At 43.7% G+C, this 72,089-nt stretch overlaps 4 protein-coding genes across 8 annotated transcripts in view; 3 read left to right on the top strand and 1 right to left on the bottom strand.

Annotated features, from left to right (window-relative positions):
• The window catches only part of znrf1 (zinc and ring finger 1), a 25,059-nt gene extending 12,164 nt beyond the window's left edge, over window positions 1-12,895 (bottom strand). Inside the window, exon 1 of the mRNA XM_048256942.1 lies at window positions 11,445-12,895. Coding sequence (XP_048112899.1) covers window positions 11,445-11,829 — 385 coding nt within the window. The 5' untranslated portion in view covers window positions 11,830-12,895. The remainder of the gene's footprint in view (window positions 1-11,444) is intronic.
• A 6,333-nt stretch (window positions 12,896-19,228) lies between these two features.
• gins3 (GINS complex subunit 3) lies at window positions 19,229-23,723 on the top strand. The gene is made up of 3 exons (XM_048256943.1): window positions 19,229-19,582; window positions 20,764-20,997; window positions 22,914-23,723. Exons 1-3 carry the CDS (start codon window positions 19,412-19,414, stop codon window positions 23,139-23,141), a joined length of 633 nt encoding a protein of 210 aa, XP_048112900.1. The 5' UTR covers window positions 19,229-19,411; the 3' UTR covers window positions 23,142-23,723.
• A 6,187-nt stretch (window positions 23,724-29,910) lies between these two features.
• On the top strand, window positions 29,911-61,864 carry ndrg4 (NDRG family member 4). 5 transcript variants are annotated; one of them, XM_048256926.1, is made up of 18 exons: window positions 29,911-30,174; window positions 33,356-33,429; window positions 38,391-38,481; window positions 42,457-42,495; window positions 46,234-46,339; window positions 48,750-48,870; window positions 49,043-49,105; window positions 49,272-49,332; window positions 49,692-49,778; window positions 50,349-50,405; window positions 51,399-51,499; window positions 52,731-52,787; window positions 52,999-53,050; window positions 53,232-53,279; window positions 53,443-53,478; window positions 54,301-54,352; window positions 55,035-55,073; window positions 58,389-61,864. In XM_048256926.1, the coding sequence occupies exons 2-18, from the start codon at window positions 33,356-33,358 to the stop codon at window positions 58,541-58,543; spliced, it is 1,239 nt and encodes a 412-aa protein (XP_048112883.1). In that variant the 5' UTR covers window positions 29,911-30,174; the 3' UTR covers window positions 58,544-61,864. The 5 variants fall into 5 exon arrangements, with proteins under 5 accessions (XP_048112883.1, XP_048112885.1, XP_048112884.1 ...); XM_048256928.1 differs by lacking the exon at window positions 33,356-33,429 and having other exon boundaries at window positions 29,912-30,174; XM_048256927.1 differs by lacking the exon at window positions 55,035-55,073 and having other exon boundaries at window positions 29,913-30,174.
• A 1,826-nt stretch (window positions 61,865-63,690) lies between these two features.
• si:ch211-194m7.8 (olfactomedin-4) lies at window positions 63,691-71,310 on the top strand. Its single transcript, XM_048256921.1, has 5 exons — window positions 63,691-63,873; window positions 64,600-64,758; window positions 69,609-69,821; window positions 70,081-70,213; window positions 70,438-71,310. Exons 1-5 carry the CDS (start codon window positions 63,724-63,726, stop codon window positions 71,247-71,249), a joined length of 1,467 nt encoding a protein of 488 aa, XP_048112878.1. The 5' UTR covers window positions 63,691-63,723; the 3' UTR covers window positions 71,250-71,310.
• The last annotated feature ends 779 nt before the right edge of the window (window positions 71,311-72,089 follow it).

The raw sequence follows: 72,089 nt of genomic DNA, 5'->3' as shown, positions 1-72,089 counted from the left end.
GAGGAGGAGATGAGAGGAGAGAGGAGAGGAGAGAAGAGAGGAGGAGAGAGAGAGAGAGGAGAGGAGAGGAGGGAGAAGAGAGGAGAGGAGAGAGAGAAGAGAAGAGAGGAGAGAGAGGAGAGAAGAGGAGGAGAGAAGAGGAGAGGAGAGGAGAGGAGAGAGAGGAGAGGAGAAGAGAAGAGGAGAGGAGAGAAGAGGAGAGGAGAGAAGAGGAGAGGAGAGAGAGGAGAGGAGAAGAGAGAAGAGGAGAGGAGAGGAGAGGAGAGAGAGGAGAAGAGAGGAGAGGAGAGAGAGAGGAGAAAAGGAGAGGAGAGGAGAAGAGAAGAGAGGAGAGGAGAGGAGAAGAGAGGAGAAGAGAGGAGAGGAGAGGAGAGGAGAGGAGAAGAGAGGAGAGTAGAGGAGTTTGGGAGAGACGGGCGAAGGCCAAGCAGAATGAAGTGGTCATTTCCTGCTATGTCATTTCCTGCTATGTTTATGGTCCAGAGGAAAGCCATCCCTTTAAAAATGAATAAAAACAAAACTAACGCTACAAACAGCATTACAAACCAAATCCAACAAGATACTGAAAACTCATGGAAGAAAAAACAGGACAATCTAACATTGTTCCTCCAATGCTGTTGCTACAGTATGTGGTCCAGTTGTCTTAACCCCAGCCAAGGAACACAGAGCCAGAGACTGTGTTTACTACTCAGACAGCAGACCAATAGGGGGTAGGGGGGCTGTTCAGCTGCAGAGAGGACCAAAACCAATGCTAGGCACCATTTCATACAGAGAATAACCATCTCAAACGCCTACTGTCCTCACTATGCTCTGCTGTCATCCCATTGTCATCTCTGTCTTCTACGGCTTCTGGCTCAGCTGACAAGAGATCATCTGACATCATTTCGTGCAAAATTATATTTCATTATTGAATATGAAAATACTATTTTATAGATGCAAATTTGATTCTGGATTTTATAATTGTGTTTTTCTCTCAAAAGTGAACTTGGACATTGTCATTCTCTGTTGACAAGATCATGCTGCACATAATGATGGAGAAGACTGATTGCAGATGGAATTTTCAGGAACAGGGAGGTGACAGACGAATGTCCAGTCAACCTGAAAATCAAACTCAGACTACAGCCCAAACAGGGACACACATGGGCACTCTACCGCCTCACCGACACACAAACGCACACACACTTAACACACTTTCCCGGAATGCTACAAACACCACTCATATCTCACACAGAAATCTCATTTCCATACGCAACAGAAATCCTAGACCAGTGGATCTAAAGCTGATGTGCACCATCACACACTGGAGTTCCATGGGGCTTGGTCGTTGGCCAGGTGTGTCTTGTAGTTAGTCTTTACATTTACAGATTTTTTCATTTAGCAGACTCTTTTATCCAAAGCTTACAAAAGTGAGGAATAACATTCAAGCTACAATGCAGAGGAGACCTTAGGTAGGACTTAGGCTAATACTACATCAATCAATACTATAATCATACTATTAGTCTTGAAGCTTTCACAATATACTGTATCAAAAGCACACCCCACATCTACTTAAAGACAGGAAAGACCCTCTCCACACAATTTACTAAGATGTGTATATCACATTAAAGGCCAAACATACAGTGCTGTACAGTAACTGCACCATCTTTGTACCCTGGAAATCCAGAGTTCTTGCGGGAGCACAATTTGAATTTGCTCAGCGAGTCACCGCTGGCAATGAGTAATGATGCTCATTACTTATGTCCCTTGTAGGGCACCAATCACATCGGCGTATCTGATATACTGTAGGCAGGCCAGAGGCGAGCTAAACAGATGACAGTCATAGTCTTATCCAATTGCGTCGAAGTCCGGAATCAGTCAGTAAACGTGCAGTGAGATTTTCAAATGCATGCTTGGTGCTGCCCCTTCGAGCTGGGCCATTACATTATTCATGGCCAGACCCATAATCTTTCAGATTTGGGTCTGGAATCTCCAGGCTACCATCTCTGGGACATTGCCTTACACTTATTGAGTATTTGGGTGCTGTAAGTAAGTAAGTAAAATGTATTTATAGAGCACATTTAAGCACAGCTTTCACTGACCAAAGTGCTGTACAAAATACAATGAAATGCTGACCTATTCAGACTATCTACAGATGCTCAGTTTATAAACAAACTATCTGTTGAGACTCTGAACTAATGTATGGTTATAGGGTTAGGTGTTCGGGTAGTGGAGGCACAGGTATAGAGGTGGGGGTCAACAATTAGAAAGACTGAACTTGAATTTCAACAACCCATCTGTATAGTCTTAGTTGGTAGACAATCCAAGTAAAGTACACCCCCTCTCAGTGTGTGTGTGTGTGTGTTTGTGTGTGTTTATGAGGAAGGTAGAATTTTAAACATGGAATACCAGCATTGTTAGAAAATGAATGTGTTTGTGTTTGTGCGTGGGTGTGTGCGTTTGTGTGTGAGTGTGTTTGTGTGTGTGTGTGGCTAAACAATGCCTGAGACAATCTAAACTGGGTAAAATCTGATCTCCTAAAATTACTGAAATACAATAAACTTAGTACATAAGTGCACACCCGACTTCCCAAAGAACAGCTACAATTTGTTAAATGAATTACATGGGGGAAAAAAGTTGCCATACACTCTATATCAATTCAATATTTCCTTAAAGGTTTTAGGAACAAAACATTGTGTTGGTTTGTTGAGTGCATGGCTTGCTAAACACGCCTTCTCCCATGACACAGATTCAGCACAGATGTACATTCGACAGCCCAGACTCCCAGTACAAGTGATTAGACACGAGAGAGATTGACTCTCAGGTAGCTCCATATGAATGGGTTTGTGGCTGGCTTAAGGCCAACGCCCACTGGCGGCATCTGACACGCATTAAGTGACAGCAAAATTTAAAACTTCATTATAACATTTTAGCAAAGCCCACTGGCGACGTCTGATGCGCGTCAACGCCATAGTTGAGAAAATTGTTCTATCTCCCGAGTGTCAAATTCATAGATGTGTCTGTGAATGTCGCCACAAGTGGGCGTTGGCCTTTACTCACTAAATCAATCACGGAACTCAATCTGATATTCATATAAATGGCCTGGATTTGTGGTTTACTTACTCAGTCGCCACGAGACTTCAATCTGATATTCATATGAATGGGTTTGTGGTTTACTCACTCAGTAGCCACGAGACTTCAATCTGATATTCAGAGAGGTGCATATAGTGTACAAATGTTAACACAAGTTGTCTTGCCTTGCCATCATATATACATATATACAATGCAACTGATCTCAGCTGGTATTCTGTCTAGGTAACACTTTATAATAACTACACACAATTCATCATTTATTAAGCCTTTGTTACTTATTAGTTAATGGTTTGTTCATCATTAGTAATTTCTAATTTATCATCAGTAAAGCATTTGTTCACACAGTTATAAATAGTTTGTTCATAGTAAATAAGCCTATATCTTAAATATGTTTATTACACGACTCTTCACAAGGCAAGTAGAACGCTCCATTGGCTTGAATGGGATTTCCCAAAGTTCTACGGTAAAATATTTTCATGTAATTACCGCTGTCAATGGCAACGGGTTTTGTGCTTCTGATACGTCTTTCATATCACTACGCAAGGACTGGAACTTCATTCAAAAGTGAAAGCAGACGGTTGATCAGCTGTGTTCTAAAGAATGTTTGATTCAAGTTCAGCGTGTGTTGTTGCGAACTATGTTTCTCAGCAAATGCCACGATGAATGGTAACAAATAGGTTAGGCTATGTAGGCTAAAGTCATATTGTGGGGAGTTTATTATTTCGTTTGGGCAAGTAGCCGTGTAATAAGCGGGATAATGTATAGAACGCCGGTCATTATTAGGAAAATAAGTCCCTTCAGGGCGGAACAAGACCCCTCCGCTGCACGTCGGGGTCCGGTTCAATAATGACCGGCGTTCTATACATTATCCCTTACTTATACATTATTGTTAATACTTAATAAATGATGCAATAATATGTTTTTGATTAAGTAATATTTCCATTATTTAACAGTTGTTACATACACATGCACTAATGATTAGTTAGGGTGAGGATACATATTTTATAAACCACTTCCTAATACTATCATTAATAATTAACTCAGGAGTTACAAGTGGTTAGTTAATGATATTTTGTGAGCTCATCTAAAGTGAGGACGTTTTATGCCTTGCAACACATTGAAAAATGAGTTATAAAGTTTACACTTGCATTTATTCATTTGGCCGACATTTTCACCCAAAGCAACTTACACATGTCAATGAAATTAAAGGGCAAGGCCACATTGGTGGACGCCGGGGTTTGAACCCCCAACTTTATGGGTTACTGCATGTTAACCCAGCTCCCTATCCACTACACTACCTCTGCCCAGTGGTATAACAGTCAATTCAAAAATATAATATAGATATGCGTGTTTACTATAAACAAACCATTTTAACTGTGTGTAAACATGATTTACAGATGATAATTAATGTAGGAATAATGCTTTACAAATGAAGAATACAGCATTTAATAATAGTTTACAGATGTTTAATAACAGTGTGTAGTAGAAGAAAACAGAAACTCTTGCATAGTTGTAGGAGTTCCTATCTAGGCCAAGGTAGTGTAGTGGATAAGTAGCTGGACTAGTAGCCTGAAAAGTTGGGGGTTCGATTCCTGGCTTTCACTGTTATGTCAATGGCCTTTAATTTAATTGACATGTGTATGTCGCTTGTCTGCTAAATGAATGAATGTGAATGTAATCTTTACAACTCATTTGAAAATGTGTTGCAAGGCATAGAAAGTCCTCACTTTAGATAAGCTCACAAAATATCATTAACTAACCACTTGTAACCCCTGAGTTAATCATGAATTATAGTATTAGGAAGTGGTTTATAAAATATGTATCCTCACCCTAACTAATCATTAGTGCATGTGTATATTATTGCATAATTTATTAAGTATTAACCATAATTCATAAACATATTTTAGATATAGGCTTATTTACTATGAACAAACCATTTATAACTGTGTGTACAAATACTTTATTTATGAGAATTAACATAGGAACAATGCTTTACAAATGATGAACAAAGCATTTTGTAATAGTTTGCAACTGGTTTATAATAAGAAAATGATTTCATTATAAGTGGTTGTTTCGTTACTTATTAGTATAAATCACGTACTTACAAACATATTTTTGGATAGGCTTATTTACTATGAACAAACCATTTATAATTGTGTGAACAAATGCTGTACTGATGAGAAATTATGTATGAACAAGAAATTACTAATGATGAACAAACTATTAACTAATAAGTAACAAAGGCTTAATAAATGATGAATTGTGTGTAGTTATTATATTACCTCTGTCTATAATGGAGTGGAATGGAAATTTCGAAGTGACCCCAAACTTTTGAACGGCAGTGTACTCTACATTTTCTCTGTTTCAATGCAGGACACCCTGCCTGTATTACACAAACTGTATGTGGGTCCAAATGTCTGCTTACACTTTGGTCTGACACAGGCCAGCTGACATGGCATACCTGTTCCATTGCAGTGGTGAATACTTATGATCAATATAAGCAGGCCCCTATGAAATCACCAGACATCGAACAAGGTGTCTGAAGTAAAAAAACAAAACAAAAAGAACACTGCAGGTACAGTGTACCAGAGAGGAGATGTAAGAAGAGGCAAGCCAGATTTGAAAAGGGCAGATCAAAGTGACATGACTGGAAAGCAGTTTAATATAGGGGACAGACTAGCATGGTCCTTTAAAACATGCACACACACACACACACACACACAGACACACACACAGTGACATGCTGGATTAACACCTGATTGAAATAGCCTTTACTTCATTCTCATGCAGAGAAAAAGCTCAAGAAGCCGTGGGTGTGGCTGCATTTCATCTGTGTGTGTGTGTGTGTGACTTCCCTTCCTGGGGATCAATCACTGGACACTGGCTCTGCCAGAATCCTGCTTTACAAGGTAGGATACGAGAGCACCATTTTGGTGAGCTGAACAGGCATCCAGACACACCAGGAGAGACGCCCTCACAGTGTAACTCACAAACTGTCACGATAATTTGCCCACAATAACAATAATATCACGATGCAGCGATTCTACAATCCTCAATACACTGCAAAAGATTAATCTATGAATTAAAAGCTCTTATTGTGATAAGGCCTAGTTGTTGCAGATACAGGCATACTAGTCACTCATGAAAAATAAGAAAATCATTGCCTATGGTGTAGATGTAAAATATGACATTTTCAAATACAAATGTAGATCTCAGTCTTTCTTTATGATACTTCCTCTGAAACACAAATAGATTTTGCCGATCATAGTCTTGCAGATGTACTGTATCTGCCAGGAAAATCGTCAGAAATGTTCATATCAGCTGTAATAGAGATAGATAGATACTTTATTGATCCCCAGGGGAAATTGAAGATATATTATAAATAATATTACTGATACTATTGTGCATCCCTAGTGGGCAGTGAACACCGCAAATTACGTTAAAGGGCAGTGACAGATGGTGATGAGCAGTAAGTAAGTAAACGAAAAGTAAATTCCACGTAATATGGCAAGACATGGCGTGCGGCCGTACGCTTTCTGCGGACTGACAAAGGCGGTGTGTTTGAGCTGGCTTCGCACATCTGCTCCTGAGACAAGAGAACAGTTCATGGGCATTGGTGCTATATCGTAAGGTGATAAGATCAGCTAACAGCTCACATTAAAAACATAGACATTGCGACAGTCGGGTGGACTCAATAGAGAGGTGGTAAAACTCTCTATTGATGAACTTAACATTCCCCTCAGGTAAAGAGATGCCTGGCTGCTCTAGCTGTTGGCTGCAGCACCTCGAGCTAGGTATTACCAGTTTGTTTTTTTTGTTGTTGGTTATTTTCATGCCGATAGTACTCGGTGACTTCGAGAAACAGAGATTTGAAAAATTGCTGGAGTTTTCCTTCAAGATTATAAGATCAGCTAGCAGCTTACATTTAAAAACACAGAGATGGCAACAGCACAGAAGTCTCAATAGAGGGGTGACAAATAGCAGATGAACTTCCCAAACCCAGAGTGCAGATGAGGCTTATCATCCACTACCTTAACAAAGGCCTCTGTGACGGTTCTGCTCAGTTGTCATACACCTAACCTCTGGTGACAGATCCAAATATGACATGTTTTCTAACTCCCTCAGCAGCCATGTTGTCCTTGTCATATTTCAAATGAAAGTGTGTGTGTTCTCCGTTGTCAGCACCTGCACCGTGTCTGGACGACCCGCTGACTAGAAAAACAAAAAAAACAGACTGACAAGCTTTCCTGTACTGCACGTTTCTTGACTGCGATGACTGTGAGCTTAAGTGACACAGTCAGGTATAGCTGTGCTAGTTTGTACAAGTTTTCCCATTGTCAGCGCATGAGTGCTATGAATCAGATTCCAAGTGAATTTGTCCATGTGGCGGTAATACGTATGGACATTGTAGGCTTACATTACGGAGCCCAGGAGGTGTCATTGCATTTTTTTTTTTTTTTTGGTATATATCCAGAAAACGTGCGCTCATTTTACTAAATTGTGTGCACATTTTACTAAATCGTGCGCACGTTTTACTAAATTGTGCACTCATTTTACTAAATTGTGCTCTCAATTTAGTATATTGTGCTCACGATTTAGTAAAACGTGAGCACGATTTAGTAAATTGTGCGCACATTTTACTAAATAGTGAGCTCATTTGAGTAAATTGTGCTCTCATTTTAATTGTTGTAAATTGAGCGCACAATTTGGTAAAACGTGCGCACGTTTTACTAAATTGAGAGCTCAATTTAGTAAAATGAGAACACTATTTAGTAAATTGTGTGCACAATGTAGTAAAGCGTGCGAACAATTTACTAAAGCGTGCGAACAATTTACTAAATCGTGTGCACGTTTTACTAAATCGTGCGCACGATTTACTAAATTGAGAGCACAATTTAGTAAAACGTGTGCACGATTTAGTAAAATGAGCGCACATTTTCTCTATACACAAAAATATCTTGCAATGACACCTCTTGGGGTCTGTATTACATAAACTCTTCTTGTTTTACTAATAGATCCTAATTTAAAGTATGAATGCAAGGAACTGAAGCATTTGTTGGGCAATAATATTAGGACAGATGTTCTATATGTGGGTAGTTTGGACAGTGGATAATCCAAGATTTATGTTTGGGAAGTACAGACTTATTCATTCACATTATTACCCATGATCCTTGTTTGTTTATGTAAAGCACATTGAATTACCCCTGTATGAAATTATGTGCTAAATAAATAAACTTACCTTGCCTTACTCAAAATACTAGACACTTACTTGTCTAGCATTCTGAGTAGGGGTGGGCTATATTGCTATCGATATACCAGTTGAATTCCTCCTCAAGATAAGAATTTGTCATATCATATTAATGATATAAGTGATGACATGTTCATATGAGATGCAAGCTGAGCAGGTCCCATGTAGAAACATGAACAGGTATGACTGAATGAAGAGTTGAAACTAGGTGATGAAGAAGAGTTCATTGCTGATGATGATCAGGATCAATCTTTACTTTTTCTGTCTGCACGGATCTCAAGACTGTAAACTGACGTGACTTGGCTGAGGAAATACAGTGGTTGGAGCTATTTTCCTATCGTCATTCATATCGTTACCACCAAAAATACAATGAAATATCATGACATAGTTTGGTAACACTTTGTGGTAAGGGTACATGAATTTTCATGTCATGATTTCTGCATTACTTCATTCTTTTATATCTTATGAATCATCAGGAATTGACATGAGTTCAGTCTCTCATTCATGACCTCATGCATGAACAACACTTCAATTAAAGCATTAAGTACAGTGGGTACATGATTATGATTTATGATTCCTTAAGCATGATCATTATGATTACATGAATTTAAGGTTAACTGCTCATGAGTTCATCATCTATGTGGCCCCTCAACTAAAGTGGTGAATAATGATAGGTTTAGAGAACTGTAGTTATGTTCAAATAATAATTTGAGCAGTGATGAGCCCATTTTTGGCAGAAAAAGAAATAATCATGATCATGCTTAATAAATCATATTTCATAATGATGTGCCCACCGTACCTAATGCTTTAGGTGATGTGCTGTTCATGTATGAGGTCAAGAATGACAGACTATGAACTCAAGTAAATTCCTAATGACTCATGAGATGAAGAAATAAATCATGAGACATAAATCATAAATTAATTCATGGGCAGCCGTGGCCCACTGGTTAGCACTCTGGACTTGTAACCGGAGGGTTGCTGGTTCGAGCCCCGACCAGTGGGCCGCAGCTGAAGTGCCCTTGAGCAAGGCACCTAACCCCTTTTTTTCACTGTCACTGACAATTGACAGGTCTGTACAAAACATCCGACTCTAAGAATAGTTGCATGACCTTTCCCATTGACTCCAGGCCACATCCTTAAACAATAACATATTTCAGAGGGGGGGCAAGAGGACTCATTAAAGGAAAGGTAACTCATCATCAGAGCAGAGGCACAGTCACCAAATGACTGTACCGACCCTAGAGCACAGGCTCTCTGTACTGCCAAATACGTCTGGTCACTCTAAAAGGTGCAGTTGAAGCGATGGTTCGGAGTAATTTCACCCTAGGGTCCTTTGCACCATGACCCCGAGCCAAACACCCTCCCAGAACCGGGTGTTTGGCTCGGGGTCATGGTGCAAAGGACCCTAGGGTGAAATTACTCCGAACCATCGCTTTAACTGAATTGACAGCATTTAACCAGTATTATAAACAGGGCAATTCGATGTAAATATTTATTTATGCTACATCTGATTAATAACAATGTACTGTATTTATAGGGATATCTGAGTTGAAGTACTTGTCTCCACTTTCCATATGAAACAAATTTGAAATACTTTCCACCATCCAGTCCTATCAGAGTTACTGAAATTACATAAATGTGCGTACTGTATTACCCAGTAGAATTCCCCAGCAGAATTGCCCTTCCAATAATAGTGTTAACAGACACCTGAGCAGGTCTGTCTCTTTTCACATAACAGGCTTCCCTGCTGAGCTACAGTAGGCCTCTGGGACTAACAGCCTGAAAAACAAAATATGCACTGTGGAAAATAATATAGGGAGTGTCAGAAGCAACAGCAAAGAATTTGCAGGATGGCAGTTGCCATCCAATTCCCACTGCCATCAATATACCATTAGAGTTATTGTTATATTAAATCGTTATGCTTCTTTTTAAAATGATTATAAGCATTGCCATTCAAATGTCAGACCGACCTTTGACCTCTGGCGGTGTCATCCCCACCTGTAGATGATGAAGCACTTGGAGCAAAACCCTCACAGTGCAGGCCTACAATCCATAGTCTCATATAGTGTAGTTTTTTTATCAACACGGCCTCTGACAAACTAAAATATAGCCTACCCAGAACCCAGAATCAATATGCTATAGGATTTTATAGCAACACCAAAGAGTTTTTTGTACTTCAAAATAATGTTTCCAAAATCGTTTCAGTCGTTCATCAACTTGTAACAGGGTGAACGACGCTTCTGCTTTCGCTTCGCGGCCCTCTATCGGCTATAACCGCACTATGTAAATTTGCCAGATCGGGTAGCGGATCTGTAGTTCAATGGAATGAGACATAAGAAACTACAAATTTGACTTGCATCTGATGTCGCAATGCATCGTACAAATAGCATGAGTGCGACAGAGGGAAAGTTCTTTGGTGTTGCTTTAACAGAGCTATTGCCTGACGTGTAACAACCTAGGGAAATAAGCATAATAGCTGAGGAGTGAGGGCCTAAAGAAAACAATCTTTTTATCTGAATTAATATTTCACATGATGAATAACATGGTTCTTTGATACTGAGATGATCGTCAACAAAGACCTGGTAATGACGCCCCACATATTGTTTTTTCCCTCTCTGAACTCATCTGGCGTTTGTTAACGAGTGCCCTGGGAGCAGCGCACCGCGTCACGGGCCCAGCGCGGACGCGCACTGTGGTCGGAGGTAAGCGGATGAAAATGCACCCCCACCCCCTCCACTCGCCTTAATCAGCTGCTAATTGTCTCAGCCAGATTTGGCAGCCTGTCTTATCAGCGTCATTTCTCACAACATGGCTCCTGAGAGAAGGAGTATGATAGAGTGGTGCTGATTTATCTGTCCCTCTCTCTCTCTCTCTCTCTCTCTCTCTCTCTCTCTCTCTCTCTCACACACACACACACACACACACACACACACGCACACATACATTCGTCTGAACGCTCGCACACACGCACGCCTACCATCACCCACAAGCGACCGGATGAAGTTCTGTGAATGGCACGAAAGCAACAATGTAATCATGAGCGCTTCTCTGAACTGCGCCCGTGCACACATGTCATACGTACTGTCGGCAGCCTAGTCCATGTACGGAGATCCGGGTTGAAACTCACCGCTGTGGGCGCTAAACCACCGGGGTGCGATGTGCAAGGGCAAGGTGTCTGCCAACGATCCTCTGGATCCCAGATAAAGCATACCGTCCGTATGATGTCCCCTTCCTGTCTCCTGAAATCCATTACCGGGGGCTGCATCAGAGCCAGACCCGCCACCGGCCCTGTCTGAGTCTGTTCCTCTTGGGTTATAGAAGCCGAAGGGTACCGCAGCACTGTGATCTATGCCCATCCCCGCCACGGAGCTCACTGACCGGCTCCGCAGCCCCATTGGGCCGCCTGGTCGGTAGTGGCCAAAGTGGGCCGAGGGTGGTACTGCGCTGTCATCTGTGGAGACACCGGGAAAAGCTCCCCGGGGACGCCCCGCCGTGCTCTGCTTGCCCCCCATCCAAGGTACCCGCAAGAATGGGTGGGGGTTCGCTAAAACGGGGCGCCGCTGTTAACCGAAAGCTGGAGCAGAACTAGCCCTCAAAACAATAGTCTGCGATGTCTGCCGTCGACAAAACAACCGCTCAAAAAAACAAGGGCTGTCAAGTCTGACTACGCCAGCTGTGTCTGTGAGACGCAACAGCCCTTTCTCCTGGCCGGAACATGAGAGACAGAATTTTGTCGATACACTTTATCCAAAAAGAGTTACGGTGAGATTAACAGAAGATGTCAAATCCCAGAACACAACTTCTCCTTAATCAAGCGTGACACGTCCTTTCCCACAGCGGATGACAGACAACCTGCACCAAATCACGGCAGGTGGATAGAAACACTGCGCGGCGGCACTGTTCCCACAGCCTGTGATCTGCAGCGTCCTCCGTCAGGACTGGAGCGATGTTGGCAACGTTAAACGGCGCTGATATGCTCCGCCATATCATCTGTTGATGTCTGTCAGGCAGTCTGTGTGTCAACTGCCGTCTGTCCGCGTCTGTCGCTTTCGTGCGCCCGAAGATTCGGGTCAGCGCATGCCGCTCCCCTGCACGCTCATAACCGCGCGCTCGCTCCCTAGTTGTGCGTGTTGCCACAATGAGACAATGGAGGCGTTTAGTGCGTAGCGGGTTAACTACGGAACGATAGTGTGAAATGAAGGATAAATCGGTGATGTGCCTGTCACAGAATGTTCTGATTCATCTTTACTAAGTGTGGTGAGTCGAGGCTTTGTTTTGCCTCGCCTACGACGACGGAGCGCGAGGAAGACGTGACCTAGTAACGCTGCAGAGTTTAACCAGCAGCTGGCGTGCACGCAGCCTAAATTTCAGACCACCAGTGCCCATTCAGTTTGCCTACTAGCCTACAATAGATTGCTCAAATAATAGACTCCAAATACAATAGTTTGGAATGCTATTCAGGCGGTATGACGTACGAAACAGGCATCCTTCTCTGACAGTAGCTCTGATCCTTTTTGATCCTTGTAATTAACTTTAATTAAAATGCTGGGTTGTAGCCTAGATATCAATACAGAATACAGCAATTGATCTTCCACACATGTCAACTCAGTGTAGAACATAACATAAAATAAATTAAATGAATTTAAAGATAGCACATATTACATATGTGCACACGTGTGCAGAGATGGATAGGAGAGCTTTCTGCCCTGGGCTGTTTTGGCTTAGATTTGGGTTCCTGAAGTGCGTCATATTAATGCAATGGGTCATGGGCTCCACCTACTGGTTTGATGGAAGTTCACACTACGAATTGCGAGTGTTGAATGAGTGAGAAACAGTGACATGTCCACCCCACGGGATAGACATGCTACCGCATTAATGTTACAGGATCATCTTTATACAGAAACCAAAAACCAAACCATATGAGAAGACCACTAGCCATGAGAGTGTGAAAAAAGAAGGCCAACCATTACGAAATATGGACGAGGACAACAAATTCCAAATTGGGCCCCTCATCCACCAAAACAGGGGATCATTTCTACCCTCTGGCCTCTACCCACTCCCCATAGAGGGAGCCTGGAGCCATTCAGAAACAGGAAACAAACAGTACCATTTTACCTTCTCTGCTTTCCCCTTTACTCTCACTTTAACCTATTTGCACCTTTTTAGTTATAGTGGATGGAATCCATCTTGAAATCTCCTGGCTTCTTCTTATTATTATAGTGGATGGAATCCACTATCTTGAAATCTCCTGGCTTCTTCTTCTTCTTCTTTTTATAACATTTTCTTTTTACCTTTTCAAGAATGAATGTGACTCTAACCGCTTAACGTACAGACATATTGAAATAACCGTTGTGTAGGTCTAGAGTCAGACAAGAGAGTTATTTTTTCAGATTTTCTTAAAAGTTTATACTTTTTATGAAATAGGGGATTAAAAATGTTAAAAAGCTAATTTTTCCCCCATAGACTTGAATGGCTGTGATGTCATGATGGCCTAAAGCCAGCTGCGCTCGTTAAGCTCCCAGAGAAGTTCCCGGGCTAATCAGAACACTGGCACAGGTGTCACCTGTGAATCAAACTGTCTCAGCTTCTAATGCATACAGTCTGGTGCTCCCTAAAACTACACATCCTGTTTAAATGCTTCCCGTGTGACAAAATAAAAGTCACAGCCATATCTCATGCTTTGCGCATTATATCTCCAGAATGGCTTGACGCATATGCTTCAAATTTGGTACAAGTGTTTGTATGGACTCAAAGATGAAGTGAGTTGATGTTGGAGGTCAAAGGTCAAGTCCATGAATACTCTGAGCACGATATCTCAAGAATGCCTTGACATACATGCCTGAAATTTGGTATGAGTGTTTGTATGGCCTCAAAGATGAAGTAAATTGATGTTGGAGGTCAAAGGTCAAATGTCAAGGTCAAAAACACCTTGAGTGTTATATCTCAAGAACGCCTTGACACACAAGGTCTTTTGGTGCGAGGATTTGTATGAACTCAAAGATTAAGTGATTCAATGTTTTTTTTTCCAGGAATCTCCCCACCAACATTAAGCCAGCAGCTTTCCATCCACTATTGTAATTCCTCTGCCATTACATTCTAGTTCATACTTACACTTTAATTGACAGTATTGACATAAGAGTGACATGACACTTGCATGAACGTGTCATAAACAAGTCATAAACGTTTATGACATAACGCTTCTGTTATTAAGTGACATTCGTTTTTTGTCATAACAATTTAGGATTAGGATTAGGGTTAGGGTTCATGTGTCATGACAGTGTCATGTGTTCATGATAGTGTCATGTCACTCTTATGTCAATACTTTCAAGTAAAGTGTTACCAAATGAATACTATCCTGAAACAGCACACAACAGCAAAGGGCTGGACACAGCTGCCACACACCCCCCAGGCTGTACCCAGGATCTGTAAAGACACTCAGTACAGCATGTACTCTCCGCAGCCAATCACCAACCTAGATTAATCACTCAAGAGGGTGCAAGATACAATCATAAACACCTGGCTGGCAGCCACTGTAAAACAGACCTCTGAAGTTTTTTGGGGTTTTTTTTGTCCCCAAGTTACCATTAGCTCAATGTTGATTTCTGTGCCACCAAAAATGCCTTAGCAATGCATTTGTTACTATGGTTGGAAGGGTCTATAGCAGACATTTTGGTAGTGTAATTTAAGAGATGTAACAGTTGACAGTTTAAAACATGGGGGGCATTGAGTGTACTAGTCAGGTGCACTATATTTTGTGGGATTTTGGGGGGATTAAGTAAACTATACATTTTTGGAAAGGTTATTGTATAAGGAGTCAGAAAATCGATGTTTGCATTTGCCCAGATGTCTATGTGGCCATGTTGATTTTTTTTTTTTTTTTAACTTTAATTTGTAATATCTCGGCTACTGAATATGCTGGAATGTTGGAATTTTAATTGCTAAACCCACATTGTCAGGGTCAGGGAATCCAATGGTGCTTACAAAGCTACTAAGACTTTACCCCATTAGTCCATAGGTGCAATATCATTGTTAATGAAAAGTTCTTAACATTAATATTCCATGTTCCCAAAAACCATGTTTTTTTTATCATCCCATTGAAATACATCCACAATATGGGTAAAAAAGACTACACAATAACACTAACTATTCTAAGGGCTTAATAGTCAGTGGTGCCAAACATACTAGAAGGTCCACAAAGGTAATTTGGTATTGGGTGATGTAAAATGTCAACCAAATTTCTGGTATGTTTCCATACCACTGATACCGAAATAATAAAAAAGATTTCCCACAGTGCTCTACAAAAATAACAATTTGTCAAGACTGCATGTGCACAATATAGCCGACTGCCAACCTTTAACACAAGGCTCTTTCAGAGCTATGTATCATGCATAAAATGACCCCCAAATATGCATGCATTGTCAGGGTGACAAGTTTTTCATAGGCACAGTTGACACAGTCGACACAGTTGTCAACTAGTCATAATGTACCAGTACAGAGCTGGTGATCACTGATAGTGCTACAGCTGTAGAAATATTTCATTTCTTTAGATGGTTATTGACAGCATAGGCTACATGTTCTTATTATACTTATAGCTAGCTGCACACAAATACAGCTGCACAAAAATTATATGCCATTGTGGAACAGGTCTCATTTTCTGGTGAAGTACTTCCATACATACGAATGGTATCACCAGACTCACTCACTTTGGACAAGAGTCTGAGTACTCTCAATGGACCTTTCCGGCCTGTCAATCATGTATAGACTAAAAAACAATCAGATTGTCAGAAGCTTTCCACAAACAAATGGTGGCTCTGGTGTGTACATAGATATCAGTCGCAGGTGGGCAATAATTAGAACAAATAAGTTAAGGAAAGGATTCATGGAAACTGAAGTGGCCGTTTTCTTAGGTAATGTTATAACCCCAAAATGAGCTACTACAGAAGATGAAGTATTGTGGGCATAGTGGAGCAGCGTTAATGTCACTGCCTGACAATCGGTCAGCCTAGTGGAAGCCCATGTCGCTTTGAATAAAAGCATCTGCAAAATACCATTCAACTTAACTTACGGTATATGTGTCCACGCCATAGTATACGATATATAATTGTGGTATGATGCATACCGTGAAAATATTTTGCATTAATGCATTATGCTGTTTGTAACCCTCCCATTATCCAAAACAAGAAACCGCTTGTTCTAAAGGATGATACTGCAATGTTGGCAAATGACTCCTCAAAATGCACAGAGGTAAATGCAAATAATATTGTACAATGTATACAATGCAAAATGCTATGACATTGCAAGACATACTGTAGTATTTTGAGTAAAGACAAAACATAGCGGGGTATTTCTTAGTCCATTCCACAACTACACCTATGTTTAATGGATTTGTTGAAAATATATACAGCTCTGGAAAAAATTAAGAGACCACTGCACATTGCTGAGGGATATTCAAATGAGTTGACTGTCATGTTCAAATGTATATAGGGGTGGATTGCCCTAACGTGGGACATTTTTTGCTTTTCGGACGTCAGTAGTAGGGTATATTATGCTACAATGTGAGGGCAACACATTACATCCACATCCAATCACACATCACAGGACCCTACAGCTTTGGCTTTCCCATAGTTTCACTGACATGCATTCGTTGGGGAAGAGTTACACCCACTGGAGCTTAGGTGTCCCACATTAGCACAATTTAGTATATATTTACATACCATGGCGGTTGCTGCTCTTTGGAAGAGGGGAAGCTCTGATAAAAATGGTCCATTATTAATTTAATATTATTAAGGTGCTATATTTTTGTTTAAGGGCAAAAGTTATCCCAAAACCCAGATTAGACCAAGCAGTATAGAGTTCTGAGACATTGCAGCTGGCTTGGCTACATTTCACCAGTTTACTTTGTGGTAAGTTTAAATAGGCTATTTGGGAGCCTACAGTTATTTCTCTGTGACTTTTCTATGTTCATCTGCCTTGCTGTTTTATTTTGAATCTCCCTTGGTAGGGAAGACTATCAAATAGCTTTTAAAAAAAAAAAAAATAGCATAGCCAGGATAGTTTGTGTGTGGATCACTCTCAGCACCCATTCTAGCTTTGCAAGTGTATGTCTTTGAAATCATTCCCACAATAAATATTATGTTTTAATGAGTGATAACTTGTTGATAAAGTGAGTAACTTTTCATTACAAAGATATTGCAAGAATGTTGAAAGAATCTTGAATTTCCCCTTGGGGATCAATAAAGTATCTATCTATCTATCTATCTATCTATCTATCTATCTATCTATCTATCTATCTATCTATCTATCTAAGAAAACAACCACAGAGTCATTTTTTTACCTACTCATGCATCGAAGGGTTAATATGGTAAAGTGTAACTAGCACCATTGGATTCCTTGACCCTTGGGTTTAGCAGTAAAAATCAACATTGCCGTTTATTCAGAAGTCAAGATATTACCATATTAAATGTTATGGTGGCCATTTTCGAAACTTCAATATGGCTGCCATATAGACATATGATCAAATGCAAACATTGATTTTCTGACTCTTTATACAATAACCTTTCCAAAAATGTATAGTCTACCTAATCCCCCAAAAATTCCCACAAAGGTTAAATTCTGATAATAAGGAACCTGACTATAAGTCCGATAACCAAACTCAGGCCATTTTTAACATAGGCTCTCTGTTTTAACATAGGATCTCTGTTTCTCGAGGTCACCGAGTACTGCCGGTATGAAAAAAAAAATCGGTACTATCTAGCTTGAGTTGCTGCTGCCAACAGCTAGAGCTACCAGGCAGCTCCAGCGCTACACTCTGGGAGCATCTTTATAATCATGCTCCCAGATTGTAGCACTATTCCTGAAAACCTGTGAAAAGACTGTGAACTGTGTGGTAATGAATTATGGAGTCAAACAGGACACTGTATATTTTTGGGTGGTCCTAAAAAGGGGTAGGCTATTGATGTTTTAATGAGTTCCCAGCTTAGCATAACCCCTCCCCTTAAGAGCTGTGTAAGCAGGTGGATAAAGTCATGCCATGTATTCCTTATGCCTGTGTACTTAACACCTGACTGGAGTGCAAGCCAACAGAAAATGTATTGCCTTCAAAATGTCTTTCCATTTGTATCACAGGAATTAAATCAGCTCTTATGGAGATCTCACCTGTTTCTCCTAAAGGCCCTACAAGATGAGAATAAGAATAGATTGAGAAGAAAAACAGAGTGTTTTGAGATCTTAAATTGGGCCTAAATTGGACTTGGTCTTATAAAAGAGAGGCTATAGCTAAGCTATAAGGGCACTTTTTGAAAACACCTTGTACAGGTTAGAAAATTCATCTTTTGCTTGTGAATGTTCTGCTTTCTGCAGTGGATTATTACAAGATGCATATTTTGCGCACATAATACATGGGTAAGGGTTGCTAAATAGAGAATGGTTAGAACTTAGTAAGACAGCTGAATTGAGCTGAATACTTGGCAATATGTTTAGTCATTCAGATTTGTCTGTAGCCCATTTCACAAGATGGGGCCGCTGTGTAAATCAGCTTCCTGTGGAAGAGCACTGTCCCATTGACAGCAAAAGAAAAGTCCACAGGAAAGACAGAAACAGGAAGACGTTTTACCCTGCCAATTAAGGTATCATTAACATCAATAAGGCCGGACACCTGGACACTGTGAAATTGGTCTAATGACACACAATTAAATTAAACAAAACAATTAGCTACTTGCAAAGTAATAAAATCTAAAAACAATGTATTCTTCAAGAATATCATGGGCTCTTTGTAATTTGTGTTTATTGCGATGATTAGTTAAAACACAATGATGGCGAGACAAGCCTCATCAGAAATAGATTTATGGGCTTCTGCCTGCCCTAAACTGGCGAAGTGATCTGTAATTGATTGATCGTACTGACGGATCATATACTCGCTCGTTCGGTTATCGACTTGTAATGCCTGGTATTTGAACTCGCGCGCTCAAATGGTTGGTTGACAAGCAGCAGCCCGCGAGTTGACACAGGCTAAATTCGCAGTTTATATTTTCATTTCAGAGGCAGATACTGACATTAGCCGTTTCCTGGGGAAACTGTACGACGTCAGATTAAACAATGGACACCCAGTCGTACCTACCCGTGCCTCCGGGAGTCGGAATGGAGGAGAACTTCTTTTCTTTGGACGATATTTTGCTGTCGCATGAGCGGCTACCATGTAGGCTAGAGACAACTTTTCCTCGCCTCGGATTCCTCGAGAAATCCAGCGACACTCATGACATTCCAGAGGTTTGTGTCTCTTTTAACCAAACATCACAACAACAGTCTATGTCATTTTGAACAGCTTTTGAAATACGTTTCGCCAATGCTACGTTGTTGGACTGGTTGCATTTTACGGTAGCTAGCAATAGACATTGACACAAGCCTCTTCCACATGTCAGTCTTTGTTTTGGTTTGCAATTTTGTATTAACACCCCCCAATTATCACCACTTTTGTTTGGAAATTCTAAAACAACGATGTTTTTTAACACTTCAAAATAAAATTTGCTAAATGAACCTTACATTTTTCAGTAGCCATAGGTGTGTAGATTTGAACAAAATCTGTTTTGGTTCTTAACGGGAGCATTTACTGCCTAAAATATCCGATTTTGTTTACCACGCTCGGAGTTATAGTGCTGGCCTGATGGGTCGCCTATTTACGCCGTTTCAACTGCACATGAACGGTTAGACCGAGAATTCTCGTCATGAAATTAAAATTCCACTGGAGCTCCAAGCGGATGTGTACACGTAGCCTTACAACACTGTTTACAGCTCTTCGAGTCACGGTAAAATGTAATTTTTGGTACATAGCTAATTTAGATACACCTATTGTGTGGGTTCTTGCGTTTCTTTAGGAAACCGCCGTCTTGGTTTGTATAGAAATGGATATTACTGTAAGTGACACATACACGCAAGACGGCGGAAATACGGGACCGACGGTAATGGGGGCAGTTCCGATAGCAATATCTGCAATATAGCATTTGTTGACCAACTGACGTTTGTCAAGACAAGTTTATGCTTGTAACACTTACCGCACGGTATAATGGGACTTGTGTGACCTCAAAGGACTAGTAGCCTATTTATTTATTTGCCCGCCAGCCTGCCTGTACCTAGCTGTACCTGTACCCCTGTATGCCTACGTTGTGCGTTTGATGTCATATTTGTATGTTTTAGTGTGTATTGTACTTCATTGTAAGATACTTAACGTTTCCTCAATAGACTGTCCATTATTAATTCGGTTTCTGATGAAATGGCTTGATAAGTCATGCCTATCAAACTGCTGGAACAGATGTTATTAAATTGCGTATTACATTGTTGGCAGTTTGGTGGATGAGTGTGTGTTGTGGAAATGGTTTTAGGTCAGACTAAACCGATTACTTAGAAACGACTAACTTTACCAGGACGTGTGTGTGTTTGCTTGTGTGATTCAGGGCACTAAGATGGAGCTTCCACTGTGGGTGGCTAAAGGCCTGTATGAGCAGAAGAGGAAGGTTGTGGCAGTAGAGCTCCCCAAGGTGTACCGCGAGGGCTGGAGAACGGTGTTCGGAGCGGACCCCAACGTGGTGGATCTGCACAAGATGGGGCCTTACTACTACGGGCTGGGCTCCCAGCTGCTACACTTCGACAGCCCGGAGAACCCAGAGGTGGCACAGACAATCCTACAGGTACACACACACACACACACAGGCACACACACACACACACAGGCACTTCACACAAGGGCACCATTCTCACATTTAAACAACATGCACAACACACAGGAGGTACAGACAATCCTACAGGTACACACACACACACACACACACACACAGGCACTTCACACAAGGGCACCATTCTCACATTTATAAACATGCACAACACACAGGAGGTACAGACAATCCTACAGGTACACACACACACACACAGGCACTTCACACAAGGGCACCATTCTCACATTTAATTTAAAACAAATAATTTGCTTAAATGATGATAAAGTGATAAGGTTTATCATTTTCAAAAATTCATATCTACAGATGATGCCCCTTTTCACCCATTGAACAAGCAAGTTGTGTCTATTTGCTCACACCCATAACATTTAACTTGGAAAATGTCACTCAGGTCATGAAGAACCATTCCTATTGCTGCTTAGCTTGGCTAACTTGCTACAGTAGCTGATGAATGTGTAGAAATGTCTGAGTCAGGCCATGTCGTCAACTGATGCAAAATCCAAAATTGACAAAAGACCAAGTTACACTGTACTCCTGCCAGAAAAAACAGGATAGTGGATCTGGCCACAACTTCAGAGAATACATGCATACATGCTTCATTGTTTGGGGTCCTCGGAAAATGTTCTGCCCCAAAAGGGGTCCTTCTAACTTTTAAAAAATTGAGAACCCCTGATTTAAACAACATGCACAACACACTTGGTGGTACAGACAATCCTACAGGCACACACACACACACACACATAGGCACTAACACAATGGCACCTTTCTCACATTCAGACAAGATAAACAACTCACTAGGAGGGTTTTTTTTGCCATGTATTACATTTGTTTAGTTTTCCAATGTGAAAATGTTTTCCCTTAGTTAATTTCAAAGAAGGAATAGACTGTACTGTCATTAGCCATTGTTTATGAACAAGAGCTTTGTAGAATTACCAGAAAGTTATATGTGATGGGATCTGGGAAAACCATGGAAAACCTTCTCTAGTGACATTTCATCAATTTAAGATTCTGATACCATCCTAGCAACATTCTGGATACTGTCCCCTAGCAACATCATGGATACCATCCTCTCAAAGTCATGGATGTTGCTAGGATGGTATCAGAATCATAAGTTGGTGCAGTAGTTAAAAATGAGGTAAGTTATGTAAAATGTGACCACTAGAGGGAACTCTTTGTAATGATAGGATGTGTTGTTGCTGCAGTGTGGGCATGGTTGTATAACTTATCTTTTAGGCAACCAGTGCTTCTCTGAATCACTCTTTAAATAATTCCTTTGTAGTTAATCCAGTTTGGTTTTGTGTGTGTGTGTGTGTGTTTGTTATGTCTCTGAGCCAGCAAGAGTATGTGTGTGTAAATTTGAGAAATTTGTGATGCGAGGGCGAGAGAATCTGTTTCCATGGTAACCTTCCTTTGTCTGGGGTAAAGTAGGTGATGAGAGCCTAAAGCTAAAATTTGTCTGTCTGGAAATGCATTCAAGATGTGAGGTGAGTATGTGGTTGTTACTGGTGGTGCAGTAATATGATTGTGCCTCACACTCCATACGCAGAACCCAGTCCTGGGTTTTCCATCATCCGTCTGCCCCTATATTTGAACAGTTTCCTTCTCGTGGCAGCCTTTATTTGCACAGCTTAGAGCGGTGTGTTTTTGGTTAGGCTCGCTGGAAACGTATCATCTCTGTATCAGGCAGTCTTCCCAAGATTTGAAGAGAGTACGAAGAGTAGTGGTCGGATGAGATGTTGTTGGATATGCAACATGGCTTCTTTTTGGAGGCCAAGTGTTTCCAACTTTTGCTATTTCCTGGCCTATCCTAAAAAAAAGTTGACTCGTGAAATCTTTATTAGACTAGTAAAACTAACGCGCCGCTTGTGTTCTAGACGTTTATCGGGCGGTTCCGGCGGATTATGGACTCGTCTCAGAATGCGTACGACAAGGACACGTCTGCACTGGTGGAGCGGCTGGACTGCCTGGAGAGGACGCTCTTTCAGGCCGGGCAGAACGGCCTCAACGCCTTTCAGCGCTGGGAAAAGGGACACGCACACCTGACGGCCTCCAACCTCGTTATGAACTACCGCAAGAGGAAACTGGCTGATATGAGTGTTTAAACGCATGCACACGCATGCACACTCATACACACGCATACACACTTATGCTCTCCCTCATCAGGGAGAATGATGAACTTGCAAACAAGCTCACCCACATTTGATGACATGCTTATGTGCATACACACACGTCCTCCCAGGACATTGTGAGATGACCAACAAGCACACCAGAATCCACATCCACAGACTTATTTTGAGACTTTATGCACGCACACACACACCTTTTGTTCATCCTTTCTTAAATGTAAAAAGTACTTATGTCTAAATCATTGTTTCACAACATATTTAGTTTTTTGGTATGTTCTGTGTGTGTATGTTTTTGAAATTTAGCCACCGCAAACAGCATAGCAGTGGTATATTAAAATGGTTTCAAATCAACATACAATTGTAGTGTTGCAGTCATTCTTCGAACATATTGTGAAACCTTTCGTTAACTAAATTACTTATTTTTTGTCTTCATTGATTGCCTTGATCGAATGGGATTTTAGCTCTATGGAATAAAGCAATAGGCCTACATTTCAGAGATAGACTGACATTGACTCCTTTGTTACTCATGCAGCCAAGGCTGCAGTGTGCACTGTGGTGTGATTGAACCCTATGTTAAAGCTGGGGTCACCTCACTGCTTCGAGGGTGTGTGGGTGCGCACTTGTGTGTGTGTTGTGTCTGCGCACTTGTGTGTTTGTTTATGCTTTTCGGAGCCAAGGCTGTGTGTACTGTGTAGCATGCACACACAGAAGCGGACCGCTAGCAAGATCGTGAGGAGAAATTTTGCAGAAAAGTGCATTTGGTTTAGAATCACTCCCCAGAGGCCCTGGATGTCTCATTACTAGGGGATGAGAAATGGTGCACATGGAGTCAAAAGAAAAGCGTGCATAATTTCAAATAAACGTCCCCCTTTATTACAGCTCACGTTGAATTAGACTCAGCTCTTATCTGGCACAGGGCGAAGCCAGAGTCCAGGAGAGGCCAGCCCTGCTTCATAGAGGAGTGATGATGTACAACTATGTTCAACGTGCAGTGTTTAAAAGAATTAGACTGTTAGGGGCTGAGATTTTCGGAGGAGCACAGTTGTGTGTATGTACAGTAAACAGGATTAGAAGGAGATGATCTGCACACTGTATATGGGCTCCAAGAAATACTTTATTCTTAAAAGGCCACGTTTTGATCTCAACAGATCTTCATCAGGCAAATAAGAACCTGTGATGGGGTTCCCACGGCGCCCTTGAAATCTTTTAAAGGTTGTGAATTTGAGAAAATAGGAAAGGCCTTGAAATTCTGAGATTTTGAAAATAGACTTTGACAGGGGTCAATCAAAATGCTTGAATTTATTTTTCTTTTGTCTGCAAGATACTGCATAGTCTCCAATTACTGTAAAAGCACAAATGACAAAAGGTTGCACATTTTGGTCTCTCTCGATTATTTCTGTGAAGCCTGCTGTCTCATTAAACTTCTCTGTGTTGTGATTCTGATTAACTGTGATCTGTGCCTGAAACTGCCTTTTGAGTCTTTGAATTTGAGGGAACTGGGTCCGCAAAGTCTTTGAAAAGTTCTTGAATTTTGTATTTATGAAGGCGTGGGAACCCAGATAGCAGACAGACATAGAACTGGAACCCTAGCTGTGCACTCAGGCGTTCTATTCAGGTCAGCTGATGGGGTGGTGATGATGATGGATTTTTGGGGAATGGAAGGTATTGACGATGGCCTCTGGAAGTGTGACATTGATGTGTGCTGTTCTGACATTGACCCGTGCGCACATTGCCCTGCTGGGAATAACTGGTGTGTGTACGTGTGTGTGTGTGTGTGTGTGTGTGTGTGTGTGTGTGTGTGTGTATTTGGTTGGTTACCTCACATCACAGACACTGTTGATTGATGTCATCTGGCCTGTAGCTGCTGTTAAACTAACTTTCACTATACGCAGTACATGTGTACACATGTGTATTCACTTCAATGGTAGTTGAAATAATGGTAGTTGGTCAGGAGGCTTACATGATGATGTATCACTAGCACCTGCTGAACAGTGGCGAATTGTGGAGGCTCCCTTGCTGTGTGCTGAGATTCCAAGATTCTGTGGGATCGCTGACGAGGCACCCGTGTTAATTTAAAGTGTTCTGGGGGACTGACCCAGTTTAGCTTGCCTTTGCCATCAGCTTGGTGTTCCTCCATTTCATTACTCACACATGTCCTGGTGCTGAGTCCACAGGTCTTGCTGCCAGCAAGGCAGTTCCACCTGTTAGCCTCTAGGGACCGCCGTTCTCGGTTGCTATGAGTACTGAGTAGAGCTTGCCACAACAACAACAACTTGTGCTTTATCAAGTCACCCAAAGCACTATACAATGGAGGGGGGACCTCACTAACCACCACCAATGTGAAGCACCCACCTTGGTAATGCACTGCAGCCATTGTGCCCCAAAATGCTCACCACACTCCAGCTCGAGGTGGAGAATGAGGTCTCCTGTGCTTGTGTTTATCTGGTCTTAGGATTTCTGTGCCTCACCAATGTCTTCTCCGCCAGTCTTGGGCTGTCCATATCTGAGCAGTGGTTGTTAAATATAGTTTTATTTGGTCTGTGCTGGTGCTATCTGGATGGGTGTTAAAAGGTCTACTTACCACCATCCCCATCATCACCACCACCCCACACCAGTCAGGGAGATCCCATGCGGCCAATAATGTTCACCTCACACCCCCTCACTGTTTCAATCTCCCTGCTCTCTCTGCTAGTTAATCTTAGCATAGCATAGCATCTGTAGTGAGATTTCAATGTCTGTGTGAGGTGTTTATGGTATTTGGCAGACTGTCAGTTGTATGTAGGTATCTGGTTGACTGTTGTATGTATCGCGATCTGTCCAATGGCATGATAAAGTGGTTTGTTCTATAGGATCCATAGTGGGTGTGGTGTGGCTGTTTTTTTTATTATTGACAGTAAGAGTGCAATAGTGTACAAGTCTAAATGAGAATGCTTAATGTCGAGGTAAACAGCGGGTGTGCTGCTCCCACAGCTAAAGAGCTGGAGGGCATTTCTGGAATAGTGCTGCTTCATATCGCCTCCTTCAGGAGATACCGGAGGGCGGAGCGACTGTGTGATATGAGGTCATTGCATTGGCTCACACTCTCAGACACACACCTGATGCACTATGACATCCCCAACACACACACACACACACACACACATAGAAGGATGACAGACACACTCTAGTGACAAATACAAGAATTTAAGATAGATGTCCACACACAAGGCCTAACTCTCTCTCTTTCTCTCTCTCTCTCTTACACGCACAGACACACACAGGGTCTGAGATAAGTCTTTTGTTGGAAGCTGGGGTATGCTTATCTGCTGTAGTGTTCAGAGGATCAGGCTGCAGCCACTTCAGTCCTGGCTGAACTCCACTACACTTCAGCTCTGTTCAAGTCCATAGAAGGATGAGTCACAGAGCTTTATCTGCCCACGGAGTTCACACGAACGGGGCCGTTTTCTCCCCTACCTACGGGTGTTCTGTCCTCCTAAAGAGCGCCAGCGCTGTAAACAGGCACTGTCTACATGGTGACATGGGCCCTTACTGGTGCTCAGAAGAGAACTGGTGGAGAGATGGTTGCATGAGTTACATGTACGCTGAAGTCACTGAATGATGCTCTAATTCATAATGTTAATAACAGGGGGATTGGCAAAGCATCTTGGATTGTTCTGATGAAATGGGCTGAAATGGGGTCATCATCAGAAATTAATGAATTGAATTCACTGAATGTATTAAAACGTATTACAATCGTATTAAATAAAAAGATAAATTCTGGAGAGGAGATATGACAAACCTGAAATAATTTGTTCTGATTTAGGAGATCCTGCCACGTAAGAGAGTGTGAACCACTGACACACACACACACACACATTTGGCTGTAGGGCAACAGCATAATAAGGTCACATTGATTGTCTGATGACTCACTACCATGTCTGATCGAGTGTCCCGCTCGTCCTCATGTCATCCAGCTGCTCTCCTCCCCTCACAGTCTTCTCTCCCCACATTCTCCTCTCTTTCTCCACAGAACGCTTTCCCAGGCACCCAGAGCGCCTTTACAGTGAAGGGGGAATGTCACTAACCACCGCCAGTATGTAGCACCAACCTGGGTGATGCACGGCAGCCATTATGGGCCAGAACTCTCTCCACAGCTGATGCATCACTATATTCTCTCTCTCTCTCTCTCTCTCTCTCTCTCTCTCTCTCTCTCTCTCTCTCTCTCTCTCTCTCTCTCTCTCTCTCTCTCTCTCTCTCTCTCTCTCTCTCCATGTAAACCTCTCTTCCCCCCCTTTTCTATTTACTCTTCCCTGCCTCTCTCATTTCCTTGAATTATTTCTCTTTTTCATTTCGCCTTCGCCTCCATCACTTCCTCTGTGCTCCTTTCCCGTTCACATGTATCTGACTCATACTTACCTGTTATGACTATGCAGTCACACTGACACTGACTTTAATTATGCTTTTCAACTCCCTCCTCATTAAGTTTATTATTCTGACAGGCGTTCCTTGGTTAGCCTAGAACCTGTTGCATAGTAGTCCATTGCCCTCTGATGAATAACTAAAGTTACATGGAATTGGCTGTACAAATGGCAGTGATCTGTATGTGTATATTGTCATGGATGTCTGAGGATATCAAAGCTAGACTGTGGGTAGTTTGCATATCACTATGAACACCAGTAGAAATGTTTAGTGTAAGGACCATATTTGCAAGATCAGAATGAAATGCCTACAATCAGAATTAATTGCCTACAATTTCAACCATTTAAATGATTATTAAAAACAATAGAACAGAAGATGAGAGGTGCTGGGCGGCTCTCATGACACCACAGTGTGATGAAGCACAAGATTTAGGAAACGCTATTTTAAAGCATAACACAAGAGGACAGAGTTGACACAAGACGAGGCTTCTGTGCCTTGTCTGGACACACTTCAGTACAGGTTTACTGTTGGAAACATGAAAACAATGTATCCTTGTTTGAAACTGCTCTTGTCCTCAGAGACATGGTAGCGTGTTAGTTTAGTGGTGTTGTGGTACTAATATATATCTGTGTGTGTGTGTGTGTGTTCGGGTTTGAGAAGAGAGGTGTGTGTGTGTGTGTTTGTTCGGGTTTGAGAAGAGAGGTGTGTGTTTGTACAGTATCTCTCTCACTCTGTGTGTGTGTGTGTGTTTTTTCGGGTTTGAGAAGAGAGATGTGTGTTTGTATCTCTCTCTCTCACTCTGTGTGTGTGGTGTGTGTATGTGTGTGCTGGGGTTTGAGGATAGGTGTGTGTGCATGCTGTGTCTCTGTGTGTATAATGAAATGACTCAGCACCCCTGTTCAGCTAGATTTACTCCCCACATTTGCCTCATGCACTGACTCCCTCTCTCTCCCCCCTTTTTCTCTCTGTATCTCTCCCTTTCTTTCACCTCCCTCTTTCCTCATCTTTCCCTCCTCTATCCCCCTCTTTCTTCCCTCTCCTCTTTTTTCTCTCTCTTTTGATGTACTTGTAGCACCGGGCAGAGCTTTGCTGCATCAGCCACGCAGCTCTCTGTTTGCGACCAAACAGGGTGGGAGAAAGAGAGAGAGAGAGGGAGGGGAGGGAGAGAGAGAGAAAGAGAAAAAGAGAGAAGGAGGGGGGGGGGAGAGAGAGGCAGAGAAAGAGAACGATCCAGTTAACGGAACAGCTCTAAGAGGACAAGCATCTCTAACAGACGCACGGCAGGCACACTCACTCACTCCTCTCTCAAGACATTCAAACATACACACACACACACACACACGCCGACACACCCGCCTCCCACGAAACGCCTCGAGCAGCCATTGTCCGAGCCGAGATCGCCACGGGAGGAAGACGACCACTCAGACACCACAACAGCAGGTCACCTACACCCCACAGGTAAGAGCTCCAGGGCACCCCTCACCTCCCCATGGTCCCGTGCCCACCCCAATCAAGAGTCTCGAAGCCAGGGCCCCCATAGTAGGCTATCCCATCTGGGCACTGCTGGGTGGAGGGGTCTTTGTCGGTGGAGGGAGGGGGGTGCTTGCCAGCCCGGCAGGTTGGTGCTGGAGAGGAGGGTATTTGGGATGGGTGGTGGTGGTGTGTGTGTGTGTGTGTGTGTGTGTGTGTGGCATCTCTAGCACCTTAAGTGTTTTTGGATCTTTGATAGGGATGTTAGAATGGTTGGTGTGTAGTTTTGTGTGATGTGAGTGTGTGTGTGTGTGTTGGGGTTTGAGAAGAGAGTGTGTGTGTGTGTTTGTTTGGGTTTGAGAAGAGAGGTGTGTGTTTGTACAGTATCTCCCTCACTGTGTGTGTGTGTGTGTGTTTTTCGGGTTTGAGAAGAGAGGTGTGTGTTTGTATCTCTCTCTCACCTTGTGTGAAGTGGTGTTTGTGTATGTGTGTGCTGGGGTTTGAGGATAGGTGTGTGTGCATGCTGTGTCTCTGTGTGTATAATGAAATGACTCAGCACCCCTGTTCAGCTAGATTTACTCCCCACATTTGCCTCATGCACTGACTCCCCCTCTCTCTCCCCCCTTTTCTCTCTGTATCTCTCCCTTCTCTCTTTCACCTCCCCTCTTTCCTCACTCTTTCCCTCCCTCTATCCCCCCTCTTTCTTCCTCCCCCCTTTTCTCTCTCTCTCTCTTTGTGATGTACTGTAGCACCGGGGCAGAGCTTTGCTGCATCAGCCACGTGCTCTCTGTTTATGACCAAACAGGGTGGGAGAAAGAGAGAGAGAGAGAGAGGGAGGGGGAGAGAGAGAGAGAAAGAGAAAGAGAGAAGGAGGGAGGGGGGAGAGAGAGAGGCAGAGAAAGAGAGAACGATCCAGTTAACGGAACAGCTCTAAGAGGACAAGCATCTCTAACAGACGCACGGCAGGCACACACTCACTCACTCTCTCGCACATTCAAACATACACACACACACACACACACGCCGACACACTCCGTCTCCCACGCAAACGCTCTCGAGCAGCCACAGCCGGAGCCGAGGACGCCACGGAGGAAGACGACCACTCAGACACCACAACAGCAGGTCACCTACACCTCTACAGGTAAGAGCCTCCAGGGCACCCTCACCTCCCCATGGTCCCGGTGCCCACCCCACCGCAGCCCGAGCGCACAGGGCCCCCATAGTAGGCTATCCTATCTGGGCACTGCTGGGTGGAGGGGTGTCTTTGTCGGTGGAGGGAGGGGGTGCTTGCCAGCCTGGCAGGTTGGTGTTGGAGAGGAGGGTATTTGGGATGGGTGGTGGTGGTGTGTGTGTGTGTGTGTGTGTGGCATCTCTAGTACCTTAAGTGTTTTTTGGATCTTTTGATAGGGATGTTAGAATGGTTGGTGTGTAGTTTTGTGTGATGTGAGTGTGTGTGTGTGTGTGCGTACGTAAGTGTGTGTGTGTGTGCAGGCATGTGTGTGTGTTGTCTGAAGTGTTTGTTTTGAGCTGTCAGGTGTTTTGACAGAGATTATGACAGTTAATGTTTGCCCGAGAGGTAGGTCATGTGTGGTATGGTATGTGTGGTATATCTCTTTGTGTGGCGATCTGAGCAGAGGGTGTTTTGAATGGGCTCATAAGGGACATGTTGGAGTTGTAGTGGATATGTTGTATGTTGTGTTCATGGTCGAGGGCCGTGGCAGTTTGAAATGTTTACTTGTACATTTTCAGTGTTTGTTGGACATTTGATATGTGAATTTTTATTGTTTCCCTTTGTGTGTTATGGCAAGTTTGATATGAGTGTTAGCTGTTTGTTATTGTTAACGTAGATGGATGTTTGATTTGTGTATGCTGATCACTATCTATTCATCTTTTTGTTTAAAAAGTGCTCTGAGTTTGGTAAATGCATGTTGTGTGTGTGATGTATGTGTGATTTATTTGTGAGATTAGAGCTGTTGCTCCAAGTATTCTCCTGGATGTAATGTCAGTACATTGGAGTGGGCCTCAGTGCCCTGAGGAGTTTTTTAAGACGCCCGTGTTATTCGCTTAATCCACTCGTCACAGAGAACAGACCAGTGGAGCGTGGAGGAGCAGAGCAGCACAGGGGGGCTGCAGAGGAGGTGTCATGTCATATAACAAAGAGGAGCAAGGGCTTACAGGAGAGGAGAGGGGGTAGAGAGGAGAGGAGCGGGGGTTTACAGGAGAGGAGAGGAGCAGGGGTTTACATGAGAGGAGAGGAGAGGAGAGGAGCAGGGGTTTACAGGAGAGGAGAAGAGAGGAGAGGAGCAGGGTTTACAGGAGAGGAGAGGGGCAGGGGTTTACAGGAGAGGAGAAGAGAGGAGAGGAGCAGGGTTTACAGGAGAGGAGAGGGGCAGGGGTTTACAGGAGAGGAGAAGAGAGGAGAGGAGAGGAGCAGGGTTTACAGGAGAGGAGAAGAGAGGAGAGGAGCAGGGTTTACAGGAGAGGAGAGGGGCAGGGGTTTACAGGAGAGGAGAAGAGAGGAGAGGAGCAGGGTTTACAGGAGAGGAGAGGGGCAGGGGTTTACAGGAGAGGAGAAGAGAGGAGAGGAGAGGAGAGGAGCAGGGTTTACAGGAGAGGAGAAGAGAGGAGAGGAGCAGGGTTTACAGGAGAGGAGAGGAGAAAAGAAGAAATGGTAAAAGAAAGAGGACAAAAGATGAGAGAAGAGTAGAGGGGACGAGAGGATAAGTGAGGAGAGGGGACGAGGAGAAGAGAGTAGAGGTGAGAAGAAAAGAGGAGATGAGTGGATAAGAGAGGAGCTGAGAGGAGCTTAATGGCTTGCAGCAGATTGGCAGAGTGGTGCCAGCCTCAGGCTGAGTGGGCACGAGGCCGAGTGGGCGACTGGCAGGTGCAGTTTATAAACCCTGCAGAGGAAAGGAGGTGCATCACATGGACAGGACAGGGTAGAGCAGAGCCACGGGAAGAGGAGCAGAAGGAGGAGGGGGGGAGGAGGAGGAGGGGGAGGAAGAGGAGGAGGGTTCATATTAAGGACCTGAGGACCTTCCATGTCTATGTGAGAATGACAGAAATGTAAATCAGGACCTCTCTGTGGAAGATGTGGTCGCAGGTGTGGAGGCGGTGGGTGGGTGGGTGGGTAAAGAATAAGGAGTGTTTGTTCATCCGCTTGGTTATTTGCTGCTCGTTATTTACTGGCTGACCTCCAGGCCAGACTGTTTTTATTTCCTTTCATATCGTCGGCAACTGGCCAGGAGCCAGCTGATCCCAGCCCAGGGCTACGTCTGTGTGTGTCTGTGTGTGTCTGTGTGTGTCTGTGTGTGTCTGTGTGTGTGTGTGTGTGTGTGTGTGTGTGTGATAGAGGTGTGGAAGTTTCCACTGGGTCCGTCCAGTTTGTGATTGGTCTGCAGTGTTTCTGCTCATATTCATTGTCATTGAATGACCTATTTTAAAAGCCATTGATTCAGAGCCATCCTGTTAAAGAGACCTTATACTGTGTTTATCATCTGAGAGAGGGAGAGGGAGAGGGGGAAAGAGAGAGAGTGTTTGGGTGATTGTGTGTTTTGGTGATTGCATGTTGAGAAAAAAATGTATTTGAATGCGAGAAACAGAATGTTGGTATATGAATGTGTGATTGTGTGTGTACGACACATCTTGTGTAAATGGTGGAAGTATGCTATGAGGTTCAGTGTGTCTGTGTGTGTGTGTGTGTTAGTGCTTGTGTATCTAAGAGTGTATGGGAAATGATTACTTACGATTTTGTGTGTGTGTGTGTGTGTGTGTGTGTGTGTGTGTGTGTGTGTGTGTGTGTGTGAGAGAGTGCCTGAGTGAGTGGTGGGGAAGAGAGAGGGGGAGAGAATATGGCATATGGTGTTTAGTGAGTGATAATTTCTGCTGACAGTCTGTAGTAGTTGCCTTGCTGAGTGTGTGTCAGTGGGTGTGGAACTTTCTGAGAAGTGCTTGCTTGTTGTGTCAAGGACACCAATGTGAATACCAATAGCAATGTGACACCAGACAAATAAGATTATGAGAAAAAATAAAATAGTAAAATCTCATGTTCTTTCGATCAGTTGGCTAGATGCTGGTAGATTGTGGGAAGGTTATATGGTCACATTTTGTGTGTGTATGTGCATGTGTGTGTATGTACATGACATCTGTTTTTACGCTAAGATAAAGAGTGTGTGTATGTGTGTGTGTGTGTGAGTGAGTTTAAGAGATCTGGTCAGAAACTCTTCCTGCTGCAGGACCGATGCAACACACACACACACACACACACACACACACACACACACACATTTTCTCTCTCCTCTGGCTCCATGCTGCACCTGTAGATGGGGCCTGGATTGTTCTGGAACTTCCCGCCAAAGGCTAGCTGCACAGTTCCTCAGAGTCTGCTGCAGAACATGTACGTAGCCCCGCCGCGCCTCACGGCTCACGCCGTAGCCGAGCCGCCTCGCGCTCTGCTGCTGTGCTTGTGCTTGTTGTCGTGGCGACGCGCCGTTCACGCCCCATGCCATGTCTGTGCTCCTGTTCCATCAGCCAATAGCTGCATTCATCTTACATCAAGCCTCTGATGTGCAGACCAATCATACCAGTGTGCTTTCAATGTCTTTGACCAATCACGCACATACTCTGAGTGTATAGTTTGTCAGAGTTGGCCCTGAGTGGGCTACATGGGAACACTTTTCAGGCTGGGTGAACAGCAAAACAGCCATTACTGAGACAAGGGATATCATCAGTCAAATCCCAGGAGTTATTTAAAAGGTATGTTTTTTTTTTTTCATTCATCATTCCCCATAGAAACACACATACATAGATGATCCTCCATGGACACACACACACACACACACACATACATAACTGTAGATGATCCTCCATGGACACACACACACACACACACACACATACAGAGTCTAAAATTCAGATATTCCCATGCATAATGACATGCAGGAACATGGAAGAGAAATCAGAATCCACTGCACACACAAATAGTCACACGCATAAACCTCACACACATACTGTATACACACCTTCCTCCTTCTGTCCACTTGGGTTTGGGCCATGGTGCCAGGTAGCAACTGACAGGAGGAGGGGTAAGGCCTGGGAAGGGTATGTGAGTGTGTGTGTGTGCGTGTATTTGTGCAATTGACAGCATGAGTAGGGTGTTTGTTTTTATCTATCATGGTGCACTGCTCAAAGAGGCAAGCTCTGTAAATTCCACTGAGGACACACATATACACACACAGACACACACAGATCTGACTGCTGCAAGGATTCCTGTGGGGCCTTGGAATTGTTAGGCTTTGAAGCCAGGCAAGGGAGTGCTTCATGCTGTGTGTGTGTGTGTGTGTGTGTGTGTGTGTGTGTGTGTGTGTGTAAAATGAACACTCGCTGAGAATTTGGCCTGCAGAGGGCATCTTCATATCCTCAGTGTAAATCCAAGTCTCCTTAGATTGTCCCCTCTCTGTATCTGCGTACTGTACATAGGCACACTTTTATGCCTGCAATAGAAACAGCCCACAATATACCGGCAATCAACCGAACAAACATGTGTCTCCACTTACAAAGCTACCAGAATATCCCTGTGTACACATTTAAAAACAGAAAGAGAGAGAGCGAGAAAGAGACACACACACCCGATCAAATACACACACAGACACACATACAGACAAACACACACACAAACAAACACACAGACCTGGCCCAGTTGTCCAGTATCGAACAGGATGTTTTTTCATCGGGTCAGACCCACTACACCCCCACCAATCCCTGACCTAAGCTCCAGTCTGAAACAGTCCCCTTTGGGCCCAGCTCCAGTCACATCCAGTCTGACGATCTCGATCTGCCCGGTGGAAATCCTTTCTCATGTCCCTTCTTTTATCCGGCCATGGGGAATTAGAACTAGAATGATAATGGCAAAAGCAACAGTTTTATATATTGCTCTAGTTTAAATGAATGACAATGACGTCCACACTACATTCGATGATAACATGAAGAACGATGTTGTTTTTTGGATCACTTTGTGATTTTAAGAACACTAAAAATCTGACAGCCAGTCAGAATCCGTCAAAAAGAGAGCCTTTCCTTATCCTTGATCAGTGTGGCTCATATCATTACAATTACAGTTGTTTTTATAGTTATTTTTCCTGATCTGAACAGCCTTTTATCACTGTTGTTCTGTTTGTTAATTGTGTGTGTGTGTGTCTTCAGATTATGCCCAGGCTGTATCTGCGTACACTGTGTGTGGGTGTGTGTCATTAAATTAGCAGCAACCACCAGCCTGGTAAAATGCTGGTCAGTGGCAGGTAGATGTTCACATTTAAAAAAGTTAATTTCTAATCGAGTTTGTGTGTGTGTCTGTCTGTCTGTATAAGGTTCCTATTCTTCAGAAAACCCTGTGGGGCATTGTAGGGTTTCTTTTTGGTTCTTATTTCGTTCATGTTCGTTCGAGTTTTACCGTATCACATTGTGAGTCCTCGTTTGGACTGGCAGATGCTCTGATTCACCGTCAGGTACCTGTTGCTCTCTGTCCTTCTTCATCTTCTTCACATTTCCCTGTGGTCACTTGTTCCAGCTCAGTTCCAAGCCCTCGGGTCATCTTTGGCCAAACTCTTTTGTGCTAGATCTGCATTGTTTATTGCTGGGGGGGTCATGATGTTGAGCTGGCTGTGATGAGAACGGCAAGATATATTTTAAGAAGTTCCTTCCTTTATTGTGAAGCACACTGGCACTAACGGGGGTTTATGAGGTTGAGATGTGTCTTGCCCTCAATTCTCAGCAAGAGATGAGACCACAGAAATATTTTTACGGAAGAGAAAAAGGCCAACCAGGTCCCAGAGGAGGGCTGTTTTGACTGTGTAAAAGCACTGCCAGAGGTTGTCATAGCAACGCCGTCCCCAGTAGATCTCGGAAGAGAATTGGGGGAAATGAGGAGATGATACAGACAGACAATAGCACCTCCAAAAGCCAAATAAACTGAAGCCTCTTATGCAGCCATTAGCTCTACCTATGAGACCTATTATATAGAAACATTTGTGCCAGGTCGGGGCCAATTATGTTGTAGCATGAGGTGTTAGTTGACCTGCTATCAGCAGGGGGTGCTGTTGTTCCTGCTACAAATATAAATAAATGCAGTCAAACCTGCCAGACGAAGTTGGCTGCCGAGCAAGGAAGTGGGAGTCTATGGGCAGAATCAGAGCAGTCTTATGTAAGAGCTCCAGAATGGATGCATGAGACACCAGTGAAGTTGGCATCTGGTGCAGGCTGATGAGAGGTGGAGGCATGAAATCGAGCAAGCCCCTGGCGAGCTACGCAACTCTGGTGGATCAGGGCCGGATTAGGGCCACATCTGCTGCTGGTTCAAAAACTGCTTTTGGGATGATGGATCCGTCCTGGCAAATCACAGTCACTGACTGTCATTCAGTGTTAAACTTGGGTTATGTAACCTTAAAAGGCAGAGAAAGACACACACAAACATACATACATACACATACAAACACACACACACATACATATATATGTGTGAACATTTTCATGTTTGAATCCGCCACATTATCCAACATAATAGATGAGAAAAATACAGAGAAAATACACTCTGAGACTTCACGGTACAGAAAGCATCGCCTGTGCCAAACAGTATTCTTATATTTTACATAATGCAGTGCTTGCTTACTTGCATACGTTATGGTTCATCTTACTTAATAAAAACACCCATCCTCTCCGTTTCTGCCCTTTAGCTCTCTCTGGAACCTCCTAAAATAAAAACCCTGACCTAATCTCCTGCTTCTACAAGCAGCAGCCATATGTCCCAAAAAGCCAGTGTGTATGATAACTGCTTTTTGTGTGTATCCTGTTTTCGACTTTGAGAAAGGCATTGGTCATTTTCACTGATGTCATTGTGACTTTTATGAACTTCAAATACAAGTACAGGTACATCACAGATGCAAATATTTATTCATTATTCATTTTAGTTACATATCCAGTTGTTTTGTTGAGGCTTGTGAGTGTGCATGTATGTGTTTCCGTGGCAAAGTGAAGCACAGGTGCCTGTGTGTAGATGAGAGGGACATGAATCGCTGTGCTGATGAATGTGGTTGTTTACTCTGATGTTCAAAACAGGGGACTGAGTCCCATGTCTCAGTGCTTATCCCCTTCCATTCTGGTTCTAGAACTGTTGTTGCCGGGCAGCACTGTTAGCCTGCTGACCCGTCCCCACTTGCCGATCAATCATATCGACAGCTCAGCCAATGACCTTACTGCTTAATTACATCAGGGAGGACAGCGTGTGTGTGTTGTTGTTGTTTTTGTTGTTGTTGTTGTGTGTGTGTGTGTGTCCGTGTGCCTGTTTTTTATCCCCGCACAACACAGGGCCCTCTAACCCACACCCCTCTGACAGAGGCTCTAACCCTTGTGGAGAACGGGCGCGCACATCCAAAATATATTTTCACAGGTGCCTGATGAAGATCTGTTGAGATCGAAACGTTGCCTTAAATAATAAATAAAGTATTTCTTGGAGCTCATATACAGTGTGCAGACCATCTCCCTCTGTGTGTGTGTGTGTGTGTGTGTGTGTGTGTGTGTGTGTGTGTGTGTGTGAGAGAGAGAGAGAGATGGCTAGGCTAGACTAGGTTTTGGGAGATTCTCAGGGGTTTAAGAGACAACTGTGCTATACAGTTACAGTATATTTGCAGTACACCCTGATACCCAGCGCACACCCCTCCACCTAATCCAGTCTCCTCCTACAGCCTCACACACCCCAGCCAGCCCCTGATCTCCACCTTCACACTTCACACCAAGCACACACCCTCCTGCAAGCCCCATACCCTCAAACGCAGTCTACAAAGTGAGCCTACACCCTTTCACTGAATCTTAACCCACACTAACTGTCCCCAACCCAAACGATCATTGCAAGCCACCATCAAAAACTCCAAACTCCACTCGATCGCCGTGCTCGCTCCACCCTCCCTGACTGTAAGTGCAGTGTTTGCTGTGGGCATTCCTGCATGAGTTGATAGACAAAGCCATTTTTGTCAGGACTGCTACCTGTGCCCTGTCATAGTGTGATGCCACCCCACCCCACCCCACCACACCCCACCCCACCACACCGTGCCATCCATGTCCATACTGCTGCCTCCATCCCAGCCTCCTCTCTCTGGCCTCCATCCCCATGTGACCTCCTGGGCTCCCATGTCTTCCTCCCTCGAGTCCAGTGCTGTTCCTAGCTCTCTGCTTCTCTGCTGTGTGTTCTGCTCATGATGTCCAGTCTCAGTGCTGCCCAGTGGGCTCCTGGGATTTATTCTATTATGGGATGCTGTTGAGTGGGGTGCTTAAGAAGTGCGTGTGTGTGTGTTGCTATGGCAATTGCAGGTTGCTCTCCAGGATGGCTGCGATGAAGGAGCAGCAGTTTACTGAGGAGAAACCCCTGTTGCCCGAGCAACGAGGACAGGACACAGAGATGGTAAGTCACAGTGTGTGTCCAAATGTGTGTGTGTGTGTGTGTGTGTGTGTGTGTGTGTGTGTGTGTGTGTGTGTGTGTGTGTATGTCCAAGTGTGTGCGTGTGTTTTTATGTGCTTTCTACATGTCCATGTATCTGTTCTGTTTTACCTGTGTTGTTACATGTGTATTTCTATACCTGATACTTGCATTATGTTTTTCTAATCTCACTGTCAGTTGCTGATATGAATGGTGCTTGAAATGCTACTAGGTAATTCAAACTGCACTAACACCGGATGTGTCAGTAAACTCATCACTCTTGAAACTTGAGCTACTATTGTGAAGGTGTGTGTGTGTGTGTGTGTGTGTGAGTGTGAGTGTGTGTGAGAGAGAGAGAGAGAGAGAGTTTGTGTGTGTGTGTGTGTGTGTGTGTGCGTGCTTGCATGCGTGTTTATTTACATCTTGCAGGTATGAGTATCCAGAATGCTTCATCAGCTCAACATCAGACACACAGGAGATAGTGTACACACACACACACAGGAGATAGTGTGCACACACACACACACATTACACACACAGGAGATAGTGTACACACACACACACAGGAGTGTGTACACACACACACACAGGAGTACACACACACACACAGGAGTACACACACACACACAGGAGTACACACACACACACAGGAGTACACACACACACACAGGAGTACACACACACACATCAGACACACAGGAGATAGTGTGCACACACACACACACAGGAGATAGTGTGCACACACACACACATTACACACACAGGAGATAGTGTACACACACACACATTACACACACAGGAGATAGTGTGCACACACACACACATTACACACACAGGAGATAGTGTACACATACACACACATCAGACACACAGGAGATAGTGTACACATACACACACATCAGACACACAGGAGATAGTGTGCACACACACACACATTACACACACAGGAGATAGTGTACACATACACACACATCAGACACACAGGAGATAGTGTACACATACACACACATCAGACACACAGGAGATAGTGTGCACACACACACACACAGGAGAGTGTACACACACACACACAGGAGAGTGTACACACACACACACAGGAGAGTGTACACACACACACACAGGAGATAGTGTGCACACACACACACATCAGACACACAGGAGATAGTGTACACACACACACACAGGAGAGTGTACACACACACACACAGGAGAGTGTACACACACACACATTACACACACAGGAGATAGTGTACACACACACACATTACACACACAGGAGAGTGTACACACACACACACAGGAGATAGTGTACACATACACACACATCAGACACACAGGAGATAGTGTGCACACACACACACATCAGACACACAGGAGATAGTGTACACACACACACATCACACACACACAGGAGATAGTGTGCACACACACACACATTACACACACAGGAGTGTACACACACACACACAGGAGTACACACACACACACAGGAGTACACACACACACACAGGAGTACACACACACACACAGGAGTACACACACACACACAGGAGTACACACACACACACAGGAGTACACACACACACACAGGAGAGTGTACACACACACACATTACACACACAGGAGATAGTGTGCACACACACACACATCAGACACACAGGAGATAGTGTACACACACACACACAGGATATAGTGTACACACACACACACAGGAGATAGTGTGCACACACACACACATCAGACACACAGGAGATAGTGTGCACACACACACACACAGGAGAGTGTACACACACACACATCAGACACACAGGAGATAGTGTACACACACACACACAGGAGATAGTGTGCACACACACACACACAGGAGATAGTGTGCACACACACACACACAGGAGATAGTGTGCACACACCACACACACACCCACACACACACACAGACTATAGTGTACACGTACAACTAAACACACACAGGATATAGTGTACACACACACACACATTACACACACACCACACACATCACACAGGAGATATTGTACACGTACAGCTAAACACACACGAGAGATATTGCACACACACACACACACACACACACACACACACACACACACACAGATATAAGAGATTGTGCACACACACAAACACACACACACAGGAGATAGCGTATACGTACCACCAGGAGGTGGTGTACACACACACACATCACACACACACAGGAGAGTGTACACACACACACACACAGGAGATAGCGTACATGTACAATTAAACTCACACAGGAGATAGTGTACACACACACACACATTACACACACAGGAGATAGTGTACACATACACACACACATCAGACACACAGGAGATAGTGTGCACACACACACACACACATCAGACACACAGGAGATAGTGTACATGTACAACTAAAAACTCACAGGAGATACACTGCAAAAACTGCTTATCTAACCAAGTGTTATAAATCCTACATTACGATCAAAAAAATAGGTTAATTAGGTTAGACGAGCAGTTTTTGCTGTCTGACACACACACACACACACACACACACACACACACACACAGAAGATAGTGTTCACTTATCCAGCCCCTCAGTGCTGCCATAACTCCCAGCCCCAGTCAAAGGACAAATGTAACTACTCTCTCAATCAAATTAGTCAAACAGTGCCATTGGTCAGCTGTTTTCTGCCTGTGATCTATGATCCAGTCTATTTTGATTCTGTTTCAAGCTGCAGATGTATTCTCATATTTGAAATGTTGGACTTAATTAATTTGTCTGAAAGAGTCTAGTCTCTCCAGACTATGAAGTCACTTTCATCTGTATAAGCCATAATCCGTGTACAGACCTCACAAACCAATTTGTGATACGTCCGCTCAACTGTCTGTCTTTATTCTGTAACAGGGTAGTAAGTGTTTGCCTATAGGTCACATGGTTTCAATGGTGACAAAAAGCATAAACAAAATGTACAAACTAAAATTACAGTGTGCTTTCAGCAGACACCGGCACCAGTACTAGCGACACAGTGCCCCCTAGCTACCATGTGCTATTGTTGCACATCAGGTCTTAAAGTCGGTGGCTGGAGAGTGACACCTGCTGGTCCGACAGCACTCACACACCCCTGCCACGTCCCCTAGCCTAACACCCACCCATCCTGTTCCACACACCTACGTCCCCTGCACAGCTCCTGCACCACCAATCACCCCTTCCACCCAACCCCCCCACCGCCACCCCCACCCCCCCAACCAGCATCAGAAATGAAAAATTAACCTCAAGTTGTATATCTTGATCAATTGAAGGTGGAAGTGGGGTGCATGGCATTTGATTATGATTCAGAATCTCCCATTTCCACCTTGCCAGAGAGCGCCGCTCTCCCAGCCTCTTAGGCCCCAAAGGGGGCTTCTGCCTCTCCTGCTGCTCTGCTTTTGCCTTCTGTTGCCTGGACTGCTGTGTGGGAGCTAAGAGTTCTAACACCACTCCTTGCCTCCTCTACACACGGACTCGTATCCAGCAAACTAATCCCTTACTTCTGTAGATGTTTGCGGATGTGCACCAACGTTTCTATTCCTCACAGTGAAAGGCACCTTGTATATTTGTGTTTGTGTGTGTATGTGTGTGTGTGTGTGTGTGTGTGTGTGTGTGTCTGATGAACTCCAAAATGCACTCTGTCAAACCCAGGATAAGGGATGCTGAACCTCAGAACCTAGCCTGCATTTTCATGACATGCTTCCTGTAACACCTCACGCCATCTTTAGTCCCCAGGAGAATGTGAAACCTTTCCTCCAACAGTGGTGCCCTCCACAGCTGCCGCTGCTGCTGGTGGATGGCCATGTGATCCTAAACCCACTACCAGAGTCCCCAGAGCCCAGACTTCTCCCCCTCTATGGGGCTGGAGGTTGTTACAGTGAGCTGTATTTTTCTAATGTATACGGGTGTTTGTTTGTGTGTGTCCTCCTGCAGGAGAACTGCGAGACCATGACAGTGGTTGGTGACTGGCAGGTAAAAAAAAAAGTTCTTAATGTGTATGTGTATGCTTGTATGCTTATGTTTGTGTTTGTATTGTCTGAGTACACTTACTTAGTGTTCTCTCTGTATATCATTTTGACTTAATTTAATAAGAGTTTGATTTATTTTAAGGCATCAAGACAAATTTGCTTGCGCTCTGGCAGCCAAATTTCCTTGTTTTTAGACAAATTTGCTTAAAGCACTGCCAGCCAAATTTGCTTGTTTTCATGATGAAGTGTCTTAAAATAAGCCAAACTCCTATTACATTAAGTCAAATGATTTTATGTAAAATTGCCAGGTAAGTCTCTTTATACAAAAAACACTACCAACTAGATTTGTTTGATCATGATATAACATGAATAACACCTGGTAGATAAGAAGTTTTTGCAGTAAAGTTTCACTCACACACACACACACACACACACACACACACACACACACACACACACACACTTGATAGAAACTTCATAGAAGATGAGACTTCACACATCATCGCTGTCTGACACCAAGCTTCTTAGCTCCTTTTTCATCTAACCCACATTTGCCAATTAAGTATAAGAGTGTGTGTGTGTGTGTCTGTGTGTCTGTGCATCTGTGTGTGTGTTTGTCTGTCTGTGTGTGTGTGTGAAAGTGTGTCTTCACAACACTCTCACCTTTGGCACATGTGTGACTTGGCTGAGAATTGAGAAGAACAGGAACTTGCACTCACTCTTTTTTCATAACATGCACCTGACATCAAACTGTTACAGTAACACTGCGTTAACACATCCACAATGATTTACAGTAAAATGCATGCCACACAGCAGCCTGTCATTTAGTCACGGACCAGCACACTGTGTGTGTGTGTGTGTGTGTGTGTGTGTGTGTGTGTGTGTGTGTGTGTGGACCAGCACAGTCAGGAGTTGAAAAGGGGAGACAAGAGGACTAAAGTAATGAGGCAGAAGAAAGACACAGACAAGCCCGTTGGGGAGGCAGTGCATACATACAAGAAAACAAGAAACCAAAAGGTCACAATTTATCAAAATATTCTTCATCAGCACTCTTCTTTTCTGATGGCAGATGTGTATCTTTTGATATATTATAAAATACAGTTTAGCATTTCACCACCTTGTTGAATACAGTCAGAAAAAGTACACACACCTTTAAAATAGAAATGAAAAAATATGCACAAATGCAGAAATACATCATCTGATCTTTTCTGCAGAGGATCATGAGGACAGATGACAGTCTTACAGTTTTTTCTCGATCGTTTTGATGCTTGTGTCAACTCTGACATCACATTCTCAAAACAGTTAACACCCGTGTCTGAACAAGAGCACTCTGGCCAAAATGCTGTTACTCTCTCAAAACACTTAAAACATGCAGCAAAAGCAAATCTGGCCTTCAAACAACACATCCTGTCGTCAAATCAAGGTGTTATTTCAATCAATCATTACACACTGGACAACAAAATGCAAAATCTAGTTCTCAAAATGAGCATTTTTGCTATGTCTGTTCCATTTCTTTGTCATGAACTGTGAAAAGACAAAATGTACTGAATAAAAAATAATTTATTCATTCCTCCCAAGATGTAACTGTCATTGACATGTAAGACCTACAGTAAACACCTAGGCAAGACAAATTTCATTGAACTACAACTTGTCCTTTTTCATTGAAATAGACAGTAAACACCTTTTGTACTGTTTTCTTCACCAAATAGTCAATACAGTACTTTGTCTAAATGTGCATTAGATCCATACTTGCAAATAGCAACACAGAAAAGACATGGCATCTCTTATGGATATGAATGATTGCTGATTGAAGAATTGTGCAAAGGAGTTTCACACAGGTGTATCAGGGAATCAGACTTATGCAAGGAATTATACCACCTGTGAAAATATGTTTTCCTTTTGTTTAGCACAGGGGTTTGGGGGTTTTGAATGACATCTGTGTTAACTGTTTTGCAAAAGGGTGTGAGAAATGTGTGAACTCAATGATAATGTGTGAACACATTCGCAAGAGATGACTTCTGCTGTACAAAGAAAGTGTTCATGAAGACCAAGTGGATCCCAGTTTCCTTCAGCAGGTCAAAGCAATCGAGAAAAACAGTAATAAAAAACAGTGTTGATAAAATGTGTTTACATACGTGTGAGCGTGTAATATATACTGTATATATATATATATATATATATGACAGATACTGTAGCCTGGTACTGTTAGCACATTTGCCCCTGGGTTTTTGTAAGGGTCCAAACAAGAACCAGCTCTGGTGCTGATGAGAGATGCTCTGAGTCTGGCTATCCAATCAGATGCAGCCACTCTGTGTGTTAGCCAATCAGAGCCTTCACTCTACCTCCAGCAGGCTGTCCTCACAAATCAGTGGGGGAGGGGTGAAAGAGGAAAAAAAATGACAGAGGGAGCGAGAGGGAGAGAAACATAGAGAGGGAGAGAGACAGAGAGGAAAGAGGGAGGGAGGGTGTAGTAAGAGTAGTAAGCTGAGGGTGAGAATCTGGTCCATCTGTCTGCAGAGAGGAGCGTCTGCCTTGCCTCTTTCTATCGCCTGCCTGCGTCGTCTGTCTCCCTCTTCCTCCTCCTCTTCCTCCTACCGACCAAAACACTAGCTAGCCATGCCTGAGTGCTGGGACGGGGTGAGTCCATCCATCTGCCCTCTGGACTGTGTGTCTGTGTCTGTGTCTGTGTGTTTGTATTTGTGCAGTGTGTGTGCATGCATGAGAGGGTATGTCTGATATCTATATGCTTCAATTCACTTACTTCATCATATATATCGCATATATAGCATATAGAAAAATACTACTACATTCTTGAGAGATTATACAGATGCTGCGCTTCCTCAACCTATACAACATTAGAATTCCTATGCATTTTGTGTGTGTGTGTACAATGTGCAATCTTATGTCTCCATAACTGCCATAACTGTCGTAACCTTGAATTTGAGAGTAGCGCTCTTAATATCCTTAAGGACTCCGTGCCTGTATTAACAGTTGTGCCTGAGAGACAGATGAGAGACAGTGCTCATTGTTAGGAGCGTTAATTATACCGAAACGCCTCTGTGATTTATTGATGTGGTGCTGTGTGGTCATGCTCCTGACACAGAAACACACTGACACACTCCTGCTCACATAGGTCCACACACACACACACACACATACAGACACACGCCCACATAGCTGCACACTGCAGCATGCGTCAGGATGCTGAGAATCCTTCACAGCTGTTTGGCCACAGTGACCTTCATAGATAGAGCAGGGAGCAGTGTGTGTTTGTGTGTCCGTTTGTGCCTGATACACTGTTCTGTAGAGTGATTCTGGAAGCGCCATTTTGAGCACAACTAACAGATGGAGAGAATGTAGGTCAGACACAGCATGCTCTCACACACACACACACACAGACAAACACACACACACAGCTACACTACACACAGACAAGTACACATAGACACTTACAACACACACATACACACACACACACACACACATACTATGACATTTGCAAATATTCTCAAATGGAAGCATTTATGCACACTCACTATATATGCAAACACACACTCTTATAGTCTTATACACACACACGACTAGATAAAAACAGCACATAACCCCCCCCCCAACACACACACATGCACACACACACACACACACAGAGACACCTTGTAGGGAACCTTATCTACATGAGCATATTGAAGCTTTAGTTCTATAGTGTTGTTGTTATAAGAGCTAATGCCAATCCTTGTTGCAGGAGCATGATGTGGAGACGCCTTATGGGATGCTGCATGTGGTGATCCGGGGGGCCCCCAAGGGAAACAAGCCAGCCATCCTCACATACCACGATGTGGGGCTCAACCGTAAGACCATACACACACACACACACACGCACACATACTCATATACACACATACATACATACTCATATACATACATCATACACACACATACACACACACACAAATATACAGTCAGAAAGCTGAGTCTCCAAAGTCCAGACTGAAAATAAGAGCTGTCTAAAATTTAGATTTACATTTAATGTGCTGAAAATCTCAAGCTCAGTGCAAGCAGTGAGTCAGAATGGGTGCAAGCTTTTTGTTGCGACCGTGTGAGCCAATATCTCATGTCTAACTGACGCAGAAGAGGTTGAGTGAAATGGTGTGCAATCACATCTTAACGCACATCCATCCAATTGACCTAGAAATCAGAGGGATTACTCTTACGAAAGCACTGTAGCATAATCCCACTCTTCTTTTGGGCCAAAATGCGCTGTCCTTTTACAAGAACTGTTGAAGGGTTCAACAAATAATCTGCAGTTTCACATCATTTTTACAGTATTCATTTTATGCATAATGCATACAAAATGACAGTAATAAGAACACAATGTGGTTGATCTCCTGACTGATGCATTATGGGAGAGTGGTGTCCTTCATCTATTGATCTAGTACCAAAGAACAGGTTTGGTTTTTAGACCTGAATGAGATGTCTTTGACCTTGGAGCTGAAAGCTCATATTTCACAGCGAGTTGTACACCTGAACTAGTACCAGCTCACCTTCAAGAAGGTCATTTGCACATTTGATGGATTGATAGAGAAAGCAAGCAAGAGAGAAAGTGTGTGTTTTTTCTGAGAGTGAATGTATATGTGTGTGGTGCATGAGTCTAAAAGAGAGATATTATGTGTGTGTGTGTGCATGTGTGTGTGTGTGTGCGTGTGTGTGTGTCTCTTACCTTCCATATCCTCAACCTTGAAATCTGCATCCTCTTGAGAGGATAAAAGTAAAATCCTCCATCTCAGAGGAATTGGCAGCATTTGTGTGTGTGTGTGTGTGTGTGTGTGTGTGTGTGTGTGTGCGTGTGTGCGTGTGTGCGTGTGTGCGTGTGTGCGTGTGTGCGTGTGTGCGTGTGTGCGTGTGTGCGTGTGCGTGTGTGTGTGTGTGTGCGAGATGAGAGAGAGCATGTATGTATATCCATGACAGAGGTAAAGGAGGTAAAGAAATGTAGGTCACAAAAACATCCCAGTCATGTGATGCTGTCAGGCTGTGTGTGTGTGCACTGCGGCACTTTGCTGCAGTTGATGTGATACATTAAAATGCATTGCCTGTAGCACAGCCCTCCCCAGCATGAGAAAGGGAGGGTGAGAAGGAGAGAGAGAGAGACAAAGAGGGAGAGAGAATGTGTGAGAAATAAAGAGAGAGACAGAGAGAAGGGGGGCAGGGAAGGAAGGAGGGATAAAAAGCAGAGCGTAGACAGAGAGGGAGGAGAGAGATTAAAGAAAGGATAGAGATCGGAGATGCGGAGAGAGGAAGAAAGGATAGAGATCAGAGATGTGGTGAGAGGATGGAAGGAGAGAAAGAGAGGAAGAGAGGGAAGGGGAGGGAGGGAGGGAGGGAGTGGCCTACATTCTGCAATGCAAGGATGTGGGTCAGTTAGTGATGCTGCAGAACAGAGAGCCCCGCCCTAACAGAAACAGATGCACACGCGTGCGCGCACACACACACACACACACACACACACACACACACACACACTCTCAAACAGAGTTACCTACACACACACACACACACACACACACACACACACACACACACACACACTCAAACAGAGTTACCTACACACACACACACACACACACACACAGTCAAACAGAGTTACCTACACACACACACGGAGAATGCACTCACATTTTCTCTCTCTCCATCTCACTCTTGCACACACACACGCCAGCCATTACACACACAAACTCACACATACTAGTCATTGCGCGCACACACAAACACACACACACTGTTTTTCTCTGCTGCATCTCACAGAGCAGACTGCTAATATGCTGCTAATTGTTGCTGTTTTCAGTACCAATGATCAATCTAATTAATTGAATTCATTTTCATTTAGCCTAATTTATAGTTCAGCTTCAGTATCTCAGGTTGCATGGTCACTGTCTGGATGTCTTGCTCTTTCTAGAAGGCCAATTTAGGGTACATGATTTGAAGCATTGTTTTAATAACCAATTCATTTAATATTAATTAATATTGATATTTAGAGATTCTCTCATTCTGATCAAAAGCAGAGAGTGCTCCTATATTGCAGACAGACGTTTGACTAGTAAATGTAATTCATTCAGCTATGATTTTTATTGTTACATCAAACTGAACTAGGCAGATCCAATTGATTATGGTCTCTCCCTCTCTCTCTCTCTCTCTCTCTCTCTCTCTCTCTCTCTCTCTCTCTCTCTCTCTCTCTCTCTCTCTCTCTCTCTTCTTCTTCCACAGATAAGCTGTGCTTCAACTCTTTCTTCCAGAATGAGGACATGCAAGAGATCACTAAGCACTTTGTGGTGTGTCATGTGGATGCTCCAGGACAGCAGATAGGAGCGTCCCAGTTCCCTCAAGGGTAGGACACACGCATACACTCACACACGCACACAAAAACACACACACACCACACCACACGCACACACATGCAGACACATACACGCACACCAACACACACCCACCCACAGACACACACACACATGAAAAAGTTATACTGTCTTCTGATCAGCTGTGTTTCTTTCTGCCCTCAGGTACCAGTATCCCACCATGGACCAGCTGGCTGGCATGTTGCCCACTGTCCTGCAGCATTTTGGGTGTGTAACACACACACACACACACACACACACACACACACACACACACACACACACACACACACACACACACACACACACACACACGGGAAAGCTTGGCTGATTCCAAGGACCCTACTGACAGCCCCAATATAACAGTGAGTATTGTTTTTTTCATTTCTAACAGATTTAAGAGCATTGTGGGAATTGGAGTTGGAGCTGGTGCCTACGTTCTGGCCAAATTGGCAGTAAGTATCAGCTAATTCCTATCTTTCCTACCTGTCGACATCTGTCCTATCCAGGGGCGGATTATGAACTTTCGGGCCCCTGAGCCCAGATGTATTAAGGGCCCCCCACTTATTGTTGTATGTGTGTGTGTGGGGGGGGGGGGTCCTCCCCCAGAATTTTTAATTTGTTTGATGTGATTTCCTGTATTCTGGTGCATTTTGGGGATGGCCAATACTAAATTCAATCAGATTCATAGCCTACATCCTGGGCCTGGGCCCGGTAGGCCCGGCCCGTGCAGTAATCCATCCCTGGTCTGGAGGTTTTTTGACCCTTATGATGTTGATGTGCTGTATGTGTTTTGTGTTTGTGTGTTTTCTAGCTGATTTTCCCAGACCTAGTGGAAGGCCTTGTCCTGCTCAACATTGACCCGAATGGGAAGGGCTGGATTGACTGGGCAGCAACCAAGGTGAGGATCGCTGTGAAACTGAGTGGGTCCGGGAATTTTACATATCAGTGACAACCCACTTTACCAGCTGCAGCCAGTCTCTATAACCAGCCTCTGATGGCTGACTAAGGCTGTGCAAACCAACCCACACTTACATCAGAGGTCATTTTAAGTAGCGGATCCCATCAACCTTAGACCTGTGATTTCATTATCAGCAACACAAACATTGTGTGTTGCATGGCATCCATTATCACTGAGGAAGGGCATTGCTTGGTGGAAGAATGACATTTTATTATCTGATAAATTATTACATCTAGTGTTATGTGCTTATTTTCTGAAACCTTTCAGGTGTGTGTAGTAACTGTTATAAAAGCTTAGCATCATGCCTAACAATGCCCCTTAGCTGTTTTAAACCCCACTACAGCATCTTGGAATTTATCGCTAAAGTATAAAGATTTGAGCATAAACTTAACTTTAAGTACAAACATACTTTTAAGTATATTTAAGTATAAACATTTCCCTTAATTATAAACATTTTTAGGCTACATTGCTTTCTTCTGACCTTTGCCCTCTGCTCTCTGACCCCCACAGCTGTCTGGACTCACCAGTGCCCTGCCAGAGACAGTCCTGCCTCATCTCTTTAGCCAGGTAAGGTGTGTGTGTGTGTGTGTGTGTGTGTGTGTGTGTGTGTGTGTGTGTTGGTCCACTGCCTCTATACTTTCTCAAAGCTTTTCATAGTGATTGCGTATTTAGGATATCTGACAGATTATTGAGCGCTTCACTCCAAGGTATTTGGGATATCCTAACCTGAGATAGGATAGGATTCCTAAATTAAGTTAGGATTTGTCTCTGTAACACCAAATTGAGAAATGTCCTATCTTATATTTCTCCCATCTTAACTTATGACTTAAGATAGGACGTTTATGTAATGCGGCCTTAGGTGATCAAATTCAAGAATAATGGAACTGGTTATGTGGTTGCCCAGCAACATTGCTCAAAAAGTTACCCCATGTATCATAAACTTTAGGATCGGTTTCCGTACATGGAGCTTAATCCTAGATTAAATGCTTTTTTTTTTCAGTGTTAGAACATTAAGTGGAAAACATTCTCTGTTAGAACATTCCGTGGAGAACATTCTCTGTTGGAACATTCAGTGGAGAACATTCTCTGTTATCTCTTCCAAACCAGCCATCAGGGCAGACCAAGATTACTCAACACATGTTCAAGCCTTCTTTTGTCAGTTCAAACCAAGCCAGTCAGCATGTGTGATTCTCAGGTTGTGGGCACTTGGCTAGGCTCACACATCAGAGGGAGGCAAATGTTAGCAAAGCACTAGCAAGGTTGTGAGCAAGCCAGGAGTTTGACAGCAAAATGTTTTTGTCGAACCCTTACGAGATTGATTGCAAGGTAGGGATAGACAACCTGTGTCACCCTTTTTTCAGACATTCAACCAAATCAACCAACCCAGTTGACACGTTGGTATGAAAAGAGTATTTTAGTCCAGGATAAGGCTTAACCCATATACAAAATAAAACAGTGGTGTGACACCCTTATTCTGTGTGTTTGTGTGTGTGTGTGTTTGCTTGCGTGTGAATGTGTGTGTGTGTTTGTGTTTGTGTGTGTTTGTGTCTGTGTTTCCAGGAGGAGCTCATGAACAACACTGAGCTGGTGCAGAACTACAGACAACAGATCAACACTGTCAATCAGTTCAACCTGCAGCTCTTCTGGAACATGTACAACAGGTACAAACACACACACACACACACACAAACAAACACACACACACACACACACACATTTGGACACACACTGTGACTTACCATCTCTGTGTCCTGTCCTCGTTGCTCGGGCAACAGGGGTTTCTCCTCAGTAAACTGCTGCTCCTTCATCGCAGCCATCCTGGAGAGCAACCTGCAATTGCCATAGCAACACACACACACACACTTCTTAAGCACCCCACTCAACAGCATCCCATAATAGAATAAATCCCAGGAGCCCACTGGGCAGCACTGAGACTGGACATCATGAGCAGAACACACAGCAGAGAAGCAGAGAGCTAGGAACAGCACTGGACTCGAGGGAGGAAGTCATGGGAGCCCAGGAGGTCACATGGGGATGGAGGCCAGAGAGAGGAGGCTGGGATGGAGGCAGCAGTATGGACATGGATGGCACGGTGTGGTGGGGTGTGGTGTGGTGGGGTGGGGTGGCATCACACTATGACAGGGCACAGGTAGCAGTCCTGACAAAAATGGCTTTGTCTATCAACTCATGCAGGAATGCCCACAGCAAACCCTGCACTTACAGTCAGGGAGGGTGGAGCGAGCACGGCGATCGAGTGGAGTTTGGAGTTTTTGATGGTGGCTTGCAATGATCGTTTGGGCTGGGGACAGTTAGTGTGGGTTAAGATTCAGTGAAAGGGTGTAGGCTCACTTTGTAGACTGCGTGTGAGGGTATGGGGCTTGCAGGAGGGTGTGTGCTTGGTGTGAAGTGTGAAGGTGGAGGTCAGGGGCTGGCTGGGGTGTGTGAGGCTGTAGGAGGAGACTGGATTAGGTGGAGGGGTGTGCGCTGGGTATCAGGGTGTACTGCAAATATAATAGGATTTGTCTCTGTAACACCAAATTGAGAAATGTCCTATCTTATATTTCTCCCATCTTAACTTATGACTTAAGATAGGACGTTTATGTAATGCGGCCCCAGTTGATCACACACACACACACACACACACACACACACACACACACACACACACACACACACACACACACACACACACACACACACACACACAAACACACACACACAACATCACACATGGCAAAAACTGAAATCATGAAATAAGAGTGTGTGTGTGTGTGTTTGTTGTGTGTGTGTGTTGTGTGTGTGTGTGTGTGTGTGTGTGTGTTGTGTGTTGTGTGGTGTGTGTGTGTGTGTGTGCATGTGTGTGATATCTGATGGTGATTTTCTGTTCTGCAGCCGTCGGGACCTTGAAATGAACCGCATAGGGACAGTGCTGAATGCCAAGACACTGAAGTGAGTTTTAGCTCTGTGCATCTAAGTGTGTGTAAATATGTATATGACACAAGTGTGTGTGTGTCTGTCTGTGTGTGTGTGCGTGTGTGTGTGTGTGTGTGTGTGTGTGTGTGCGTGCGTGCGTGCGTGCGTCGTGCGTGCGTGCGTGTGTGTGTGTGTGTGTGTGTGTGTGTGTGTGTATGTGTACTCATATTATCTTTTCTTGTCCCAGGTGCCCAGTCATGCTGGTTGTTGGGGACAATGCTCCAGCTGAAGAGTGTGTGGTAAGTGTCTTTTCTCCTCTCTCTCTCTCTCTCTCACTTTCTCCTTTCATCAGCCCACCTCTCTCTTCTTATTTTCTATCACATCTCACTTCTTTTCTCCTCTCTCTCTCACTCTTTTCTCTGTTTTTTTGTCACAGTCCTGGATCCAACATTTTGTTCTTGTTTTGGTCTGTCTCTATAGGTTGAGTGTAACTCCAAGCTGGACCCAACTAAGACCACCTTCCTGAAGGTAAGACTGACTGACTGTTTACACAGTCCGGGCATTATGAACCATAACCAAGCTGCTGATCAATATGCACTAATTAAACAAGTTTCATTCAGTTGTCTAATAAGTAAATGCCATATCAAGCAAGTCAATTCTTCTTTTCTTTGTCTACCGTCTCCTATTATAGATGTCCGATTCAGGTGGACTTCCACAGCTCACCCAGGTAAGTTCAGATGTCCATGCACAAATTATTATTATTATTCTACCCTAAAAGTTTGTATATGTCAGATATGCATCACATACGTGGTGTACACAGACAGAATTTGGTAGTAAAGTCCATTGTCTGATAAAGACGAATCCAAAATGTGTTTAGCACATATCCTTTAAATATTTTAAATGTGGTATAAGTATAGTATGAGTATATAGTATATACTGTTTTGATCCTGTGAGGGAAATTTGGTCTCTGCATTTATCCCAATCCGTGAATTAGTGTAACACACTCAGCACACAGTGAACACACAGTGAGGTGAAGCACACACTAATCCCGACGCAGTGAGCTGCCTGCTACAGCGGCGCTCGGGGAGCAGTGAGGGGTTAGGTGTCTTGCTCAAGGGCACTTCAGCCGTTCCTACTTGTCGGGGTTCGAACCGGCAACCCTCCGGTTACAAGTCCGAAGCGCTAACCAGTAGGCCACGGCTACTGGTGGTACTATTTACAGTGGAGTTATACAGTGTAGTACAGTGTCACATAGGGTGTAACCATGAATGTCATCACATTGATACTTTGAACTTTACACATTGTTTTGGCCTTATAATTAGGATCGGGCACCTATATAAGCACTGAGTGCAACTGTGATGTGAGACACAGGTTACTAGTAAATCCCCTCCCACCTAAAGGTCAAAGCGTACAGGAATATAGTGCAAGTGCAATCCTAAAAAAACTAAATTACCTAAGTGACACTTCATACATTTGGCGGTCCTGTGCTTGATAAAGGCACGCCACATACTTTTGGATTCAAATTTTCTCTGTTATGTTTGCTCTCCAGCCTGGAAAACTGACTGAGGCGTTCAAATACTTCCTTCAGGGGATGGGCTACAGTAAGTGCTTGTGATTTTCTATGGTGTGTGGAGACAGATGAGTTTTGATCAGTAGGATAGCAGTTAATTCATATCCTTAGGGTCCTTCCTGACAAACTCCTTTTCTTGTCTATGTGTGTGTCTCATTCAGTGATGTTTGTGAGTGTAATTCACTGTGATGAGTGGGAATTAATCTATTGAACCCTCAGATGACAACCTTGCATCACTATGAGCATTCTTTAGTATATTCTATACACATTTTTCTATGGGATTGTCTCTAAATGTGTAGTACATATTGCTTAATTAAATTAAATGCAGAGATACTTTTATAAAATCTATTCATGTCATGCATCATGCATGCATTCATGTCATCAAGTCATGCATCATAATCTGATATAATACAATGACCTTTTGCCATTTTCAATTAATATTTTTTTAAAAAAAGGAAGATTTATTGTGCCCTTCTGAAAGTGCTTTTTGTTATATGCAAGATTATCATCAAACCATGTTTTGTGCGTGTCCATGATGTGTGTGTGTGTGTACATACTGTAGAAGTGTTGTGTGTGTGTGTACATAGAATAGAATGTATGTTTATATGTTTGACTTACCTGTTTTATTTAGACTACATGTGTCTGTGTGTGTGTGTGTGTGTGTGTGTGTGTGTTAACCAAGCCCTTTGTGTGTTCCTCCCCTCTCCTCTCAGTTGCATATGTAAAGGATCGCAGGTTGAGTGGAGGGTCAGGTACTTCCTGCTTCCTCTTTCTGCCTCCGTGACATCATTCATCTGATACATCTCCTCTCCTCTCCTCCAGCAGGACCATGGGGTTGGGCTAGAGGGGATAGGGGCTGGGGTACAAAGCATGCTGGGGGGTATTTCAAGTATGTTGTTAAGTGAGAAACCTGGATAAGTTCATTCATAATAAGTAGTAAATCTACGACCCTGAATATTCAATTAGATTCACTTTAATTGAGCCGACATGGGACAGAAACCCCAGTGTGCAATGTTCACAATTGCTGGCACATGAGAGAAAATGAAAATTGAAAGGTGACATCAGGAGTTGAAGACTAAACAAATGTAATGCATCAGGCTTGTGCAAAACTCTTAAATTCTAATTCAATTCTTGAATTTCACTTGCATTTCAATTGAGGTAGCAAACAGGAAGCATAATTGCAATTCGAATTGTGCACAACCCTGCCAAACATCAGCATGTTCCAAACAAGTAAGCCTACAGGCACTTTGTGTGTCTTAGCATGTAGCTCACCGTGTCTGTTGGCTTGATCGCTAAAACAATATATGGGTCGCGACTTAATGAACATGGGAAACTGTGGGTCCCAAAGCCAGACCAGTTAAGAACCACTGTGGTAAATCACCTAAAAGAAGAGCCTTTGGCCTTTGTTTTTTCCAGTTGAATGAAGCCATAGAGCTCTTCTATCAGAATGTTTACTACTCTCTCTAACTTACCCAGTTTTGTCACTAACCCATGTAGGCTACTTGTAAATACCCCACTGGTCAGTCAGCCAGACATGGCCTGGTCCCATTACACTAGGGAATTCTCACTCTGTAACGCACTTACAGCCGGGCTAGACCGGACACAACTGAATCTGCGATTGCGCTGGGGCATGTGCAAGTGCTTTCACGACATTCTTAAGCAATGAGAAACTGGTCCAAAAATCATACAACGTTCGTAAAAAGGGCTTTCCGAGCTACTCAGGCTTACGATGCTATCAGGAAACCGGGCCTTGGGTCGGTATTGGTCTGCCAGCTCATTTACTACCCCATGGTGATCCACTGTTATTTAGTTCTGATGACCTGCACTTGATCCAGTGGATCCGTGTCCAAGTTCAGGGGAGCCCACTGGGCCGGAGTGTTTGTAGATCAGCTGGGGGAACCTGTGGGACCCAGCCCCTGAGCTTTAAAGGAAGACTCAAAAGGCCATTTTTCACATAGATCTCTATTTTCTCTCAAAGTCACTGAGTACTGTTGGTACAAAAATACCCTCAGAGTGTGGCACTGTAGCTGCCATACTCCGTTTTTTTCATACCAACAGTACTCAGTGACCTTGAGAAACAAAGATATGTGTGAAAAATGGCTGGAGTTCTCCTTTAGGTTTGGTTAAATCACCGTTCCTGTTTCCTGAAGGATCCCACACCACACCACACCACACCCTCATCACCTCTGCTATCCTCTCCTCCTCTCTCTCCTTCCAGTTCATCACCCACACATTGAGGTCGTCTTAGCCCTCGGCTTGGCCTGTTGTAGCATGCACCTATATTCTGATTAGCCTTGCATGGCACATGGCTTCCCATGAGCTTCTCCTCTCATTTGAGGAGAGAGAGAAAGGGCCAAAGATGCTCTGAAGAAGGCCTGAGGGTTGACAGGTGCATGACATATGAAACCTTGGCCCGGTTGCACGAAGGACCTTAAGATTTTTCCCTTAAGTAGGACCCTTCTTGTCCTGTCTATGCACCACCTGTATACTTTGTAAACAACATTGCACTATTTTGCTTTTTTGAACTTCTGGTTAGACGCAAACTGGTTTTCATTGTCTTTGGACTTGTACTCTGCACAATGACAATAAAGTTGAATCTAATAAAATCTAATCTAATGATAGGCAGGGTTGGCAACTCTAACGCATCTGACACTCACGCTATCAGCATCAATCTCACCCTCTCACGCACAAGCAATAAATGTCACGCCAAATCCATTCTTATTTTTTCCGCAGTCTGTTCATTTTCTGTTGATGACTAGACTAGACCACAGCATTGTTTCTAAATGACAGGAAACAAGTTTAAGGCATAAATATGTCTTTAGACCAACAGCTAGTAGGCCTAAGTCTAATATCTGCCTACAACATTCTCAGCCCAGTTTTCTCTGGCTGTTGATTGGCTGACTATTTTAATCCGGTCCACGACACCTTCACGGAACACGCTGATATTTAGACCTATGAGGCAGACGGACACATCTTTTATACGGAGCTATACCCTCTATTTGTTGTGATAGATGGTTGTGTACACAGAGTTTACTAAAAAGAAAGGTTTTGAACAACTCACTTTAACAGTTGGTTTTCCATAATTATGCTTTTAAATGAAACATAATTATGTTTTCAAATGAACATTCACAAAAAGACCCAACGTTGCATTTTGGCGAGAGTTACGCTTTAAGGTGCTTTGTGCAAACGGGCCCTTGTCTTTGCTTGTGTTCTTAAAACTAATACAAGGATGACAGTGCTCCCACCCAATGTGGTTAATGGTTAACTTTAAGATTGCACAGGTGATTGGGAATGATATTAGCATTAGACAGAAGTCACACCATCACCCCACACTATGCCAGTGTGCTGACATTGCAGGCTGACAATGATACCATGATATTTTCATCATGGTAATTTAAATAGCTTTTAATTCACGTATCAATTGTCCAGGCATGTGCAGTGCACCTTTTTGTTTTTTTCCTCTGTAATGCATAAGCAGCTGTTTGTCACATAGAGAAAACTTGCGATCCATTTCTCCCAACCCCATTCAAAAATGTACTGTGAATATGTACTACACAGCAGGGCCGTTTTAGATTTGCAGTTGCTTTGTTGCAGTGAATGTTCTGGTGGGGGGTATAGATTATTCAACTTCTTCAAGGTCTTGCTGTTTTGAAACCACAGCATGTTGCATCATTCCTCTTTGTTTTTCAACTTCTTTGAGAAGAAAGCGCTACGTAAACATCCACCTGTTTCTGAGATTTGATTCAGTTTTTCTCTTTTCTCTTTTCTTTCTTTCTCTCTCTCTCTCTCTCTCTCTCTCTCTCCCACTCTCTCTCTCTCTCTCTCTCTCTCTCCCACTATCTCTCTCTCTCCCACTCACTCTCTCTCTCTCTCTCTCTCTCTCTCTCTCTCTCTCCCCCTCTCTCTCTCTCTCTCTCTCTCTGACTCTTTTCCCCGCTCTCCTCAAACTGCCCATCCCATTCTTTCTTTCTTTCATTCTCTCTTTCTTTCTCTCTCTCTTTTTCATTCTCTTTCTTTATTTCTCTCTCTCTCTCTCTCTCTCTCTCTCTCTCTCTCTCTCTCTACAGTGCCCACGGCGAGTATGACCCGGCTTGTTCGCTCTCGGACGGCGTCGCTGACCAGTGGCAGCTCCCTGGAAGGCTCTCGCTCGCGCGCCTGCACTCAGTCGGACAGCAGCGAGGGGGTGGCCCAGCTCAGCCACACCATGGAGGTGTCCTGCTAAGCACACTCCATGGGAGAGGGAGGGAGAGAGAGGAGGAGGAGCAGGAGCAGGAGGGGGAGGAGAGAGAGAGGCAGGGGAAGAGGAGGAAGAGAGAGAGATGGAGAGACAAAGGGGGAAGAGACAGGAAGAGAGAAAAGGGAGAGGGGGGTGTATAGAGGCAGGAGGGTGGAGAGATAGGATGGAGATGGGGAGAGGTGTGGGCTGTGCTGGCTACGTTGCTTGACCACTCTCTATCTCTCAGAGTTGTTCTCTTCCTCTTCTCCTTCTCTGTTTTAGCCTAGTTCCACCCAGCCACCCATCCGTCCCTGTACAAACAGATGGAAACCTGTCCTTTCCCCCCTTCTTTCAACAAAAACATTGAAAGCCATTTTGCTATGTCACCTGCTTTCTCTTTTTTTCTCTCTTGTCTGTGAGATTGTGAGTATTACTATTTTCTGACCCCAACAAACACCTACTGCCAAACCACAAACACACACACACACTGCCAAACCACACACACACACTGCCAAACCACAAACACACACACACACTGCCAAACCACACACACACACACACACACACACACACACATTGCCAAACCACACACACACATATACTCTGCCAAACCACACACACACACACACACACACACACACACACACACACACACACACACTTGTCCCATGAAGAGTGATTCTAAGGGCTTTGAGGAGTGGTACTGATTTTGAGCTCATAACCCAAAGACCAAGAGGATATTAGAGAGTCGCCACAGAACCAAGAGCACACACACACACACACACACACACACACATAAGAGCACACACACACACACACACTCCCTCTCATACACTCTACACACCCACATGCTGACCAGACACTCCACTGAAGGGCATAAGGACCTGCCAGCTGACGCTATGACCATGTTCAGGGACCTGGACATAGGGGTCAGAGGAAGTCACCTCTGGGTGGTCAGTTTCGCCAAGCAGAGACGCTTAACGTGACGTCCCGACAGACGTTCAGACAGAGAGGGACTTTTAGGAGATGTGACCGTAGAATCAGGTGAGCCACCCACTCGTCAGAACGGAGCATGCACCTGTTCACCCAATCCCAGACCAAGCTGCACCACAGCCCAGCATAGACACCACCCAGCCCAGCCCAGCCCATGTGCAGTCAGTGTGCACTTAGCAGCAGCCTGGCACAGCCCAGCCTAACCCAGCTACAATTCAGCTATAGCCCAGCTATGGCTCAGCTCAAGCCAAAGCCTGTCCTCTCCTAGATCCAACACCATGTTTATACCAAAGCCACACACACACACACAGACATGCACATAGACACACACAGTTATTAACGCTCGCACACACACACACACGCGCATGCATGCACACACGCACAAACGCACACACACAACACACACACACAGATAGGTCTACTAGTATGAGACCACATATTGCGGACTGAGAATCAGCCCTCCTGGGGTAACAGACATGCAGACATGTAGACACACACACACACACACACACACACACACACACTACACATTCTGGAGCTGATTTGGCTAACATTAGTCTGATTCACTGTATTGTTCATACTGTATTGAGCCTGGAGCTCCCGGTCCCCAATCACACACAGACACCGTAGAGCTGGCTCAGGGTCAACCGTGAAGAGGAGGAGATAGCCCAGATAGCTAACTAACCCTGGGGTGGGACCTGGCCCTGTCCTGTTGAGATGGAGGTCCGCTTCGCCATGTCTGTCTGTGAGCGGTGGGGCTATCTGGAGCTAGCTGCTCCAAGCTCAGAATGTAGGGTAAAGCCCTCTCTTAAACCCCCCTCCCTTCTCATACAACGCGGTGCCCCGCGGCTCACAGACGCTCTCAGCGGCCCCTCTCCCGCTCATCACCTGGCCGTCAAAACCCCCGTGAAGCTACGGCCGTCAGCTACGCGAAGCTCCGGCCCCTGCACTGACCTTTCGTCACACGGCACCAGCCTCTACTCGGACATGCGGTGCCCAGAGTCCACAGACGTGGCCTTAAAACTCTCCTCAAGTGGTGCCCAGGCCCTTACCTCTCCTCTCTGCTACCCGAAGGCTGCTGCCGCCGCCGCTGCTGCTACATTCACATATGTGCTAGACACACAGTCACAGAAAATACCCCTGTAGTTGTAGCTCTGAGGTCTGGAGAACTGGCTGGTACTGTAAGTGTATAAAAAAGCCGCAGATTTACTCACTGACGGACAACAACAATAGGAAGCAGTTGCCCACACCATACACTACATGCTTTATAGCAGAGAGTGAGGTGAGGGAGAGAGAGAGGACATAGACAGTGGACAGAAACCTGTGGAGGTGTGTGTGTGTGTATGAGAGAGAGAGAGTGCAAGCAGTGAGAACGTAAGTTCAGGAATATGTCTTTAGAGAAGGATATTGGGATTGTTATTAACATAAAAATGCAGTGCTTGTTTATTACAGGCTGACCACCTTATTGCAAAGAACATGGGACACACACACAAACACTCACACAAACTCTCTACCATCTTCTCTCTTCCATATACATATAAATATATCTAATATATATGAAGTGTATTTGCCTCTTCCGCTCCTTGCCTCTGTTTGCATGCTCTGTTAGTCATGACGGTACAAGCCTGTGCTATTGTCTTACCTCCGTGTGACGTAGAGAATATTTCGCCTGTGGCTCCTGAATGTACTACCTTTGAAAGTGCTGTACAGTCCCAGCCCTTCCTCCGGCCTGGCCCACAGCTCCCTGCACTCTAGCTAGAAACTTTGTTGTTTTGTTTTCTTTTGCTTTTACTTTGGTGACCCAGACAGCGCTGCTGTCTTTCTCTGGCCCGGATCCGGCTCTGATGTGGCGCTGAGGCCTCGTCCGAGCCCAAGTTCCGGCCCCACGTGTTGTCATTGCAATGGAGCATCATTCCATTCGAAAAACTGAGCTCTCCTCTTTTTATATTTTAATTAGTAGTTCTTCTCCAGCCATGTAGAGGTTTTTTTTGTTTTGTTTTTGTTTTTGATGTTTTATTGATATCCATAATAATACTATTATCATTACTACTGTTAGCATAACTGAATTTGTAATGAGCAATACGTTGTGTTAATAGACAGACTGATTTAGTTTGAGTCTTCCTGCCCAGAGAGGACCTGACCCTGGTGCTGACCCTTGCCAGGTCAAGTGTCAAAGGTCAGGGTCAGGGCCTGTCTGGGTGAGTCTTGAGGCCAGGAGCAGCGTCCTGTCTCTCCATAGCAACAGTGTTAATGAAATATGTACAGAACATCTATAAAGGAAATTGTCACTCTGTGTTCCGAATATGAATCAAATAAAGAATTCTAGAAAGAAAAGTTGTTTTTGTGTTGTGGACTGATTCTACTTGACAAAGCAACATCTTGGAAGTTTTCATAAGTGTCAAAATAATTATTTATATCTAAATGCACCATCGAAATCTAAGTGCTTTTTACTTCACCAACTTCTGGCTGATCTTTCAGTGTGACTGGTCCTACTGAAATAATGTCATTGGTCAGCATTTCCATATGACTGATCAAGACAGGTGTACATCTGCAGTGATGCTTGAGCTTGATGCTTGAACTTTTACTGAGAGGCTTTTGCAGCATGATTAGACCTGAATATGTCCCTCAGAGATAACCACTAGAGGCACACAGCCTCTGATCTGAAGCATTGAAGTGAAGGGCTTGGATGTTGCCCTGTGTCATCCTCAAGGGTGTGGTGAGATTATAGTGACCTTCTGAACTTGAGTGATCTCTGGTTTGATTAGATAAACAGTGAAGTGAACAGTGAAGATGATAAAGGAAGTTAGAGAGATGCGGGTCATGCTCATATTTTGATATATTTGACGAGAACAAACTGCAGAAATCTCACGGGCCATAATTCGAATGATGGGTAAAGAGCAAAGACTTAAAGGACAATTCTGGTATTTAGCACTTTGAGTCCCTTTTCCGGTTTGTTTTGGATGAAGCAGAGTGGTGGACACCCGAAATTTTGACGATTGGTCCTGTCTCGACCATTCTGACTCGTTTTGAATCGCCTTTGACTACTCAGAGTGGCTGCCAACAGGCATACTCAAACATGTCCTAAAACAACCCTTAACGTTCGTTTTCAAAACTGTGCAACTCACCGAGTGGTTTAAACACAAGGCAAAATCAATTTGCTAACTTGACACCTTAATCACAAACACCAAGTCAGCTCAATGCCCCCACATGCCACAAACAATAGTTATATTTAATGCACAGGAACTTTGAAATGCTGACACTCATGCAACTATGCCTGGGCCTGAATAATAAATTCCCCTGCTTCCTTTTCCAAACTGAATATCCTTATTTGGTCACTTTCTGTTCTTCTTTTCCATCCATTCACAAAGCCAGGTTTGAGCAAGACTTACAAATGAGGCCCAATATACAGTACATTCTGTCCCAATGCAGGACTTTACAGCATGTATGGCCTACATTGCAGACGACACCATAAACATGGTTATACCATAAACATATTATTATGATACAGATAAACAGTAGTCTCTATAGTTCCACAGGTAAAGCCCAATTTGCTGACTCCTATAATTCCTTTCTTTGACATTATATACATGAAATGAAATTATCCATTTGGTAAGAGGTTACTGTTTAATAACTGCTACATCTCCAAGTTCTCTCATTTTGTACTATTTAGTATTACACGAGCACTCATTCCAGCCTCATGTTACTGTCCTACTGCAACTACTATTCCAGAACTGGATGCATACATTTCAAATGGAAAGTCTTAGAACTGTTTCCCATGACCTTATAATTACAAAAACACTTTTATCTAAAGCAGCAGGCACACATTTACAACACATAACACATTTTCAGCCTACACTCAGATGGCTTCCATACTGGTCAAAAACATAGAGTTCTCAGAACTCAATGGACGTGTACTACTGTTATTTTGTTTCCTTTGTTTGTCTTCCTATTAGTAACATAAAATATATAATAACAGAGCCCCTTTCACTAGGAAGTGTGGACCGCATGCTTTCCATCGTGCTTGGCCTTCTGGTGCATTGCAACACCACTGTGGTGTTGATTGAGCAAAGTGTGTTTCCCACCTCTGACACAGCACTCTCACTCTGACTTCTTCATCACGCACGCACACACACACACACACACACACATACATACACACACACACTTGCACGACCGCCCTGAGAAACACTCCCATGTGGCTCACAGCATCTGCTAGATTTAAACGTGCTGCTCGGCGCGGTCGTTGCTACTCACTTGGCATACTGGCTGACCACGGTCACAGCTCTACTCACTCGGTACCAGCTAACATCATGTTGGGCTTTCTGCTTATCCTCTCTCTCACTGTGAGTGCAGCCCAGAGGGCGTTCTTTCATATAGCAATATAAGTGTTGATATTTAGATGATTTATCAGTCTTTATTATTAATACTTATTACATGAATGTCATAACAATAACAATAACTGTAACAACACTGTTCATTATTAAAGCTAATATTAATTATATAAATACTTTCCTTCAACAGTTCCCAAGTGTGCATTAACACTGAACACATTTTAGCTGTAACCAATGCATACGTACAGTACCTTTGCCTTTTGAAGACTTCATGGCAATCATACTGCTACAGGCAGAGATGTGGACGTCTAATGTAGCCACATACTTAAACACAAATGGCCATTTTTGGCAACTATTAATATTTGTTTTGCACATTCTCTAATACATTATAGCTTTGGTCATTTTGGCTGAGTTAACTTCTCAAGGTGCTATCAGGCATTTATTGGAATTGTAAAATAATAAGTAAGGGATATTGGACGACACGGCGCTCGGTTAACAGAAATTAATGCACGTTCAAGGTTGTAAAACGGCCCCGACGCACAGCGGAAATTCAACCAAGCAGTGGAATAATATAATTAATTTATTTCTATATGATCAATTATTTTATGTATTAGATATTTAATTACTTATTTTATTATTAATTATTGCCGTGCAGCTTTCTCTATGTAACATCTGTGTGTCACAGTGTTTCATTTGCCCTTCAGTTAATTTGAACTTTTTCAATGTGTGTGTGTTTAGGAGAGTGTCCATCTTCAGCAGGTGAATGGCCAGCTGCGTGATGGCTCTTGTGTGTGTGATGTGGAAAGCCTCACGTGGAGTTTCCCCACTGCAAAATATGAAAACATATCCAATCTGATGCAGGACTGTGGGGATGCTCTTCACAAGCTCCAAACACAGGTAGGTTCACACACACACACACACACACACACACACACACACACACACACACACACACACACACACTTAATTAGGCAACATGATGCAAGGTTAATATAGATTATTTAGCCTTATGTCAGTTTTATAAACTTTTTACTTATTGACAGGGCATGCAAGTTTTGACAGGAATTCTGGCAACAACTTGAAAAAAAACCCCTGCTACTCCTGGGATCCCAGTGTTCCCATCCCAGTGTTTTCCAGTGCTACTGCTGCTTATCTGCTAGATCAGATGGAATTGGGTGTCATGGTACTCATGCGTGAACACACACACACACACACACACACACGCCTTTTAGATCAGATGGAATTGGGTGTGTTCATGCGGCTTTGGGGCAGCCGTGGCCCACTGGTTAGCACTTCGGACTTGTAACCGGAGGGTTGCCAGTTCAAACCCCGACCAGTAGGAATGGCTGAAGTGCCTTTGAGCAAGGCACCTAACCCCTCACTGCTCTCCGAGCGCCGCTGTAGCAGGCAGCTCACTGCGTCGGGATTAGTGTGTGCTTCACCTCACTGTCTGTTCACTGTGTGCTGAGTGTGTTTCACTAATTCACGGAAACCAAATTTCCCTCACGGGATCAAAAAAGTATATACTTACATGTATATACTTATACTATATATTTTCAAGTTGGGAGCATTTGTTGATTCAACTTGAATTTTTGAATTGCTAACCTACTGTAAGTCTACCTTACTCACAATACTAAGTTGGCATTACTAGATATTTCAAGTTGGGAGCATTTGTTGATTTAACTTGATTATTACAGTGCATGAAAATGCACTGTTCTGTTATCCGAAGTCTTCTTCTTCTTCTTCTTCTTCTTCTTCTTCTTCTTCTTCTTCTTCCCACCAAATTTCTGCATCTAATTCAGCTTTAACCGTTTAACGTAGAAACTTCGTTCAAACTTTGTAACGTAGGTCTTGAAAAGGACACGTGGGGAATGTATTTTTCACTTTTGTAAACTTTATACTTTTTGAGATATTAATAAAAAACAAGCTTATTTTTCCCCATAGACTTAACATGGGCTGATGACATCACAATGGGCTAATTAACTTGATTTGCACCTGTATCAACTTCCAGCTGCTCACTACTAGGACCCATCAAAGGGCCAGTTAAACTGATTGCACCTGTATCAACTGCTTTCTGCTTAACTAGACCAACTCTCTCTGTGTCTCTCCATTCTACAAGGATATAAGGCACAGTCCATCCAACTTTCTATCCATTCATCCTCTTCAAACCATTCACTCATCCACCCATTAAACTATCCACCAACATCCATTAAACAATCTGCCTATTAACATCCATTCAACTTTCTGTCTATCAACATCCATTACACTATCTAAATTCAACTTTTAAACTATATACTCTGTCTCAGGCTTTAAGCATAATCTGGCTCTATTAAGACTACAGATTTTTTTTTTACAGTGAGTCATAACTGTTCAGCATAGTAAGCTGTTCCTGAATTTTTTTTTTAAATATATTTTTTGGGCTTTTTATGCCTTTAATGATAGGACAGTGGAGAGTGACAGGAAGCAAATGGGAGAGAGAGCAGGGGTGGGATCAGAGTGTGAATTACCCCACCATAATTGGGGGGTACTGCTCCTTCACTTCTTCTATGACCATCAGTGCAACATGTGTTGTGCAACACACATACAAGGTGTAAACATGCGACAAACTGATAATCAGTGAGAATAATGAGAATATCTCATTGTTGTTATATCCAAAAGAGAACTGTTTTGATCAACTCTCAAAAGTTAGAAGTGAAGTGCACTGAAATACCATTCTAATTACTAGTAAAAGTAATACCTTTACAAGAAGCCTATTGCTTATTTCATGACATATTGATTTGGTTTATTTTTAGATTTCATAAGACCTGGAGGTAAGATCCAACCCTCTAATGTAGCATAGCCTACTGTATAAACAGAAACCAATTTTCCATTATAGTCTATGGTAGTCAGTGTCAAATCAACACAATTGCTTAGAGATATGTGAAACCTAAGCAATCTTTAATGTGATTAAGGAGCATATACTGTAGCCTACTATGAAAAAACATACTACCACATAAGAACTACAGAGCGGTAACCTACAAGAATCCGATAACCAGAATGTAAAAACAATAGGCCTACTAACCAATTAAAAACAAATTAAAATACTAGCATGTACTATTTAGCCTAGGCTACTTGGCTCTTTATGTTTCCACAGGTTTCACTAATGTTATGTAGGCTTAGCTACATCAGACCCTCTTGTGCATAATAAAAACAACACAGGATCTGTGCCAAACTAATTTTAAAAGGGCACAATCATTTATTCAAGATAAAATAAGAATCAATGGACACCTAGGCTATGGACTGGAGTTCATCTCCTTGGAAATGACAATCGATTTTATCTCACCACAATGTAAAATAATAATTAATGATTTAAATAGAGAATTATCTTGCTAACTACCCTTGGTAACTAACCAAGGTCCACTTTACTAGCCTCAGTGGGTAAGTAAGTAGCAGGTAGCCGGTAATTAAATGTATGAAGACGTGACATGAGCTATGAAAGAACAAAACACATTAATACATGAAGGTTGTAAAATAGCACATTTTCAACAAGCTAGACGTCTGCTAGCAACTTACAGTTACCCATGCACGTCAGCAGCAAACCGAATTTAGACTACTGGAGGAATCTAGCGTTTTGTCATTCAACGTCGTTGACACTTGCTTGAGAAGTTGAAGTCGTTCTCCGTTGCTTCTAGCGCCACGGTGGTTAAAAATGGTACGGTCCATAATAGGGGTGTCTAGCCTGGGTGTTCCCATGCTGCCTTTCGCGCGATTTGATTCACGTTGCTAAGGCAGCCTGGAGACCATGGAGCAAATTTTCGCCTGAGATAGGGAACCAATCACAGAACAGGGGGGAAGCAAGACGATGATGAGCTATGCACAGACGCATTTGATAGACATCCGTGGCACCCAATAAACGGATCTGGGCATTTTTTTCAAATACGAGAAAATGAACGTTTGGTTCCCAGACCACGTCTCATTGAGAAGTGGTGGCGCTAGCCAGGCTAAGGGGTGTCTGAAATCGCTTTACATTAAACTTTTCCTAGTGAAAATAGGAGTTGACTTGTATTGTAGCCAACTGTAATGATATTTTTTTACAATATCAGAAAAATTATCTGACCCCCCCCAAAACTGATATTTCTGTCTCTTTGGGGGGTACTGGGTCTTCATTGGGGGGTATAGTACCCCCCAGTACCCCCTGTAAATCGAACTATGAGTGGGATCCGGAAAGGACCACGGGGCGGGAATCGAACCCGGGTCGCCGGCGTACGGTGCAGGTGCCCCAGCCAGTTGTGCCACAGCTGGAGCCACTGTTCCTGTATTTCTAAAGAGAGATGTTGTATGCTACGTTGCATTGCAGACAAATGGATCCATAATAACACCGTCAATTCCAAATAACTCAAGTTGTTATTGTAGCCTATTTGTGGAGGTTTCTTTATTTGGAAAGTTAAATCCGCATTTTCCTCTGGAGTTAAACGTTTGCTTGTTTGTAGGCCTTATACTAAGGCTGTGTATTGATGTTGTGACAGGCTATGTTGTAAGAATGGAACAAGAGGCTTTTGCGCAATAGCCGAAAGATAATGCGCCTTTATTGTAGCCTAGAAGAGTTCACGAGGTGGAAAACGAGAGGAAATAATAGCATTTAAAATGTCCATTTAAATTGTAGCCTAATATAATGTGCTGTAGTGCGTTTTAAATCCGAAACAATAAGATATGTGAGGAGGTTGCTATTAACTTTAAAGAGTGCATCTACAATCGAAACTATCTACAGCCTATGACGCAAATTGAATAGCCATGTCCAGTATACGGATGTCTGCTTTAGTTGACAGCACGGTAACTAGATTTTAATCGGTCAAGCTGAAGAGCTGGTGTCATTAATGTTCGTGCAAAAAGGCTGATTCATGTCCCTTGCATTTTGCAACCGCGAGGTCCATGGCAGGCGCCACACAGAAATCTCCTGCGACCCACCTGTGGGTCGCGACCCAGTCTTTGGGAACCAACCCAGATAGCAAAATCAGATTGGCAGATAGCGGACCGCTGGTGGTATGCCGTGGTGGCTTGCCACTTTAGGTCCGCCGTTGGACCACAATCTCTTTAAATTTAACTTGTCATGAATATTAAGAAAAGTTAATAAAATGATGTATGGAGTATAACTGAACAAATGAAAAATATTTTAGACCAATAGTGCCAAAATATTGGGCAATCTGTCTGCAACCTGCCAGCCGATTAGCAAAATGCCAGCGGACCACCAGCTATGCCCCCAATGGACCGGCTGGTCCGCCAGCCTCTTGCTACAGTATCTGGGCAATGTTCTAATCCAGTGTTTCTCAAAGTGTGGTCCGGGGACCACTGGTGGTCCGCAAGCCACCCCAAGTGGTCCGCAAGCAGATGTGGTAAAATATAATATAGATGAGTTGTTTGCAACATTGATCCAACTTGTATGTAAATCCAAACAGTTCTGCAACACTGCTTATGTAAGCTACGCCAGTTTAAATCATAAGAATCCTCTGACACAATAAGCAAGGTGCAAAGACAATAAGCAAGGTGGTTCAGTGAGCAGGTCTGTTGTGTAATACACCGTTGAAATCTTTTTTTTTAGCTAGGTGGTCTGTGAAGGGGTTTTTTTTTTGGTTATGTGGTCCTTGGTCTGAAAAAGTTTGAGAAACACTGTTCTAATCTAATATAAATGCAGTTGTGTTTGTCCAAGTGCTGTTTGAATTTGTATGCCCTGTGTGCTTATATGAATTTGCATGGCACTGTCTGACTCACAGGTTGAGGAGACGGAAGCTACGATGCCACAACTTCTGGCCACTGTTGAAAATGTGACCCAGCGCCTGGGCCCGTTCCAGTACCTGAACTCTAACGGCCTGTACAACGCTCTTCACCTGAATCAGCTCAGCACAGAGCTGGAGCAGCTCCAGCTCGTCGCAGACACCACCCATAATGACAACCCATCTAAAGACACCATAAAACTCTCCACAGAGGTACACCAGCATGCTCACCGACTCCTTAATTCAACTTCAAAGTAAAGAACTTAGCAAGCCTTTATGCTGGTTTAGTAGTTTGTTAAAACTGTTTCAAAATATTACAGTGATTAAACAACTAAGCTGTGATGTCAAGTATTTATTCATAAATGTTAAGTGTTAGAAGAACAGAACAGAAGAGATTAATAGACTTTGATGGAAATAATAAGGATAGTATGACATTTACTGTATTATAAAGTGGTAATTCATGTTTTACCAGATTGCCCAAGCTAAAGTGAATGTAGAGAAGATGTACAAAGACAACGTCTTCAATCTGGAGACTGTGAAAGAAAACTTGCGCCTACTAAACAACCGTGTGCAATCCTGTCGCACCATCCCCACAGAATTTAGAAGTAAGCCATCTACCCTAAAAAAATCCTACTTCACAGACATACAATTAGCCTAATGCTTCCAGCAATATAGATTTCCTCAGCCCATGCATACTGATATCTGTTTTATCCCCTTTAAGCCACTTGTGGTACAGTTTACATATTCTCATCAGTGTGTGGTGGCACTTGGGATCGAACCCATGACCTTTCACCTCTGAGCTACAGGAACGACTGTTCTCTCTCAACAGGCACCTGTTCTCAGCGCATCATGACCAACATCAGCTCCCCTGTCGTCACCAAGCTCAGCTCTTATGGGAAGTCTTACATAGCAGGAGCCTGGGGGCGCGAGGCCAAGCAGGGCAGTGAGGAGCGCTACTGGATCCAGCCACTCACCAGCGGCCACCGGTCCGGGAACGTCATGCGGACGTATAGGACCTTCAGCGACTTCATGGCATTCAAGAGCTACCAGGATGAGTCCATCGCGCCCTCCTCCAGCCACACCAACGCCATCCAGGGCCCAGGCACTCTGCTGTATGGAGAAGCTGTTTTTTACCAGTGCTACAACACAAGGGAGCTTTGTCGCTACGACCTCAGGACCAAGGCTACGTTACGCAAGACGCTCCCCGACGCCGGTTTCAACAACCAGTTCCCCTACTGTTACTACACATGCTTCGACTGGACCGACGTCAACCTGTCTGCCGATGAGCGAGGCCTCTGGGTCATCTACTCTACGCTGGGTAACCACGGCAACCTGGTGTTGAGCCTGCTGGACGCCGACTCGCTCAACGTCACGCACACGTGGAAGACGCATCTGTTCAAGAAGTCCGTAACCAGCACCTTCATGGTGTGCGGGGTCCTGTACGCCACACGCTTCGTGGACACGTTCCGGGAGGAGGTGTTCTACGCCTTCGATACCACCACGGGTCAAGAGGACAACACCTTGGCTCTGCCTTTGGAGAAGGTGGCCGCACGGGTAGCCAATCTGCATTACAACCCCGTGGACAGAAGGCTGTACATGTACAATGAAGGCTACCTTCTGGCCTACCAAGCTGTCTTCTAAATCTATGACCGTTTTGGACCTGTGGTTTCATGTGCTGGCAATAAAAGATGTTTGTGAATGATTTGTTGCAAAGTCATTTTATACACACACGTGCCTACACACACGGCCGGCAACGCGACAAAATTGTATAGAATCTTTTGAAGTGAATGGGGCAGCGCATACGGCAAGTGGAACGACGACTGTCGCATCGCTCTAATCGTCCCCTTTTGGCAATTTTGATATGTCATAATATAAAACAGCTGTCTGGTCAGTGTATCTCCACTGAATCGATGGATGATCACGTCGCCAGTATTGTGTAGTAAAGTGTGTGTGGAGAGCTTTAAATATGGGGGATAAATAAAGTTAAAATATAAGCCGCAAGAATGGAGCAAGGCTTCTGCAGGAGAAAAGAGGAAAATGGTAGTGGAGGAAATGCATAGACAGGAGGAGACTGTAAGATGTACTAAGGCAGTGTTGCAGGCAAAACAAGGCCAGAGGGTGAACTGGGAAGGGGTGGAAAAAAGACGGATTAATTGGAAAGATCTATGGGGCATGGAAGCTGATAGGATTTATGTTGGGTGCTACGTATGATGTGCTCCCATCTCCCAAGAACTTAAGTCAATGGTTTGGTGAGGATGATAAATGCACACTTTGTTTGTGTGCGGGCAGCCTCCACCATATTTTATCAGGGTGCAAGGTCAGTCTTTCCCAGGGGCGGTATACGTAGCGTCACAACCAAAACGGAAAATGGAGTGGGCTGGGAAATGAAGGTTGATCTTGTCCAGCAGATGGCGGTACCTCCACATATAGTGAGTACTAGAATAAGACCGGACCTACTTCTGTGGTCGGATTCAGAGAAGA

Source organism: Alosa alosa, chromosome 11, assembly GCF_017589495.1.
Source record: "Alosa alosa isolate M-15738 ecotype Scorff River chromosome 11, AALO_Geno_1.1, whole genome shotgun sequence".
In the NCBI taxonomy this organism is placed as follows: domain Eukaryota; kingdom Metazoa; phylum Chordata; class Actinopteri; order Clupeiformes; family Clupeidae; genus Alosa; species Alosa alosa.
This window is presented reverse-complemented; position numbering and strand designations above follow the sequence as displayed.

What these genes read in the sequence shown, in the direction of transcription:
- gins3 (XM_048256943.1), top strand. Translation starts at nt 19,412, where the DNA reads ATGGACACCCAGTCGTACCTACCCGTGCCTCCGGGAGTCGGAATGGAG. An exon ending in ACACTCATGACATTCCAGAG is followed by an intron (nt 19,583 to 20,763) that starts GTTTGTGTCTCT and finishes TGTGTGATTCAG; the next exon opens with GGCACTAAGATGGAGCTTCC. An exon ending in TGGCACAGACAATCCTACAG is followed by an intron (nt 20,998 to 22,913) that starts GTACACACACAC and finishes CTTGTGTTCTAG; the next exon opens with ACGTTTATCGGGCGGTTCCG.
- ndrg4 (XM_048256926.1), top strand. Translation starts at nt 33,356, where the DNA reads ATGGGGCCTGGATTGTTCTGGAACTTCCCGCCAAAGGCTAGCTGCACA. An exon ending in CTCCAGCTGAAGAGTGTGTG is followed by an intron (nt 53,051 to 53,231) that starts GTAAGTGTCTTT and finishes CTGTCTCTATAG; the next exon opens with GTTGAGTGTAACTCCAAGCT. An exon ending in CCTTCAGGGGATGGGCTACA is followed by an intron (nt 54,353 to 55,034) that starts GTAAGTGCTTGT and finishes CTCTCCTCTCAG; the next exon opens with TTGCATATGTAAAGGATCGC.
- si:ch211-194m7.8 (XM_048256921.1), top strand. Translation starts at nt 63,724, where the DNA reads ATGTGGCTCACAGCATCTGCTAGATTTAAACGTGCTGCTCGGCGCGGT. An exon ending in TGCTTATCCTCTCTCTCACT is followed by an intron (nt 63,874 to 64,599) that starts GTGAGTGCAGCC and finishes GTGTGTGTTTAG; the next exon opens with GAGAGTGTCCATCTTCAGCA. An exon ending in CCATAAAACTCTCCACAGAG is followed by an intron (nt 69,822 to 70,080) that starts GTACACCAGCAT and finishes ATGTTTTACCAG; the next exon opens with ATTGCCCAAGCTAAAGTGAA.